This window comes from Manis pentadactyla, chromosome 7 (assembly GCF_030020395.1).
Source record: "Manis pentadactyla isolate mManPen7 chromosome 7, mManPen7.hap1, whole genome shotgun sequence".
NCBI lineage: Eukaryota > Metazoa > Chordata > Mammalia > Pholidota > Manidae > Manis > Manis pentadactyla.
In genome coordinates, this window is record NC_080025.1 from 29,674,464 (window position 1) to 29,736,383 (window position 61,920).

A 61,920-nucleotide genomic window follows, 5' to 3' on the forward strand; every position below is an offset into this window, starting at 1 on the left:
CTATGCCAAATTTCTAACTTTTCAGTTGTTTATTGTAACATAAAACAATTCCATGGAAATGGGCTCATTTCTATCTTCAGGCATGGCTGAACAACAATGACTGTATGCCTCTTTGCACCAGCTCTTATAGGAGGATGTGAGGAGTTCAGAGCAGTGTGAATTGAGCAATATTCTCTCTGTGCCATGTAATATTATATTCAGTGTATTAGAGTGAGAAAACTGGGTTATAAGTTATACATAAGAAACTTCAGTCATTAATTGTGCACAAGTTAATCATAGAAGGAAGGAGATAAAGGTTACCTAATTTTCTGAACCCCAGATATTAAAAATATACATATTTTAAGCTAAATTCTACTCCCTTATAGAAAACGACTGCAAGTGTCCGATTCTACAAGGACATAGACTGGAATGGATTCTTGTTAATTCCATTCACACAGGATCCATGTTGCTACGAACTCATTACATCTAGCTAAAACCTCGGAGTGTGGGAGACTCCCCTCCCCTCCGTGGGCCCTGGAGAGCAGCACCCACTGGAATGAGCAGAGACCACATGGCCTGCAGTGCAGCAGTAGCAGGCCTTCTGTAGAGACATACCCAGTGTTTTGTTGAGCCTCTTCTCGTCCAGAGATAGTTAGTTAGTGCAACATCAAATATCTACTATTTGGACATACAGAAGATAACAGACTGAGGAAAAAGTGTCCACACTCTCTGTGGAGAGCTTGGAGCCCATTTCAGTCAGTCTATTACCTCTATAGCCACAGAGCAGTGTCAGCAGCGATCCTTCTGCCTACGTCTCCTCCCCCAGGTCAGGCGGCTGTGATGTAAAAGAGAAGGTGCTAGCGCAGGGTCTTGCTGAGGGAACCACAGATGCTCTGCATCTCCAGGCGATTCCACACCTAATAGATGCAACTGGCTCTCAGGGAGAAATGCCTGAGATAGCCCTGTGTTGTGTAGTTGTGCAGTCGGACTGACTGGTATGGCCGACAGGGCAGAAAAAAATATTGGCACCAATAAATCTTCAGCAATTTACTCACTTATGTTCTAGTATTACTTTACAGGTTCCTAACACTTCAGCATTAACTTTCATTCAGTCCTCACAGTAACCTTGTGATGAGGCAGGACACATACCATGCCCTTCTTACAGAAATATAAAGTGACTTGTCTAAGGTCACTAAGCTGATAGATGTCCAAAGTGGAATCCACCACTTTGGTCTCCTGACTTAATTTAGTGCTTTCTAAACTGCAGCAAACCCTATGGCATGATGTTCTACCTTCTGGGCCATCCCTCAAGAATTGCACACATGTGCACATACACATATGTGTTTGGGATGTATGTATGCATACTTTTTTCATTATAACTTTATATATCACATTGCAGCAACATTGGAAGGAGAATAAAGAAGAAAATGTGTCCCTAAAAACTCTTACTATTGTCATTTGGTGTATTTTCCGAGGAATCAAGTGAAATTTTGCTCTGAGCAGAGAGATTTCACTTGCTATCATTAGGTGAGGGTGTATTTGAGAAATAAAATGTCCAAACAGTTTTCAGAAGTTTGACTTTATAAGTATGTGACTATATTTCCTTCCTCAGCTATGCTTGTGTGCACTCAAAGCAGCTCCTTATCGCTGGGCTTTTAGTGATTTGAGACTTGCTGATCCTGCACCTGGACAGCCATTCTGCTTTTTGTCTCTTCTCATCTTTAATAGCACATCCAAGTTCTGGCTGAGCATCTAGCATCTCACGAGATGCTGTCAGTCATCTCCTTTTCTCCCCGTCCCCTTTCCAAAGTTCCCTTCCTCTCTAACCCATTCTAAGTCAACTGAAAAAGAGTTGTCAAAACCCATAACGTTCTTCTCCCATTTTTACCTAATCATGTGACCCTAAGTACATTGCTTCCCTCCTCTGAGCCTCAACTTTGTTATCTTTAAAATGACTCTGGCTCACATGATTTCCTCTCCAGACCTAGCTTTTCATACATTCCATCATTAATTACCTTTTGCCAGAATGTGAGTGCCTGATAACCTTGACTTCCCAGGAGAAACTGACCAGAGAAAAGTGACCTCTTCTTGTTAGTCCAGGTTAATTTATTCATAAATTCACTCAATCTTCTATGTATATTCACTCAACAGATATTTGCTAAGTATTTTCTAAAGACTGGAGGTACCTGGGTCTGGTCACCGGTACGGAGTGTCCCTGGCATCATGTATCAAGAGTACAGACAAGTAAACAGGTAATCATAAAAAATGTGATTCTATTACAGGGGAAGTACAGCAATCTATTAGACTCGCTGAAGTGTAGCAGTACAGAGCAGGTCTCATCTGGAGGAACAGTTGATTATAGTTATGAATAAGGCAACTTTTAGAGATTATATTAACTTCTATTGAATTTCATCATTACATTGTAATTAGAGAATATAGATGATAATGTTTTTAATGGAATCACCTCTTGGTGTTCTCATACAGGGCCTGAGCAGGTATCAGAAAAGATATTTTGAACTCTTTTATAATACACTGTTAAGTAGTTGTTGCATTTCATTCATGGAGCTTATATAATGAACAGTGACATTAACATATATAGACATCTTTGTCTGGACAAAATGTACCCTTGTTTGGGTCACACTAATTTTCCTACAATAGGAATCTTTCAGTTGTTTGTTTTATATTCCCTAGGAAAGCCATGACATCAGTGCCTCCAGTTCCCTTATTTTCTATTTCCGATGGCTCTTCAGATGTTTGGTTGTTCTTGGCTGACTTTGCAGGATTCACAATGTACTTCTCTACTATCTTCAAGTGGTACTCTCTCAGGGAGACAATAGCTTTGACACATTTATTGTAAGATGCCTTCAGGTTGGCATCACCTTTCAAAAGAACAACTAACGGACTGAGAGGCCTGACTCCGATGAGACAAGAAATTTCCAGTGAGCTGGTGGCATATATTTTCTCATATCCTGAAGGAATTCAGCATCAGATTCTGAAGGAACAAGAGAAAGATGAGTTAGCAGGGAGGCTGAAGCATTCCCCAGTCCAGGGAGAAGGGCAGAATGAGGTCAGCTGGTGAGAGATCACAGGCCCAAAGCACAGCATGAGGCAATGAGTTCACAGCAGTCCTATTAGAAGACTTTCATCTTGCTACCTGTAAGGTAATCATTGTAAAATATACTTAATTCTGAAAACCATGTGAGCTAAACTCATTCTTTCATGCTAAGACTTTTGCTAGCTCTTCCTTTCTCACTTTCCTTCTGTTTTTTGTTCAGACATATTTGTATGGAAGCACTTAAAATCCATGAACTAAACAAAAGATTAGAAGGAACTATCCAAAATTGCAAAGAAGGGTGGTACTTAAAAAAGCAAAAACAGAAAGAATGGGACTGTCCAGGCAGCAGGATGGCTGAACGAGAGCAGTGCTAAGCCTCTCCTTGATGCCGAGGTCTCCATTTCCCCAAATTCAACTCCCTGTCCTATCTCATTTGCAGGTGACTTTCTCCTTCTAAATCTGCTGTGCATTTTCAGACAAGTGCTCCTGGCTCCACCACAGTCAATCAGAACTTATGTACAAATTCAAGAATCAAGACGGAGAGGGTGATGAACTTGCATTCGAGTTCTGGCTTCCCTGCTTTCTAGCCGGTTAACAGGCAGCCAGTCACCTCTCTCCTTTAAGTTTCTGCTGCTTCATCTATGAAATGGAATGACGGCAATAAAGTCTCTACTTTCCTGATTCTCCTGAAAGCATCAGATGAGCTCAGAGGAGATGCTGATGGAAAGGACTTTTTATATATATAAAATATTATTGCATTAACGTACAAGATGATTATTATTTGTTGTTATACACTCACTTTTACCAGAGTTCTGCTGGATGCCCAGCAGGACGTCGAAGCACTGAAAGATGCTGCTTTGGGCTGCACTGCCCCCTGCAAACATCTGTGGGGTGTTCTCGACGCCTTTGTACAGCAGCCCCTCCGACAGCAGGGGGTTGCCTTTCCAGCTAGGCCAGGAAGGAAAGAAGAATCATTATTTGGATTAACTGCCAAATTTTCAGGTATAAAATCTTGCAGTAGAGGATGAATGGAAGGAGACAAGAGATAGAAGGAGACACAAAATTCTTCCACACTCCCTCTTCCTCTCATCCTTATGCATGAGAATAATAAAGAACATGGTTCTGAGCAAATCTGGCCTAAGGATTCTGTGAATGGAACCTTATCTTTACACTAGTGAAGATCCCCCAGTGCATATGTCTGGCCAAGTAATAACAGACAGAATAGTCTATTCTTTCTCTACAGCGTGGATTTTAGGTTACCAATTGTTTCCTAAACCCAAGTGGAGGACCATCAGTGGGAACTTGGTGTGTGCTCTATGTTAATTGTTTAAGAGAAAACAAATTTCACATGTAAAACCACATACCCAGACAAGTATATGTGAAGAACATTGAAGAACTGGTTTGGGTCCATGAATTCTGTGAAGAGATAGAATGTGTTGAATTAAGCAGCACCAGTGATAACAGAGGAAATCAAGCCCTTGTAAACAACAGATTTGGGATTTCAGCACAGGGTGCAGGGGAGGCATTAGGTCACTGCCGATAAAGTCCTGAGAACAAGCTCTCATTCATCTGTCCTCTCACAGGGGAGCCCGTGTCCACTTCACAGGGTCTTCCACAAGGCTAACCCTCAGCTTGAGTCAAAGCACCTGAGTACTCCCACCACTCACCCTCACGAGGCCAATTCAACCGTCAGTTTTTTTAAGGCCCCTTCATGTGTACTGATATAACAGAGAAACTACATACCTAAGGGAAGAAACAAACCTAAACAAAAACAGAAAGAAAAACTCTAGTTTTCCTATGGACCACAGACCTGGGTCTCTCCCTCCCCAAAGCTTGCCAACATTTTTGACTGGAAGATAAATCTTGCCAAGTACTGAAGAGCAGAAATGCAGAGCCTGGTGACACACAAGGCACACACTTGTTGGAGCTGTCCAGTGGCACACATCTCATTTTACACATTTTTGTTTATTTGCTCTTTTAATTATTGGTGTTTTTTAGCTGCTAATTGTGCAAACTCCTTTGAGCTCAGTGGGTTTTCTATATTGTTTTTTAGTGAACTAGTGGTAAAGCAGAATTTGCAGAGCTCCTATCAAGCTGAGCCAAAATTTGTCACAACTTAAAAATGTACCGCTTAGTGAGCACCTTTGGCAAGTTTCTCCATGGTTTTAAGTGAGAGACAAAGACATTTCTTAGAGATGAAGAGACCTATCTTGGAATTCTGGCTTCTCAAGTTATTACTTATATAATATTAGGTCATCTATCTTGTCACTTCAAACTTAAATTCTCTTATCAATAAAATGGACTGAATAAAACCTACCACAGGAGAGTGTAATCATTTAGTGAGATAAAATAGATCAGGTGAAAACACACCCACCAAATGAGAGTTGGTTTAGCTTCCATTTTCTCAACAACTCTATGTTTCAGATAATCAGAAACCTTTGACTGTCATACGATACTTACCATGCATTTGGTGAAACTCTTTAAGGGCTTTGCGCAGACAAGAAGTTATCTCAAGCAGTGCCTTCTCCAAAATACCATGGTCCTCGTGTTTTATTGTGCTGAATATAGCAGGAATTACCTTTAAAAATAAAAAAGACAAAAGACAAATACTTAAGATTTCCTGCCACTGAACACTGGTGTAGAATAAAATTCTCCTAAATCTTAATCCCTAAATTTGGGATTTCTTTCTTTCTTGGGATGGGTATCTGATAGTTGGATGAATTTCCTTACATTAATGAAGTTTGGGTTGTCTTTATTCATTTACTAGAGATAAGTTTATATAGTGTGATTTATTTCTATTTCTAATCAAAACTATTAGATTTATATCAATATGTGATACAGTTCCATGCCAAATTGCATTGAAAATATTTCTCTCTTACTGGGGTTTCAAGTCTGATTCTAAATTCATGGCTCTTACATTTTGTATTCTAGGTGATCCACAAAAATAAATAAAATATTTCTACCAGATGATCCTTTACCTCCAATTAAATAAGCAAATGCTGTATTTAGTCAGGATAAAGTTATTTCAAGTGTGATACAGCTTAGTTACTCAGTGATTGCTCTGCTTATGTGTATCAAGATGTACATTTTCAGTAGGGATGGACATACTTTGATTGCAGAAGCAGCTGCTATTTCCACCAACAGGGAAACCAGGAAGAATCCCTTACTGCAATCCCCGCCAGGAAGTGAGAACAGAACGTCCATGTTCCTAAAAAATTAGTCAAGGGAGTCAAGAATTTAACAAAAATGTTGGTACACTTTTGAGTACTTTATAGTTTTCAAGCATTTTTATTTATCCTATTTTATTTTCAAACTAATCTTGTGAGATAAGTATGGCAGGTTTTACTACCCCCATTATGTAGCTGGGAATATTAATGTTAGGTCTGTTGTCTAAGATAATATAATTAATAATAAGTTAAACTGGAACTTGAGATTCCATTCTGGAACTTGGAACTAGAAATTCCAAGACTATTTCTGTTTCTGTTACCTCATTAATTTTTCACATACATATATATTACCATATTTATATGCATATATTCAATCTTTATCAAGACATGTGAAAGGTTTCAATTTAAGAGTAGTCTTCTGCTTAAATAAATATATTCATAGCTATAATTTTATCTGTGAACCTGATTCAGTTTCTCAGTGGTTTATCTGCCTTACAACGGAATTGACCAGCAAATTGAAAGAACTGCTTAGCCCCAATTTTTTTTCCTATTCATGTTTTGCATTGATGCAAACATGGTATCTGTATTATCTATGAGTTTCATGGTGGTTAATTCAGGTCTCTGAAGCCAGACCACTTCTGTAGCTTGCTGTGTGACATTGAACAAGAAATTTGAGGTTTCTGCCTCGGTGTACCCATCTGTAAAGTGGGACTGATGATAGTACTCTTGCATTGAAAAACCTTCCATAGCTTCCCATGTATTTCAAGACAAATGTTTAAATCCCTTATCATAGCCCAAGTCCGACATAACCCTTTTTCCATACATTTATTTCTTCATCCCTTTCCTGTACTATTCTTTTGCTAGCTGTTCCTTTCTCACTTTCCTTGTTTTTTGTTCAGACATATTTGTATGGAAGCACTTAAAATCCATGAACTAAACAAAAGATTAGAAGGAACTATCCAAAATTGCAAAGAAGGGTGGTACTTAAAAAAGCAAAAACAGAAAGAACGGGACTGTCCAGGCAGCAGGATGGCTGAATGAGAGCAGTGCTAAGCCTCTCCTTGATGCCGAAGTCTCCATTTCCCCAAATTCAACTCCCTGTCCTATCTCATTTGCAGGTGACTTTCTCCTTCTAAATCTGCTGTGCATTTTCAGACAAGTGCTCCTGGCTCCACCATAGTCGATCAGAACTTATATACATATTTAAGTATCAAGACTGAGTAGGTATCTCAGATACTTTATTTAGGGCTTTATAAGTGAACTAACAAATTAAATACTCAAGGAACACATGTGCATGGTCAAAGTTAGTTGTTACTAATAAGAAACTGTTTTAGATCAAATCCTTTTGTTTTGTGGCATTCCCATGTCTAGAATACTCCTGTACAGACGTTCACCCAGAACCCTGGGAGACCACAACTCTCTTGACCCTTTTCTGTGCAGGGCCTAGATTCTCAGCAGGCTCATGTGAAAGCCCAGAGGTAGCCATCTCTATGGCTGAAGATGCGTTGACACTTAAACTCAACTGGACAGTTAAAAATTAAATATGTAGAATCTCAAAAACATGCTAAGCAGAGGGAAGCGAGACAGAAAAGAGTACATACTCTAGGATTTCAATGAAATCCAATAACAGAAAAAACTAGTTTTTGATATGACAGGTCAGAATATATTAGCCTGGGGATAGGGAAGAGAACTGAATGGAAAGAGCCACGGAGGAATTTTCTTAAGTGATAGAAATATTCTTATCTTGTTTACAGTTACACATGTGTATCTAATAGTCATATTCATCAAAATGAACACTTAAGATTGGTGCATTTCATTGGTGTTACTTATGTATATCTGTCTCATACATGTTCAATGCATTTGTGGTTATAAATACACCAAAGAAACTGTGCCTCAAAAACACAGAGGAAAGCTGTGCTGCCCCAAATTAAACCACTAACTCCCTTCTGATTTAAATAGCATACAGTCCTGTAATTCCCATAATAATTACAGAGTACACACCCACTGGGATCCTTTTTCTTCCAGTTTGCCAAGACACAGTCTGCATAAACCAGAATGGGAGGCAGCCCCAGTTTCATAGAGAGTTCACAGTAAGGAATAGCAATGTTTCTTGGCAGGACCTAATTAAAACACAATACTTAGTGTTAACCTTTGAAGCATGTTACACATTTTCTTCTGCTTCCTGAGTGCCAAAACAATAGCTGTTCTATGTAATGACACTTGAAATTTGTTAAAAAGAAAGCCTCTGGCCAAGAGTGATTCACCTGTGCTGAGCCAGGGTTTAGCCTAATTGCAATATCAACCTCCCTCAGAAACGTAGCCCTAACAGTCAATAAGGAATTTTCTGGTCAGCATCAGGGAGTTAATCCATCACATGAGCCTTCTCCATCCTCCTCCTCAAAAAAGAAGAAGTCATCTACTTAAGACCCCCTACTTCTCCCTATGGGAGGGTAACCTTTCATGAAACACCTTTTCTTTTGCTAATAACTTCTTGCACCCCCTCCCATCCCTGCCCCCATGCCTTTTCTGTAAAAACCTTCCATGTTGTATACAGTTCTTGGGAGCATCTCTCTACTTACTAGATGGCATACTGCCCAATTCATGAGTCATTTAATAAAGACAATTAGATCTTCAAATTTAATTTGTTCAATTTTGTTTCTTAACAGACAAAACAAATGGAAGTTTCTCTTCCTCATTCTGTAACTTAATCCCAGTAATTGTTGAATGTTTATATTTTAGATTTGTGGTGATGTGGACATAAACTGGTCATAGAGAGAAGATGGACCCTGGACTTTCTAAGGTCCTATGAGTTATTTGTACTCTACGTAGTAAAAGGCTCCCAAAACCCCACAGGCAATCCTGATGGGAAAGTGCACTTTGTGTACCCAAGCTGTGTTCTCTAACTGCTCTATTGTCATGAAGCTGGCATTTGGTTCTTTATCTGCCTGACTTCTTCATGTAACTATCATTTTGTTTTTAATCAAATGATCCCATCTAATCATTATTAAGATCGTCCTTGTCATCAGAGCCTGTTATTGGAGTGTATCTGACTGGGCAAAGGACAGGGCTGTGTGGCCCCAATGGGGTAGTGGGTGGTGAGACTTGAGTGGTAGAGATGGTGTGAGTCTGGAGCCCGCTTCACAGTTCTGTGAAAATCGTGGGAGCTACAACCCAAGTCACTTCAGATTAGCTTCATTTACCCCAGATGAGGTTTTAACCAGGAGAACAAAATATAAGAATAAAATAATTGACTATCAAAGTAGCAGCTGAAAGTGGGCTTCCCATGGAAGAGCTTGTGCCTCCAAGAATTAAAGCATTTTGGCTGGCAAATAATTTATGTGTGTTTCACAGGGAAATAAAATTTGGCCCTCTATGATTTAGGGATAGATCAAAGGGAAACAAAAAGGGAGGTAGTTTAATTGAAAAATTAATTGAAATGACTTAAGGGAAATGAAGGAAAGGTTCAAACACATCTTAATATATTATATCTATTCATGCGGCTATTATGAAGCTCAGGCTAAGGGTTTCTTGCCCAGTCTCAAGCAAAACATGCCTTACATTGAGGTATCTTATTTGTTATCCATTTCTTTTCTCTTTCCTACAAATCTGTCACTTAGATATCTTTATTTTTTTATATGTATTTTTGTTGTTGTTGTTATCATTAATCTACAATTACATGAAGAACATTATGTTTACTAGGCTCCCCCCTTCACCAAGTTCCCCCCACAAACCCCATTACAGTCACTATCCATCAGCATAGTAAGATGCTGTAGAATCACTACTTGTCCGTGCCCTCCCCGTGCCCCCCACACACATTACACATGCCAATCGTAATGCCCCCTTTCTTTTTCCCCGCCCTTATCCCTCCCTTCCCACCCATCCTCCCCAGTCCCGTTCCCTTTGGTAACTGTTAGTCCATTCTTGGGTTCTGTGATTCTGCTGCTGTTTTGTTCATTCAGTGTTTCTTTGTTCTTATGCTTCACAGATGAGTGAAATGATTTGGTACTTGTCTCTCTCCCCCTGGCTTATTTCACTGAGCATAATACCCTCTAGCTCCATCCATGTTGTTGCAAATGGTAGGATTTGTTTTCTTCTTATGGCTGAATTTTTATTGCCAGTTTCTAAAATCCTTTTCAAGATGAAGTGGCATACAAAAACTGGATAAATTTAAAAAATACATTTTCATGTTTTATTTTATAATTCTGATCTTAAGTCTGACAAATTATCTTTTGATTATCCCATGTACATCTGGTCTCCACATTTTTGCTAGTCCTCTTTCTCTTTCTTTTCTACTCCTCTCCTCTTTGGATAAGCCCAACCAATCTTCCAAGAAATAATTCCAGTCCCACTTCTTCCTTGAAGCTTTCCATGATCATGTAGCTGTTCTCTCCTGCTGTCATTATTGATGCACAATGCCTGTGCACTTAGCTAGTCTCAGATCCTAGGAAGTCTAGTCAGACTGTGTGCTTAGCTAGAGTCTAAGCTAGGTGTAAAGACCATAACTAATCTTAACTTTTTATGTCATCGCAGAATCTAGACAAAACCCTTTAATGATTACAAGTGTTATGCAGAAAGACAGACTTGAGCAGAATGAAAAGAGGGTGAGGCCCACCAAGAATTCAGGTTGTTAATCAGATAAAGCCAGAGAGCCAAAGATAATTCAGAGGATTAATTAAAGCCACAGGGACCAAGAGTGACTTGAATGCACAGACACTCCCCAGATAAGGAACCTCAGAGTACAGGCACCCCCCCAGATGACAAAAATTCCCCAGATAAAAATGTCAGTGCACAGCCCATGTCTTCAATCCTCCAATCAGATCAAGCCCCCAAGGTCAAAGAATGTCAATCAGGGACTTCTGTGCCTTACCAAAAACCCCATAAAAGAACCCTCACAGTAGCATACCTTTGCCTACCTTGACTCTGGCCTCTTCCTCCCTTGGAATGTATTCAAACAAACTTGCCTTGTCTGCCTTGACCCTGGCCTGCTCCTCCATTGGGTTGTATCCAAATAAAACTTTCATTCTGCTTTACTACTGTTTCTCTGCCTTAAATTTCTTTGTTAGCAAGGAGAATGAACTCAACCCCCAACATAAGGAACTACGTTCAAGGTGTTCCCATGATGGTGCAAAGCAACTTCTCTAAGAGTGAGTCATCACACAGGAAAACTGTATGTGCTGTTCTGTTGTGGGGGGTTGGGTTTGTTCTCCTCCATTCCTGTTCCTGCTGCAACAAAGAATTGAAGGGCAGAGACACAGTGGTGAAGCAGGGTAAAAGTTTTATTTGAATGCACTCCCAGGGAGGAGCAGGCCTGAGTCAAGGCAGATAAAGGCAGGTTTATTTGAATGCACTCCCAGGGAGGAATGGGCCAGGATCAAGATAGACAAGGGCAGGCTACCAAGAAGCATGAACTTGCAAGCCCAATTCAGAGCGCTCAGCAGCCCCTCCCTACTTACCTGAAACAGGACCAAGAGAGTGAAGGTCTAAGTCTGGAGGGTTAGAATGAAATAGCAAAGGAACAAAGACACCGCTGGAAGAGCACAGAGGCAAAATGTTGTAAGTTGAAGGGCAAGAAAGATTTACCTAAAAGTTACACACTTAGAGAGAGAAGAAAAAGGGTGTACATCCTGAGAGAGGAGGTACACTGAAAGGCTGGGGTTTCTGTCTTTTAAGCACTTCTCAGGAATGTGACAAAGGGCTAGCGGGTACAGACTTGTCACATGGTCTCAAAATCTTATCTCTGGTGAGAGACACATCTCCTCTACTCTGTTATCAGTCCTGCAGCTGATTCTGCTAAATAAACTTCACACAAGAAATTTATTGATCCAGCTCCTCTCCAGGATGGTGACTTTTCTCTGCGGATATGTCAGTTACGCCTGTTTGCCTTGCTTTAAGGTGGGTTGAGAGGTACTGTCTGTTTACTAAAGAATACTTTAGGAATCTTACTTCTTAACTCCCTGGTTTTCAGAATGGAATTCCTCCTGTTCTTACTTACTATAACTGTTTATCTCTGGTTTTTTTTTGAAAATTAATCCTGAAGCTTGTCTCCTGTCCTGGTTACAAATTACTTGATGAGGGGGTGGAGGAGGAGGAAAAAACAGCGTACAAGTTAAGTGAAAGAATAAGCTGGGTCTTTCAGCAGGCTGAAGTGAATCTTAGCTCTGACTGACACAATGAAGACTCGGGCTGCTCAGATACTTTCCTTTATCTGGGTAAGATCCTGACATTCCAAGTTGCTCTTGGTCTTTGGAGCTTTAACTGATAAACTCATTAACCCTGTGATCTTTTCTGGCTCTCTAGTTTTATCTGGTTAACTCTTTGAGTCCCTTCTAGTGGGCTTTACTGGCCTTATTCTCCCTCCACTCTGCTCATATCTATTTTTCTGCCTAACAGTTACATCTTTAAACAAGGTCTGAAAAGAAAACCTTTATATGTGTCCAAAAAGAAAAAAAAAAACTTTCACAAATGGCAGAAGGTGCTTACAGAATCTATTTTATCACTTTGTGTTTTAAAGGTTATTATAATTTATATTGGTTTCATGTGATTAGAGTTGCCAGATAAAATACAAGACGGTATTTTAAACCTAAAGTTATCCGCTGTTGCTGAGAGCAGTGTGAAACCACTATATTGTTCTACGTTGATGGGGTGAGATGAGCATTAAGAAGAGCCATAAAATGTTCCTATCTCCCAAAGTCATAAACAGAGAGAAATGTTTCATATTCAAATATATTGACTATAGTGTCATTTACAATGGTAAAATATTAAAAGCAAGCAAAATATTTATCAATAAAGTATTGGATAAATAGAGTTCAGGAACTCAATGAAAAAAATTACAAAGTGATTTCAAATGATGACTGGGATGGTTTTGTTAGAAGCCCCAGGTCCCAGAGAGAGTGCAGGGTCAGGTCACCAAGCTGGAGCTTCGTGCTGAACCTGATTACAGTTTCAGCCCCTCCTAGGAATGGAATTTTAAACTAATCAATCTGGAATCCCCTAATCACCGGTGAGTTAATCTTCATGAAACCCCTGTTCCTTCCCCTAAGGGAAAAGGACCTTGCCTGAAACAATCCCTTCTTTTCTTTTGCTAATAACTTCTTGCCCCCTCTGCACCCACCTCCTCTTTCCCGTAGAAACCCTCCATTTCGAACAACTCCCTGAAGCATTTGTCTACTTGCTACCTGGGGAGCTGCCTGATTCATGAACCAATCCATAAAGCTTATTCGATCTTCAAGCACTCAGCTGAATTTTGCTTTTTTAACACTGTGCAGTAACTAAAAAGTGATTACAACAAAATTTAAGTGAAAGAAGCAGGACATGCATGCATATGCACAGGACACAGCAAGGGTGTTACAGAAATAAAAGATGAAAAATCCAATAGTGAAAGAGTTGACATGTTAAGTCAATGGTTTATTGTTTTCCTTTACCTTCTTCTTGTTACTCAAGCTTCACAAAATGCAGCTATTGTACTTTAAGAATTCTTTTGGGTTAAATGTAAATTGGACGTACATCCAAGTAGTGTAAGAAACACTGGAAAATCTGCAAACCTTCTGAATATCTCCATCTCGATTCCACACATATGCCATGGTGATGTACCCCAGCACCAGATGGGCAAGGTGCTGAGACTTGTACCCTTGGAGGCCATCAATGCTGAGCATAGGTAACTGAGAATAAAAGGACAGGTTGACTTAACATGAGTGACATTAGAGCTTCAAAACCAAATTTAAAATGCTAAGAAGCTATCCTAGAAGAAGACAAATGTAATAGTTTCTTCAAACCTCCTCAACTCTTGCACGTAGTTGGCCAGTCTCAATCACTTCTGTCAGATTTTTGGCAGTGAGAATCCAGGCACCATAAGGCTTAGGTAGCTCCTCCTTGAAAAAAAAAGAAATAATTGAAGAGGAAAAAAGTGTAGTGAGAATGTTCAATATTTTGATCTGAGTCATGGGTATATGAGTGTATACACATGTTAAAATTCATCAAGCTGTACACTAAGAGTTGTGCATTTTATTGTATGTACCTCAATATAAAAATAATTTTTTTAAAGCAATAGGACTTTAATTTACTAGAGGAAGTTTTTGTAAAATAGTTTAGTCCCCCATTGATTGTCCATCTTGCCTCTAAATCAGTTTTGTGCAACACTGTCCTGACATACACACAGCTGTCTAGTAACACCAGCCTGTGCACTGTCCCCCACATATTCAGAGCCAAGGACCATCTCTGTGGTCCTCCCCCTAAGCATTCTCATCTGCTTCTTTTTCAAAGTTCACCTCAAAACTTCCACTAAAATCCGACTGATTACCCCAGTCGACACTCATCCCCAATTACGAGTCCTATTGTTGCCAGACAGCTGCATCTGCAGAGGCCTCTCCCTGCATGACAGGTGAAGCCTCAGCCTGGACAGGGGAGGGTTCTTGACTGTGAAGGAGAAAGAATTCTTGAGTAGGTGAGAAAGGAATTCATTAAAATGAGAGCAGCAGGGAAGGGCAGTGGCCTTGCAGGCACCAGAGAACAGGAAAAGTACAGAGAGAAAGTTCTCAGCCTAGGGCAGGTTCCCTTGCCAACCCTTGAAGCCAGGGTAACCTGGCATCCGGTGTCCACGTGGGTCTGCACAGCATGGGGACTATCCCCTACCACCTTAGGGCTTGGGGGAGCAGTGGAGCACGGGATGGAGTGACACGATGTTCTGAGACCTTCCCAACAAAAGGAGACTTTCAGGCAGGCTACTGGTTCATGGGATTAAAGACGGTGGTGTGAGAAGTGAGACAGAAACCTCCTCCCCAAACCACATACAATACGAAAATATAGCAAATACAACTAATCCTGAAAGGGTGACAGGAAAGACCACTTACTACATCTGGTAGACTGTGTACATGTGGGGAAAAGAGAAGATCTCACGGAAAAGGCTAAAGCAGCAAAGCCACCATCTGGTGAGACCCAAGCCCTTCCCCCACCCCAGCTCACCAGTGGGGAGGGAGAGAAATGGAGTGGGGAAGAGGTGAAGGCCTGAGACTGCTGAACAAACAGCCCTGGAGATGCGCTCTGGGAGCACAAACCCTAGCCGATTGCACAGCTGCAGTTCCGTCTGGTCCCCCAGGGGGTGGGAACTCACAGGCTCACGTTCAGAGTGCTCAGCAGCCCCTCCCCGAGTATCAGGAGTAAAGCAGAGACAGAGTGAAGGCTTGGAAATAAAATGAAATAGTAAAGAGACAAAATGCAATAATTGAGCACTGAGAAAGCTTTATTTAAAAGTAAGCACTTAAAGGGAAGTGCTGGCATCCGCAGTGAGGAGGTGTGATGAAAAGTTGGGGAGTCTGTTGTTTAAGGCTTCCTAGAATGGGGCAAAGGGCAGTGGTGGGGGTGCTGGGTGTAGGCTTGCCTTGTGGTCTCATGATGTCTCTCCAGTGGAGAATACTGCATCCTCATCCACGGTCAGTCCTCTAGGTAATTGTGTAAGAAAAACTTAACACAAGAAGTTTACTGATCTGGTTCTTCTCTAAGATAATGGTTACCCTCAAGCACTGGGAACATACAGATTGAGACTGCTTGCCTTGCCTTAACATAGGGTGGGTTATTGTCTGATTACCAAAACATATGTTAGGAATCTTAGCTCCAGCTCTGGTTTTTAAATGGATTGTTAGCCTTAAGATGGGGTTCCTCCTGTTCTTACTATATTGTTTATATCTCAGCATGTTTCATCATAGGCAGGGAAAGTTAATCATGATGCTTATCCCATGTCCCTGCCCTATCTCACTATGGATTATACCTTTCCACATTAAGTAATTTATTGTGTTGTGCCCAAAGTTGCGAATCCCAGAAGACCACCAAGGAGCCAACACGGATGCAAAAGCAAAGAGCCTTTATTCGAGCTAGCTCGAGTTCAATCTCTTATCTACACCAATGCAGTGGCAAGATGCCAGAGAAAGAGAGCGAGTTTCAATACCACAAAGGTTTTATGGGGTTCTAGGGCAGTTGGTGGGGTGATGGTCGTGGCTCTGGCTGATTGGCTGGATCTAGGGGTAGTTGATGGGGTGATACGTCGTGGCTCTGGTCAATTGGCAGGGTCTAAGGGTGGTGGGTGAGCTCCTTGCTGACTGGAGAGAAGAGAGACCAAGCTCCGATTGGGTGAAATAGGATCCGGGTCCCGATTGGCTGAGGTAGGATCCAGGTCCCAATTGGCTGAAATAGAATCTGGGAGTTTGCCCTTTCAATTGTTATCTGCTTTTTTGTTCCTCCTTGGCTAGATTTTAATTTTTTTGGAATGGAAGAAAAATGACATTGATTAGATGTCAGTAGTAGACTAGACTCTTTCCTCAATAATTTCTCATTTTAACTATTATAAGGACCTAAAAAGCTGATGGTTATCTCCATATCCTAAATAAGAAAAGCAAGGCTCAGTTTACATAACCTGCTTTGTATAGTTTATCATGATTTAATAAAAAATGCTTCCAACTTGCAAAAAATCAATGCCCTTTTTGTATCTCACTACCCAATGGCAAGGATTTTATCATGCTTTAAATTCTCTGTTTCTTACAGGACCTGGTGTAGTACTAGACAGGTAGGAGATGATGTACACGTATACATGGCAATTACCTCCTGGGTTGGTACTATAGGCTTATTTTTGCCTAGTAAGTGCAAATGGAATCCAAATAGAAGTGCCTCCCTGGATCTTAACATATTTATAATCTCACCCCAAAGGAAAACATAAACACGAAAGACCTAGGTAACAACCTGAAATGAAATTCAAATCCCTGAAAAACCCCCATATGCCCTTTCTCCAAGCCTCCTTCATTAAGCTTCATTCCAGACACACCTTGGGTCATTAATATTGAATGATGGGAATGAGGTGCAAATCAAGAGAACTCAAACCAACATGGGTGAAGTTTTAAGCTTCAAAACAAAGTTAATATGAGAGGTAAGTTATAAAACAAGAAGACAAATAAATAAAGCATAAAATTCAAACATGTTGAGGGGATGCAGATAACTGGACAGTCTAAAACTGTTAGGGCAGATTTTTAGCAATGAAACATCCAGGAAGTATATTCACTAGTCAGTCACCTTTCTTGTGTGCTCCGAATTTTTCTTCCTAGCCACTCAAATGCTGTGCGCTGGTGTTTCAAGTTAACCACTATATATTTATTTTGTTATGTGTTTCACTATGTAGCACACCCAAATTTGGGGTTGTTGCTATTTTCCCCAAAATAATGAATACCTTTTTTTGTTGTTACATGTCATGATTAGTATCCTATCTGACAGAACTTTGAACAAATATAAAATTCAATCAATAATATATTTTGGGTTCAGAGGGTGCCTAAATGGTAGGATATGAGTTAGTGAAGAATAACAGAGGGCCAGTCAACTTTCTGCCAGGTTAGAGGAAGCATTTGGGCACCTATATGGGATAAGAAGACACATTACTTTCCTGTGGAATAGAAAGTTGACCAGTTATAAAAGACAGAATGGACACTTTTGAGCTCATAATATCTAGTCAAGATCTTCCATGAAGAAATAAAAGTAGGCCCCCATTTTTTTTCTTGTTTCAGGACACTGAATCTAATTCCCTAAGCATTTCAAGTAGCAGTATTTTTTTTTTTAAGTAGCTCAGGAAAAGTTGTTTTGCTTTTGTTTGGGTGCTTTGCATTAGGCCTTGAAATCTGTTCTAGAAGTCTGCATGATTACAACGACTGTTTCAGTGTCTAAGAGAACTGAACCTGGACAAAGAAAACAAAAGGAATAGACTTGATAGAAGGTTTCTAGTTTCTGGAAAATATTTTTTCTTGAACATCTGATAAGTACATCAAAACCACCCAATTCTGGCAACTCAGTGTGCTTATACAGAGCCTGAGCAAGTCTGAATAATAACTAACTTGCAAATATAAAACAAACCAGGTGCTTTTAGCAATACAATTACAGCATTTAATTCCTTTTCTTAACTTAGTATTAGAAGAGGAAAAGTAGATGGGGAGGAAGAAATTGCTTTAGATTTGCCTGTCTTACACAAGGTATTACACAAGGATGGTATTTCTAAGTACAGTTAGGTTGTAGTTCCTGATTTAAAATAAATTTGCTGAACTTAAAGGTACTCCTCTGGAGTGTGGACTCTAATCCACAAATAATTAGAGAGACACTCTGGTATATAGGATTGTCACAACATGTTAATTTGGCTCCTAGAAACCCCCTCCTGAAATCTCGTGCACTTTATTAAGCCTGAGTGGGGAGTGGGTATGTCTTGTGATCTCTTCTCTTCAGAGAGGCAGCATAGCATACTGGTTTTAAAGATCATGCCCTCTGGAGCCAGACTAGTTAAGCTCATATCCTCTCTGCCATTTTTAGCTGTGTGAGTTCAGAAAATCACTTGAATGCTGCACAGCTTACGTGTCTCATCAGGAAAATGAGGTTAATACCATACATATCTTTTAGGATGGTAGTAAAGATACAATAAGTTAATATTGTAAGTTGCTTGAAAACACCATATGAATGTTTGATAATTAAAATTGAAGGTTAGATGGTTTTCATGGTATTCTTTGGAAGACAATGTAGGGAAATGTAGGATTTAGGGTAAACATTTACTCTACATGTCTCGCACTCTGTAGGAAAAACTTGTAACAAAAGAAAAAAATGGTAGCTGAGAGTCTCACTTGAATCTTATGCTTAATTAACAACAAGCAATATTAATACAACACAAAATTGCCTAATGTGTCATCTCAAACCCTAATTCAAGTAGGAACATATACTTCATACAATTTAAGGTGTATCAGCCAAGAAAGGGGGTTCCTCTAATGCATGGATCATTTCTTACGTTGTTTTTTTTTTCAAAATGCCTTCTGAAAATGAAAATTGTATTAAGCCAGAATACTCCTATAGTTTCCTTTTCTCATTGCTTCCTGTATCTGTGTTAAATAAGTAAGGAGTATGTCAAAGGCTCCCTTTTTAGACAGAAAATTTCAAGAAAATTAAGTGACCTATCAAAGCTCTGCTCCAATTTTGGCTCCACTTTATCCTGCTTCAGTCTTCTTCAAACAGAAATTACTGAACCAAATCTGTTCAACAGAAGTTAATTTGCCCAGGTAAATAATGGTCAAGAAAATGTTTTTGCCCATATTTTGGTTCCCTCTCTTACCAGTGGATTTGGCAGAGCGAATCCCATACCTTCATCGATTTTGTATTCTTTAAAAATCTTCCAAGGATCTTCCATAAGAGATGCCTTATCACATGCCATCTTCCAGTCCTCTCCTGTGGTCCTCTCAGCCTCTGAGCAGTTTCAGAACATCTATTTATTACGGAGGTGGCCATAGCCAATGACCACAAACGAGGCAATGAGAAATGACTTCCACTTTTGGAATAGTTTCATTTTCTTTATTTGGAATTTGCTAAACAATAAAACCACAGGAGCATTACTATCCATCATAAGAAGAAACTGAAAGTTTATATTCCATATCAAATATTTATCACTGAGCGTATCATTTGCTTACTGCCATTAGAGAGGTCAGCAAGGGCCTGCTTGAAATAACAGAGACCAGGAAGATAGGTCACCAGAAAAGAACATTTTTATTGTATGGAAACTTCTAAATCTTCTAATTAAAATAATGAATTTGACCAAAGCTATATTCCTAAGCTATCATGTAGTTTGTTTGTTTTTTTAATAATTATTTTTTATTGAAGGGTAGTTGACGCACAGTATTACATTACATTAGTTTCAAGTGTACAACACAGTGGTAGAACATTTATATACATAATTCTAGGTTCCAGCTATCACCCTACCAAGCTGTTACAATATCTTGACTATATTCCTTATGCTATACATTACATCCTGGTTACTTATTTATTTTACCATTGGAAGTCTGTCCTTTTTTTTTTTTTTTTTTTTTTTTGTGAGGGCATCTCTCATATTTATTGATCATGTGGTTGTCAACGACAACAAAATTCTGTAAAGGGGAGTCAATGCTCAATGCACAATCATTAATCCACCCCAAGCCTAATTTTTGTCAGTCTCCAATCTTCTGAGGCATAACAAACAAGTTCCCACATGGAGAACAAATTCTTACATAATGAATAAGTTACATAGTGAACAGTACAAGGGCAGTCATCACAGAAACCCTTGGCTCTGCTCATGCACTATGAACTCTAAACAGTCAGTTCAAATATGAATACTCATTTGGTTTTTATACTTGATTTATATGTGGAAACCACACCTCTCTCTTTATTATTATTATTTTTAATAAAATGCTGAAGTGGTAGGTAGATACAAGATAAAGGTAGAAAACATAGTTCAGTGTTGCAAGAGAGCAAATGTAGACGATCAGGTGTGTGCCTGTAGACTATGTGTTGATCCAAGCTAGACCAGGGCAATAAAACATCCACGTATGCAGAAGATTTCTCTCAGAACAGGGGGGGTGAGGTTCTAAGCCTCACCTCTGTTGATCCCCAATTTCTCACCTGATGACCCCCCTGCGACAGCGCCCGTCCCAGGTTGTTCCTCCCCCGAGGAATCCCACCCATCTCTGGCCAACCAGTCATCCTCCGGGGCCATACAGGGAAATGTGAAGTTGGTAAGTGAGAGGGAAGCCTTATTGCTCGAAAAGGTTAGCTTTCTACTTCTTTGCATATTTATGCCCTGTGGCCTCCATGCCCAGCATTTGTCCTGAGGCAACTCCACCACTTGGAAGAATTATGACACTCGGTAAATTTGATATGAGGCACGAATTCTATTTAAGGGTTGTAATTAGGAAGGAAGAAGAAAAGCTATAGAAGTAGCAGGCGGAAGAAAACATGGGAAGATTGATTATTTCTTTGACATATCTTCTTGTAGAGTAACTTCAGCATGTATAGGTTTTAAGCTACTACTTAAAATGCGCACACACATTAACATAATAGGAGTATAGTTACATAACCAAAGCATACCTGTAATTACCAGCCATCTTCAGTGAAACCAAGAAAACCAGCTAGACACCCCAGGCATTTGTGAAAACCCATCTATGATATGGTGGATATTGTCCAACTGAACTTGAACAGTCTGAGAGAAATCAGACAAATTAAAACAACCCATTCCTGGGGACTGTTCACATGCCATATGTTCTTTTAACAGTAAATAGTCTGTAGTTGTAAGACTTTGGAGCGCTACAATTTGCACTTCTCCAAATTCTTGGTTGAGTTCCAACAGTATAGATCCAGTCAAATTTGTTGTTTTACTGTATGCACAGGCCAGCTTAGATATCTCCTTCCTCATTCCCATGGCAAGTCCAGGAACTGGTGGGATGAGTGCATCTACAGCTGTAGCAGTGCGTGGATCTTTGTTGGGGTTTTTTGATGATCATCTTCTGGCATGAGTCTTCCAGAGAGTGCTGATGTTGGAAGTTCTCTTTCATATCGTATCTTAGTACATTTTTGGGGTAGCCCAATTAGGCTTTGATCCTCTGTATAAACACAAACAGACCCTTTGCCTACACTTTTATATGCCCTTTATACCATTGTGTAGAACTCATTGGAGGTTACCACACAGGAACTGCCCTTTTTTTTTTTTTTGCTTTGTTTTTGGTATCACTAATCTACACTTACATGACGAATATTATGTTTACTAGGCTCTCCCCTATACCAGGTCTCCCCTATAAACCCCTTTACAGTCACTGTCCATCAGCATAGCAAAATGTTGTAGAATCACTACTTGCCTTCTCTGTGTTGTACAGCCCTCCCTTTTCTCCTACCCCCCCATGAATGTTAATCTTAATACACCCCTACTTCTCCCACCCTGATCCCTCCCTACCAACCCATCCTCCCCAGTCCCTTTCCCTTTGGTACCTGTTAGTCCATTCTTGAGTTCTGTGATTCTGCTGCTGTTTTGTTCCTTCAGTTTTTCCTTTGTTCTTATATTCCACAGGTAAGTGAAATCATTTGGTATTTCTCTTTCTCCGCTTAGCTTGTTTCACTGAGCATAATACCCTCCAGTTCCATCCATGTTGCTGCAAATGATTGGATTTGCCCTTTTCTTATGGCTGAGTAGTATTCCATTGTGTATATGTACCACATCTTCTTTATCCATTCATCTATTGATGGACATTTAGGTTGCTTCCAATTCTTGGCTATTGTAAATAGTGCTGCAATAAACATAGGGGTGCATCTGTCTTTCTCAAACTTGATTGCTGCGTTCTTAGGGTAAATTCCTAGGAGTGGAATTCCTGGGTCAAATGGTAAGTCTGTTTTGAGCATTTTGATGTACCTCCATACTGCTTTCCACAATGGTTGAACTAACTTACATTCCCACCAGCAGTGTAGGAGGGTTCCCCTTTCTCCACAGCCTCGCCAACAATTGTTGTTGTTTGTCTTTTGGATGGCAGCCATCCTTACTGGTGTGAGGTGATACCTCATTGTAGTTTTAATTTGCATTTCTCTGATAATTAGCGATGTGGAGCATCTTTTCATGTGTCTGTTGGCCATCTGTATTTCTTTTTTGGAGAACTGTCTGTTCAGTTCCTCTGCCCATTTTTTAATTGGGTTATTTGTTTTTTGTTTGTTGAGGCGTGAGAGCTCCTTATATATTCTAGATGTCAAGCCTTTATCGGATGTGTCATTCTCAAATATATTCTCCCATACTGTAGGGATCCTTCTTGTTGTATTGATGGTGTCTTTTGCTGTACAGAAGTTTTTCAGCTTAATATAGTCCCACTTATTCATTTTTGCTGTTGTTTTCCTTGCCCGGGGAGGTATGTTCAAGAAGAGGTCACTCATGTTTATGTCTAAGATGTTTTTGCCTATGTTTTCTTCCAAGAGTTTAATGGTTTCATGGCTTACATTCAGGTATTTGATCCATTTTGAGTTTACTTTTGTATATGGGGTTAGACAATGGTCCAGTTTCATTCTTCTACATGTAGCTGTCCAGTTTTGCCAGCACCTCCTGTTGAAGAGACTGTCATTTCCCCATTGTATGTCCATGGCTCCTTTATCAAATATTAATTGACCATATATGTCTGGGTTAATGTCTGGATTCTCTAGTCTGTTCCATTGGTCTGTGGCTCTGCTCTTGTGCCAGTACCAAATTGTCTTGATTACTATGGCTTTATAGTAGAGCTTGAAGTTGGGGAGTGAGATCCCCCCTACTTTACTCTTCTTTCTCAGGATTGCTTTGGCTATTCGGGGTCTTTGGTGCTTCCATATGAATTTTTGAATTATTTGTTCCAGTTCATTGAAGAATGTTGCTGGTAGTTTCATAGGGATTGCATCAAATCTGTATATTGCTTTGGGCAGGATGGCCATTTTGATGATATTAATTCTTCCTAGCCATGAGCATGGGATGCGTTTCCATCTGTTAGTGTCCCCTTTAATTTCTCTTAAGAGTGACTTGTAGTTTTCAGAGTATAAATCTTTCACTTCCTTGGTTAGGTTTATTCCTAGGTATTTTATTTTTTTTGATGCAATTGTGAATGGAGTTGTTTTCCTGATTTCTCTTTCTGTTGGTTCATTGTTAGTGTATAGGAAAGCCACAGATTTCTGTGTGTTGATTTTGTATCCTGCAACTTTGCTGTATTCCGATATCAGTTCTAGTAGTTTTGGGGTGGAGTCTTTAGGGTTTTTTATGTACAGTATCATGTCATCTGCAAATAGTGACAGTTTAACTTCTTGTTTATCAATCTGGATTCCTTGTATTTCTTTGATTTGTCTGATTGCCGTGGCTAGGACCTCCAGTACCATTTTAAATAACAGTGGAGAGAGCGGGCATCCCTGTCAATTTCCCGATCTCAGAGGAAATGCTTTCAGCTTCTCACTGTTCAATATAATGTTGACTGTGGGTTTATCCTAGATGGCCTTTATTATGTTGAGGTACTTGCCCTCTATTCCCATTTTGCTGAGAGTTTTTATCATGAATGGATGTTGATCTTTGTCAAATGCTTTTTCAGCATCTATGGAGATGATCATGTGGTTTTTGTCTTTCCTTTTGTTGATGTGGTGGATGATGTTGATGGACTTTCGAATGTTGTACCATCCTTGCATCCCTGGGATGAATCCCACTTGGTCATGGTGTATGATCCTTTTGATGTATTTTTGAATTCGGTTTGCTAATATTTTGTTGAGTATTTTTGCATCTACGTTCATCAGGGATATTGGTCTGTAGTTTTCTTTTTTGGTGGGGTGTTTGCCTGGTTTTGGTATTAGGGTGATGTTAGCTTCATAGAATGAGTTTGGGAGTATCCCCTCCTCCTCCATTTTTTGGAAAACTCTAAGGAGAATGGGTATTATGTCTTCCCTGTAGGTCTGATAAAATTCCGAGGTAAATCCATCTGGCCCGGGGGTTTTGTTCTTTGGTAGTTTTTTGATTACCGCTTCAATTTCGTTGCTGGTAATTGGTCTGTTTAGATTTTTTGTTTCTTTCTCGGTCAATCGTGGACGGTTGTATTTTTCTAGGAAGTTGTCCATTTCTCCTAGGTTTCCCAGCTTGTAGGCATGTAGGTTTTCATAGTATTCTCTAATAATTCTTTGTATTTCTTTGGGGTCCGTCATGATTTTTCCTTTCTCGTTTTTGTTACTGTTGATTTGTGTTGACTCTCTTTTCCTCTTAATAAGTCTGGCTAGAGGCTTATTTATTTTCTCGAAGAACTAACTCTTGGTTTCATTGATTTTTGCTATTGTTTTATTCTTCTCAATTTTATTTATTTCTTCTCTGATCTCTATTATGTCCCTCCTTCTGCTGACCTTAGGCCTCATTTGTTCTTCTTTTTCCAATTTCAGTAATTGTGACTTTAGATCATTCATTTGGGATTGTTCTTCCTTTTTTAAATATGCTTGGATTGCTATATACTTTCCTCTTAAGACTGCTTTTGCTGTGTCCCACAGAAGTTGGGGCTTAGTGTTGTTGTTGTCATTTGTTTCCATATATTGCTGGATCTCCAGTTTGATTTGGTCATTGATCCATTGATTATTTAGGAGCATGTTGTTAATCCTCCATGAGTTTGTGAGATTCTTTGCTTTCTTTGTACAGTTTATTTCTAGTTTTATGCCTTTGTGGTCTGAAAAGTTGGTTGGTAGGATTTCAATCTTTTGGAATTTTCTGAGGCTCTTTTTGTGGCCTAGTATGTGGTCTATTCTGGAGAATGTTCCATGTGCACTTTAGAAGAATGTATATCCTGTTGCTTTTGGATGTAGAGTTCTATAGATGTCTATTAGGTCCATCTGCTCTACTGTTTTGTTCAGTGCTTCCGTGTCCTTACTTATTTTCTGCCCAGTGGATCTATCCTTTGGGGTGAGTGGTGTGTTGAAGTCTCCTAGAATGAATGCATTGCAGTCTATTTCCCCCTTTAGTTCTGTTAGTATTTGTTTCACATATGCTGGTGCTCCTGTGTTGGGTGCATATATATTTAGAATGGTTTATATCCTCTTGTTGGACTGAACCCTTTATCATTATGTAGTGTCCTTCTTTATCTCTTGTTACTTTCTTTGTTTTGAAGTCTATTTTGTCTGATATTAGTACTGCAAACCCTGCTTTCTTCTCGCTGTTGTTTGCTTGAAATATGTTTTTCAATCCCTTGACTTTTAGTCTGTACATGTCTTTGGGTTTGAGGTGAGTTTCTTGTAAGCAGCATATAGATAGGTCTTGCTTTTTAATCCATTCTATTACTCTATGTCTTTTGATTGCTGCATTCAGCCCATTAACATTCAGGGTGACTATTGAAAGATATGTACTTATTGCCATTGCAGGCTTTAAATTTGTGGTTACCAAAGGTTAAGGTTAGCCTCTTTAGTATCTTACTGCTGAACTTAGCTCGCTTATTGAGCTGTTATATACATTGTCTGGAGATTCTTTTCTTCTCTCCCTTCTTATTCCTCCTCCTCGATTCTTCATATGTTGGGTGTTTTGTGCTGTGCTCTTTCTAGGAGTGCTCCCATCTAGAGTAGTCCCTGTAAGATGTTCTGTAGAGGTGGTTTGTGGAAAGCAAATTCCCTCAGCTTTTGTTTGTCTGGGAATTGTTTAATCCCACCGTCATATATGAATGAAAGTCGTGCTGGATACAGTATCCTTGGTTCATGGCCCTTCTGTTTCATTGTATTAAATATATCATGCCATTCTCTTCAGCCCTGTAGGGTTTCTGTTGAGAAGTCTGATGTTAGCCTGATGGGTTTTCCTTTATAGGTGACCTTTTTCTCTCTAGCTGCCTTTAAAACTCTTTCCTTGTCCTTGATCTTTGCCATTTTAATTATTATGTGTCTTGGTGTTGTCCTCCTTGGATCCTTTCTGTTGGGGGTTCTCTGTATTTCCGTGGTCTGTCTGATTATTTCTTCCCCCAGTTTGGGGAAGTTTTCAGCAATTATTTCTTCTAAGATACTTTCCATCTCTTTTCCTCTCTCTTCTTCTTCTGGAACCCCTATAATACGGATATTGTTCCTTTTGGATTGGTCACACCGTTCTCTTAACATTGTTTCATTCCTGGAGATCCTTTTGTCTCTCTCTATGTGAGCTTCTATGCGTTCCTGTTCTCTGGTTTCAATTCCATCAATGGCCTCTTGCATCCTATCCATTCTGCTTATAAACCCTTCCAGAGTTTGTTTCATTTCTGCGATCTCCTTTCTGGCATCTGTGATCTCCCTCCGGACTTCATCCCATTTCTCTTGCGTATTTCTCTGCATCTCTGTCAGCATGTTTATGATTCTTATTTTGACTTCTTTGTCAGGAAGACTGGTTAGGTCTGTCTCCTTCTCTGGTGTTGTCTCTGTGGTCTTTGTCTGCCTGTAGCTTTGCCTTTTCATGGTGATAGGAATAGTTTGCAGAGCTGGGACGAGTGACGGCTGGAAGAACTTCCTTTCTTGTTGGTTTGTGGCCCTCCTCTCCTGGGAGAACAGCGACCTCTAGTGGCTTGTGCTGGGCAGCTGTGCGCAGACAGGGTTTCTGCTTCCTGCCGGGCTGCTATGGAGTTTATCTCCGCTGTTGCTGTGGGTGTGACCTGGCTCGGGCCTCTGCTCCAAATTGGTGGAGTAGCATTGGAGGGGGAGCGTCCTGGAGTCTATTTATCTCCGTAAGGGGCCTTCCTGCTCCCTGCAGCCCAGGGGTTAGGGTGCCCAGAGATCCCCAGATTCCCTACCTCTGGATTAAGTGTCCCGCCCTTCCCTTTAAGACTTCCAAAAAGCACCCACCAAAACAAAACAATGACCACACAAAAAAAAAATTTAAAATTAAAAAAAAATTGTTTTTTAATTAAGAAAAAAAAGTGGCCGCTCGTTTTTCTTTATTCTCTGGCAGCAGCCTCAGGCATCTGTTCACCGATCTAGCTGTCCTGTTTCCCTAGTATTGGGGGCCCTATCCCTTTAAGACTTCCAAAAAGCGCTCGCCAGAACAAAATAGAAAAGAAAAAAAAAAACGGTTGCGTGTTTTTCTGGTGTCCTCCGGCGCCAGGCCACCGGTGCCCACTCACTGTTCTCGCTGCCCTGTTTCCCTAGTGTTGGGGGCCCTATCCCTTTAAGACTTCCTAAAAGCGCTCGCCAAAACAAAACACCAAAAAATATATATATATATGGTCGCTCGCTTTTCTTATGTCCTCTGGCACCCAGCCTCCGGTGCCCACTCACTGTTCTTGCTGCCCTGTTTCCCTAGCATCCAGGGACCCCTGGGCATGTACTGTGTCTGCACTCTTGCCCGGATGGCTGGGGCTGGGTGTTCGGCAGTCCTGGGCTCCGTCTCCCTCCCGCTCTGCCTATTCTTCTCCCGCCGGGAGTTGGGGGGATGGGCGCTCGGCTCCCGCCGGGCCGGGGCTTGTATCTTACCCCCTTCACAAGGTGCTGGTTTCTCTCAGGTGCGGATGTGGTCTGGATATTGTCCTGTGTCCTCTGGTCTTTATTCTAGGAAGGGTTGTCTTTGTTATATTTTCATAGATATATGTGGTTTTGGGAGGAGATTTCCGCTGCTCTACTCACACCGCCATCTTCCGCCCCTCCTTATATATCTTTCAAATTAATGATTTTGTTTTCTTTGGGTAAATACCCAGAAGTGGAATTGCCAGGTAGTATGGTATTTCTATGTTTAGTTTTTTGAGGTAACTTCATATTGTTTTCCATAGTGGCTGCACCATTTTACATTCCCACCAACTTTTCTCCACATCCTTACCAACATTTGTTATTTCTTGTCTTTGGATGGTGGCCATTCTAACTGGTGTGAGGTGGTATCTCACTGTGGATTTGATGTGCATTTCCCTGAGGATTAGTGATGTTGAGCATCTTTTCATGTGTCTGTTGGCCATCTATATTTCTTCTTTGGGAAAATATCTATTCGTTTCCTCTGCCTTTTTTCAAAATCAGATTTTTTTTTTGGTATTGAGTTTTCTGAGTTCTTTTTATGTTTTGGTTATTAGGCCCTTATCATATGTATCATTTGCAAATGTGTTTTCCCATTCAGAAATGGAGAGCTGAAGCTTTTCAGTTTGATACAGCCTCACCTTGTCCATGTTTGCTTTTGTTTCCTTTGTGTGGGGAGTCAGATCCAGAAAAAAATTATCAATGGTGTTGTTCAAGAATTTACTGCCTATGTTTTCTTTCAGGAGTATGATGATTTCAGGCCTTTAATCCATTTCAAGTTTCCTTCTGGGTGTGGTGTAAGGCAGAGATTCAGTCCCATTCCTTTGCATATAGCTCTCCAGTGTTCCTGACACCGTTCGTTGAAGAAACTGTCTTTCCCCTCTGTCTACTCTTGCCTCCTTTGTCATATATCAAGTGGCCATGCCTTTCTCATTGAGGGATAAACAAATATTTCGAAGTACTTCCTTCATACGTCCTCCTAAGATTACTAAGAATGTGGTACCCACTCAGGTGAAGAACCAGCTCTTTGGCACATAGATGGCTGGATGTCATTTACCTCAAAAAGAGTTGTTCTGGAATTGGTTGCCCAAACCAAATAGACGGCCAAGCCAGCTTAGTTACGAAGGTTGTAATTTCCTCAAGGTCATGGAGAAAGTCAGTAGTAGAGTCGGCTCTAGAATTCTCATCTTCTAAAGACCCAGTGAGGATGCCGGAGTTCTCCCTCTGCTCACTCATTTGCATCCTATGAGTGAGCACCGTGGTGGTTCGTGACTCTCATCCTGGAATTGCTCATTGTTATCCCCCTGGTGTTAGGACTCAGTAATAGACTGAATTCTATATTTGAAATTGTTACCATGTGCTGATGACATCTTAGAAGGCTGACAATTCTGCCTCCTGATATCTCAAACCAAGACACAGAGTGGTAATAGGGAAGACCTTGTGAAAATGCGCTGCACACCTAAGATCCAAGCAGCATTTATTCTTTTCCCTGTGTGAGCTTCTTCAGTGGGCTCCTCATCTTATTCATTTTCAGGATGATCCGGAAGGCCACAAAAAGATGGCACAACATCAATGGAACAGGAACTGTCCCAGTCAGTTCCTCTGTTTGGGATCCTACCGTATGAAGATCAGAGACAGGTTTGGCATGTGTTTGTGTTTAGGAAATGAGTGAGGCTTCACACGGTTTTCACAAGCTAACAGAGATGTGAAAGGGGAAGCTCTCCTTCAGGGGTGGGAAACAAGACCACAGGCCACCGTTCCAAAGGCTGCAGGTACAGAGCCAGACCTCTCTGACCACTTAGAGATGCAGTCTTATAAACGGTTGATGATGAATGTTAACTCTGGAAACAGAGATCACTGTCTGGAGAAACATCCACAAGCATTATGTCTACATCTCTATTTTGAATTTCAAAATGACAATCTGCTAGGAACTATGAGGGATGCAAAAAGGAAAGTCAAGGCTAAGCTCATTTTTATAACTTGTTCATGCATGATGCATATACATTCAGGTGTGCACACTGCTCTCCATATACCACATGAACATGTCACCCTGAGTTCGTACGCACAGAAACCCATGCAGACATGCACAGACCATTCAGCCACAAATGCGGAGACACTATTCATGCCCAAACAAGCTTTGCAAGCATGGCTGCTGTTGAATAACAGCTGGCAAATGATGATGACAAGAATAATGGTATCTTACCCAGATAAGATTTTGCTTAAGAGCTTGAAATTAAACTCTTAAATGCTACCTAATGGCTGTTCTATTACTGGTGGTCAAAGGAAAGGAGCTTTGTTATGCCCAGTGTGCTTTGTTTCCCAATTTTGTTTCTCCAACTTTATTTTTCTGATAGATTATCATAATTACCATAATAGAATATGTTTCACCTGTGCATCATAATTAATACTGGAAAGTTGCTTAAAACATTTAATGCTAAACATTGACACAAAATAACAGAATTTATAATAACTTGGTAACTTTTTAAGGTCATTTTCAATATCATAATATAGAATTCAAGGTTTTTGCATTCAAGAAGTACCCAGTATTGAAGTTCATAGGTTTTGTTGCTAAATGAGTTCATTCTATTATTTCTAGATTAAAGAATTTAAGCAGTGGCATAAAAACTGGGGAAAGAATTTTGAAGTATTGACTTCTTAACAAGACTGAGTACAAAAATGGGTAATGGGTATGGTGCATGTGCCCTCTACTTTTTTTCTTTTTTTCCCAATGCACAGTGAATGGGTAGAATTATTTAATCTTAGACTTCTGCTCCAGGAAATTTATCTTCTTCCCATTATATTTTGTGTGGTTACGAAAATGTGAGAACCCATTTGTCCATAAACAGTCGCTGTATTTTCATGTCTTACCTTGTATGTAACTCATGTCTACTCTTCAGTCCTAGGGTACCTTTCAATTTCAGATAGGGAGTAAATATTACAAATTGTTGAGAAGTGTAGGCCAAGCAACCAAAACACTACACTGTTCTGCTTTTAAAGCTTGAGGAGAGAATTTGATAAAAGTTGAGTGACTTCTCAATAATTTGCTGTATTTACTTTAATTGAAAGTGCTCTAATTTTCTTTAAGCCTTTGGGAAAGTTGGCCTAATGCAAAAATGTCACAGATCTAGGTACTGTGAAAGTTCTTTCAGAAATTATTTGGAGAGTCATAATTTTCTCCTGAAATGTGCATTTTTAGAAAGTTTACTACAGTCCTAAGTATGATTTTACCATATCTAAAGGCTGATTTGTTTTCCCAGAGAAGGCACCTCTAATTTTTTTTTTTTGAGAGGGCATCTCTCATATTTATTGGTCAAATGGTTGTTAACAACAATAAAATTCTGTATAGGGGACTCAATGCACAATCATTAATCAACCCCAAGCCTAATTCTCAACAGTCTCCAATCTTCTGAAGCATAATGAACAAGTTCTTACATGGTGAACAAGTTCTTACATAGTGAATAAGTTCTTACATGGTGAACAGTACAAGGGCAGTCATATCACAGAAACTTTCGGTTTTGATCACGCATCATAAACTATGAACAATCGAGACAGATATGATTATCCATTTGATTTTTATACTTGATTTATATGTGAATCCCACATTTCTCCCGTATTTTTTTTTTTTTTTACTAAAATGCTGAAGTGGTAGGTAGATGCAAGATAAAGGTAGAAAACATAATTTAGTGCTGTAAGAGGGCAAATGTAGATGATCAGGTCTGTGCCTATAGACTAAGTATTAATCCAAGCTAGACAAGGGCAACAAAACATCCACAGATGCAGAAGATTTCTCTTAGAACAGGGGGGATGAGGTTCTAAGCCTCACCTCTGTCGATCCCCAATTTCTCACCTGATGGCCCCCCTGCGACTGTGCCTGTCTTAGGTTGTTCCTCCCTTGAGGAATCTTACCCGTCTCTGGCTAACCAGCCATCTTCTGGGGCCATACCGGGAAATGTAAAGTTGGTAAGTGAGAGAGAACAATATTCTTTGAAAAGGTTAGCTTTTTACTTCTTTGCAGATTTATGCCCTGTGGCTTCTATGCCCAGCATTTGTCTTGAGGTATCTTTACCACTTGGAAGAATTATGATACTCGGTAATTTCCGATATGAGGCGCGAATTCTACTAAAGGGTTGTAATTTGGAAGGAAGAAGAAAAGCTATAGAAGTAGCAGATGGAAGAAAGCATGGGAAGATTGATTATTTCTTTGACATAACTTCTTGTAGAGTAACATAAGCATGTAGAGGTTTTAACAAACTACTAATTAAATTGCATACACACATTAACAGAATAGGAATACAGATACGTAACAAAAGCAGACCTACAATTACCAGCCATATCCAGTGAAACCAAGAAAACCAGTTAGGTACCCTAGGCATTTGTGAAAACTTATCAATAATATGGTGGATATTGTCTAACTGAATTTGAATAGTTTGAGAAAAATCAGACAAATTAAAACAACACATTCCTGGGAAGTGTTCACATCCCATATGTTCTTTTAACAATAGATAGTCTACAGTCACACGATTTTGGAGCACTGCAACTTGCACTTCTCCTAATTCTTGGTTGAGTTCCGACAGTGTAGATCCAGTCAAATTTGTTGTTTTACTGTATGCACAGGCCAGCTTAGATATCTCCTTCTTTATTCCAATGGCAAGTCCAGGAACCAGTGGGATGAATGCAGCTACAACTGCAACAGCGCCAGGATCTTTGTTGAAGTTTTTTGGCACCTCTAATTTTATACTGAAATTTAAATGAGTGTTCCATATTAATGCTATATTGAATATTTTTTAAAAGTCAATTCTCAGATGACATATCAGGAATGCATGTGATGGGTCAGTATTAGAAGGCGAATTGTCAATCAAGATATGAACTCAACATAGTTATTGAATGAGACTTCACTTCCTACCATTCAGAAAATAATAAGTAGAAGAATTAAGTCATTTTAAAACCCTGGCTCCACATAAAATGAGTTTTTCTAAAAGTCAGAGGGTCTTAGCGTGGCACGGTCAATTCCAGTTTACTTGTGTCTTTCTCAGTGGTAGTTCAAGACTATTAACAGACATGGAAGCTAGTTCAGGTGCTGGCCTCTCATTGCCTGCTCGTGGGCGAGTCATTTAGTTTCTCTAAACCTCAGTTTCCTTATCAATATAAAATGGACTTAATCATACTAACTTTGTCCATGTCCCATAGGATTATTGTAAATTTCAAATATAGTAAATAAAGGCATTTTGTAAATATGAGGATGGATTATCATTTCGGCAAGGTACGGAAATAAAAGCAACATAAAATTGCTGAAACTTCTTTCTCAAAAAAGCGGATACCTAAGTAATCAACTAAAAAGCAATTTGTAATCTTTTTCCTTTGTCCATGCATCTTGATAGAAGAGGTAAGACTTATTCCCGGAGCAGAGAGAAGCGCACTGCTCCCAGTCCTGACCACCACGAGGCCAGTTTGGAGGGTCTGGGCCTGGGAGCGTGTAGAAAGGCAGGACGAAGACTGCAGATTTCAAAACTGAAAAGCTGTGCAGAGGATCAGTAAAATGCAAAAACAGTAAAATTCGGTTTATGAAATGCTAAATAACCTAAGAAAAAGAGAGTGGTCTTAAATTTGAAGTGTTTCTTTTTTTCTTTCCCACCTAATCTCCATCTGCTGTAAAGGAAAGAGACACAATGGAGCTATACTCCCTTGGAATATCCTCTTAACTGGATGAAATTAGATAAAACCAAGACTGACCTAGGAGTTTTAAGAGGAAAGTTAAACAACAATAATAACAGTAATAATGATAAAAATGAAAAACAATTATGGAAAACAGTGAAATAAACTAGATAAGCCAAAGTCAGACCCAATTCGTCTCAGGAAGTGAGTAGAGGATACATGCTAGATTAGCCATTAAAGGTCTGGAAAATTCAAGGTTAATTTAGGCTAAAACCATGGTTTCAGTTTCCTTTAATAAAAAGTGGAAAAATAGATTCTTTATATTAAGCCTGAGGGAATTGATGTCTGTTTTTCACCGTGAAAGTTAAAATTTCTGCATAGATTTTTGCTCTAGGTGTTTCTCCACTGGACTCACTCTTTTGTAACTACTAGGTAACTTTAGATGTGAAAGATAAACCGGAATAACCTAGCTTCCAGGGCCACCTGTGTCCTACTATTTTGACTTTAGGAAAATCAGTGAACATTTCGGATCCTTAGTTGTTCCCCGATGAGAAAGGACTAGATCAGCCATGCAGGAATCAAGTGAAATAACACATGTGCAGGTCCAGTCTAAGTTCTTCCTAACCTGAAAAATCCAGCAATTCCAACAGTTATGGATATATTCCTGAAAGTTATGTGTAATTTTCACATTTGGACCCATACTCTGTATGAAATTAGCTGGATGCTACCGAAATCTGATGCTTCCTTTCTGTTGTTCAGATACAGTCCTTAGTGTTTCTATTTTACATATCTGGGTGATGCAAACAGGACCCTATTTAAACCTAAGTTTACGTTTTATTTAAAACTAAGTTCCTGGCAAGTAGTTCCTTGACAGGAAGATACTTCTGTTCCTCGGCTGATCCGTGTCACCTGTACTTACCACCTAGGTTCATCGTGGTGAGTGGAAACATCACTGTGGACAGTGTGACTGCCTTCCTGAGGAATTTTCTCCACCACAAGTCAGGGGAAATCAACACTGAGATCGTTTTCCTGGGAGAGTAAGTGTATCCGTCTGGCTCTTGAGCTCTAAATTAAAACTTGAAATATGTGTGAATTGTTTTTTAATGTGAGGAAGGTACCCTTATAATATTCTTAGAAAATTAGGAAATAATAATAAGCAAAAAGAAAAAGCAATCGCATTACCAGAGTTAACCTCTGAAAATATTTTGAAATCTATCTTACCAGATGTTTTTCTGTGTATATATATATATATATATATATATATTAATATTTTAGTGACCCCCCTGTGGTATAGGTTATTCTACACCCTTTTTTATTGTATCTGATGATAATTTTTTACATAAGTCTGGTGTACTTAATAATTATTATTCTACTGTTAATTCTTAAAATTGGAAATGTGAAGTTCAAATAGATGCAGAAAAGGTCACTTTTGATATTTTTGTTCTATTAAGTTTACCTTTCTACAAGCAGAGCCCAAGTCAAATATTTTGTGAAACACTGGAAAATGGATACTTGATATAAAAAGATGTTTAAGTAGGCTAAGTGGCTGCTTACTGTTTCTACAATTTTGGTTCCTAGCAAGATTGAACAGTTTTTGTGTGCTTGGATGTTTTCCATTCCTTTTTGAAATTTGTCTTCATTTCTTTCATCCTTCTTTCTACGAGGATGGTCATCTGTTGTTTTACCGACTTTTAAGTATCCTTAATATATTTTAATATATTTTTATGTTAGCCTTATTGTGTCTTATGCTGTAAATAATTTTTTCATTCTTTGACTTTTTCTGTGTGTGTGTGTTTTTACTTTAATACAGAAGCATTTGATTTATATGTACTTCAGCCAATTAACTCTCATTTTGGCTTCTTGCTTACCTGACAAATATCCAGAATTAAGCAAATATTTCTTTAGCATTTTTATGTTTTCATATTGAAATGTTTATAGTTAAGCTCTCTGGAATTGATTCTGTGCAATATGTACAGACTTCTTTATTATATTTTTAAAATGTGTTTATATATTTAATGTGTACTAACTTCTTTAATATATATTTATTTACTATTTTTATTGAATGTATATTAAGTAAATGTATATATATAAAATGAATCATTTTACTTAATATATATTAACTAATTTGTTTATTAATGGGAACTAACTTCTTTATTTTGTCCAAATGGTTAAGCAGTTATACAAGCACAACACACTAAATATGTCAGACATATTTGAAATGACATATTGATCTTATACAGGATTGTATATGGGATCACCTCAACCTTCATGCATTTTACAGTTGAACGTTCTGTACTTTTTACTTTATGACATGTCCGATCCACCGTAACAAATATATCAGGTAGCCAATAAGCATTTTGATGTTGATGGGCGGCTAGCAGTTCTGTTTCATCGCTATGCCTGTCTTTTCAATAATTTGTGTATTGAATCCTTACTCTAAAAAACAGTAAGAAAGCCAAAGTGCTAAAACTAGTAATAAGAGGTTAGTAATTACAATCCAATTATGACAAAGAGGAAAACATCAGATGTTACAGAAAGTGACATATTTTATTCATTGCTGTATTTTCAGAGACTAATGTAGGTTATTGCATGTCCTTATCAAGATAATGAATGAAAATTTTTAAATGGTAAATGTTGGCAGCATCCATGTAGAATTTTGCCAATCACATATGTAGTCTTATGACTCTAAGTCTATATGCTTCATCAGACATTCTCTACAACTCCACATTCACACATATAATTGCCTATTGGATTTTGTACCCTAGTGTTTCAAAGGCTCCTCAGACTCAACATTTTCAAAAGTAAATTCATGATCTTATGGTCCCTTTCCATCTCATAAGGCAAATAAAAAAATTAAAGCAAGAAAGAAAACAGCATTTCTAGAATTTTCTGTTTCAGTAAATGGGACCTCATTATCACAGCTTACAGCTAAAAACCAGGCATTGCCTTTGATACCCTCCTTCTCAGACCCTATGAACATTAGCTTCAATGTCATCATTTTTGTCTCCTAAATAAATCCTAATTCTGTTTCTGCCAATTCGTCTCCACTATCACCACCTTATTCAAGTTATTACTCTGTCTCTCCCACATTTCTGTAAAGACCACTTTATTGATTTGTTCTTTTTGCTCAGGAGCCCATCCCCTAACTTTATATGACCAATTTATTCCCCTCCTTCAGCACTTAGAGAGTCCTTGCCTCTCCAAGCTCTCTGAATTAGTGTCTGTCAATCCTTCTCTATCATTACTCCATTGTGTTTCCTTTAAAGCAATTGTCACAATCTGTAATTGTGGTAGATATTCCCGTAATAACAGCTGTTAACATTTCCTTCCCTTACAGTACATTTGCGCTGCTCCTCTCAATAAAAGATGGAATCTCTTTCTCCTTCCTCTGAATATGGGCCAAACTGGCTTGATTTGATAAGTAAAATGTGGCAGAGGTGATGCTTGGCTAGTTGTAGATGACAGGCAGTTTCACTGTCTTGAATCCCTAAGCCATCATAGAAAAAGTGACACTAGCTTGCTGAGGAGAAGGCCCAGCCAGCTCTCAGCTACTCCAGTCGTATAGCTGAGATAACAGTCACAGGTGGAAAGTCATCTTGGATTTTCTAGCCCCCAGTCAAGCTCCCTGATGAATGTACCCATGTGATTGACCACATTTAACAATGTAGAACAACAGAATGAGACCAGCCAGCCTACAAAATCATGTGAAATAATGTATCATTGCTATAAGTCAGCAGTTCCAGAATGGTTTGTTTTGTGGAAAGAGGTAACTGATATAAAGAGTTGTACTTGAGGTGGGGGGCTATCATAGTAAAAGCCAAAAATATGGCCTTTCCTTGGAACTAGTGGTAGGCAAGGACTGGAAACATTACGTGGATTCTCTTAGAGACCATAAAACAATGAGGAAAAATTGCTGTAGGGTACTGGAGGAAGAGCAGGGTTTTGGTAACAATGTCACCAAAAATAACATAGAAGGCAGGAAATGTACATAGGGAAATTATCTAAGAAGATTTCCTGGAAGACTGTTGGGAGTAGTGGGGCCTAAGGATGTCTGCTGCCTCCATTACCTCCCACCCCAGTTTCTTTTCCTCGGGAGCATCAGTTGAGTTTTCCCATTCCTGCCTCATAATGGTTTGTTGAGTGTTGAGGAGGTGGTTCATGGGTCTTCAGATGGGAAAGTGCTGTGCCTGAGAAGCCCCATTCATGTCTACACCTAACGTAGTTGACAAGATCCAGAACTTAAGAGCTGATGCTTTAAAGACATGAGACTTGGGGGAGAAAGTGAGAGTATTTTGTACAGTGAAATATGTGAATTCTTGTGACCAGATGGCACACTGTGGTAGATTGTTTTTAAAAGATGGCTACTAGCCATTCTTCCCAAATGTTTAAACATATTCTCCTCCTAACAAAATTCTAGCCTATTTTCCCTTGTATGGGCTGGACTTTTGACTCTTTTTAATCAATCAAATGTGCAAAAGTGACTGGGCCAGTTGTGGGCCCAGCCCGTAAGAAGCCTAGCCGGTCTCTTGGAGTCCTGAACCACTGTATATGAAGTCCAGCTACTCTGGTGGAGAGGCAGTCCATCCTGCCACCAGCAACTCCAGCTAGCCCAGTTGGACTACTCTTGCATCCTCTCTTGGATTTTCTAGCCCACTAGCTCTTTCAGCTAAATGCAATCATATAAAGCAGACTCACACAGGATAGAAGAATCATCCAGCTGAGCCCAGTCAAACAAAATAATATCAAGAAATAATAATTTGTTATATAAGCCACAAAGATCTTGCAAGATTTTGTGCAAAAATTTGATAGCTGACACAGAAATTGTCACTTTTCTTTCTTTGGTTATTTGTTTATTATTTTTTTAAAAATCCAAAATACTGGTGCTGGCAAAACTGGACAGCTACATGTAGGAGAATGAAACTGGACCATTGTCTAACCTCATTTACAAAAGTAAACTCAAAATGGATCAAAGACCTGAATGTAAGTCATGAAACCATTAAACTCTTGGAAGAAAACATAGGCAAAAACCTCTTAGACATAAACATGAGTGACCTCTTCTTGAACAGATCTCCCCGGGCTAGGAAAACAACAGCAAAAATGAGTAAGTGGGACTATATTAAGCTGAAAAGCTGTACAGCAAAAGACACCATCAATAGAACAAAAAGGATCCCTACAGTATGGGAGAATATATTTGAAAATGACACATCCGATAAAGGCTTGATGTCCAGAATATATAAAGAGCTCACAAGCCTCAACAAACAAAAAACAAATAACCCAATTAAAAAATGGGCAGAGGAACTGAACAGACAGTTGTCCAAAAAAGAAATACAGATGGCCAACAGACACATGAAAAGATGCTCCACATCACTAATTATCAGAGAAATGCAAATTAAAACTACAATGAGGTATCACCTCACACCAGTAAGGATGGCTGCCATCCAAAAGACAGAGAACAACAAATGTTGGCGAGGCTGTGGAGAAAGGGGAACCCTCCTACACTGCTGGTGGGAATGTAAGTTAGTTCAACCATTGTGGAAAGCAGTATGGAGGTTCATCAAAATGCTCCAAACAGACTTAACCATTTGACCCAGGAATTGCACTCCTAGGAATTTACCCTAAGAACGCAGCAATCAAGTTTGAGAAAGACCAATGCACCCCTATGTTTATCGCAGCACTATTTACAATAGCCAAGAATTGGAAACAACCTAAATGTCCATTGATAGATGAATGGATAAAGAAGATGTGGTACATATACACAATGGAATACTACTCAGCCATAAGAAGAGAGCAAATCCTACCATTTGCAGCAACATGGATGGAGCTGGAGGGGATTATGCTCAGTGAAATAAGCCAAGCAGAGAAAAGAGAAATACCAAATGATTTCACTCATCTGTGGAGTATAAGAACAAAGGAAAAACTGAAGGAACAAAACAGCAGCAGAATCACAGAACCCAAGAATGGACTAACAGGTACCAAAGGGAAAGGGACTAGGGAGGATGGGTGGGTAGGGAGGGATAAGGGGGGGGAGGAAGAAGAGGGGTATTAAGATCAGCATGCATGGGGGGGTAGGAGAAAGGGGAGGGCTGTACAACACAGAGAAGACAAGTAATGATTCTACAACATTTAGCTATGCTGATGGACAGTGACTGTAAAGGGGTTTATAGGGGGGACCTGGTATAGGGGAGAGCCTAGTAAACATAATATTATTCATGTCAGTGTAGATTAAAGATACAAAAAAAAAGAAAGAAAAGTGGGATTACTCCATGATAGGATAAAACTAACTATAAATCAACGATTAATGCATGCTTTAAATATCCTTAATTTTGATCACTTAAAGGGGGTCAGATGATCAGCTATGGAGGTACACTTATCTGATAATATTCCTTTCTCTTAAAAAAAAAAAAAAAGCAGTTCCTGTGTGGTGACCTCCAATTAGTTCTACACAATGGTATAAGGGGCATATCAAAGTGTGGGCAAAGGGTCTGTTTGTGTTTATACAGAGGATCAAAGCCTAATTTGGCTACCCAGAAAATGAACTAAGATACGATATGAAGAAGAACTTCCAACATCAGCACTCTCTGGAAGAGTCATACCAGAAGATGGCCATCAAGAAACCTCAACAAAGATCCAGGCAATGCTGCAGTTGTAGCTGCATTCATCCCACCAGTTCCTGGACTTGCCATTGGAATGAAGAAGGAGATATCTAAGCTGGCCTGTGCATGCAGCAAAACATCAAATTTGACTGGATCTACACTGTTGGAGCTCAACCAAGAATTAGGAGAAGTGCAAATTGTAGCGCTCCAAACTCTTACAACTACAGGCTACCTACTGTTAAAAGAACATATGGGATGTGAACAGTTCCCAGGAATGGGCTGTTTTAATTTGTCTGATTTCTCTCAGACTGTTCAGGTACAGTCAGACAATATCCATCATATCATAGACAAATTTTCACAAATGCCTAGGGTGCCTAACTGGTTTTCTTGGCCTCAGTGGAGATGGCTGGTAATTATAGATCTTCTTTGGTTATGTAAATGTATTCCTATTATGTTAATGTGTGTGTGCAATTTAATTAGTAGTTTAAAACCTATACATGCTTAAATTACTCTACAAGAAGATATGTCAAAGAAATAATCAATTTTCCCATGTTTTCTTCCATCTGCTACCTCTATAGCTTTTCTTTTTCCTTCCTAATTACAACCCTTAAATAGAATTTGTGCCTCATATCGAATTTATCAAGTATCATAATTCCTCCAAGTGCTAAAGATACCCCAAGACAAATGCTGGGCATAGAAGCCACAGGGCATAAATCTGCAAAGAAGTAAAAAGCTAACCTTTTCAAACAATATGTCTTCTTTCTCACTTACCAACTTTACATCTCCCTGTATGGCCCCGGAAGATGACTGGTTAGCCAGAGACGGGTAAGATTCCTCAAGGGAGGAACAACCTAAGACAGGCACAGTCGCAGGGGGGCCATCAGGTGAGAAATTGGGGATCAACAGAGGTGAGGCTTAGAACCTCTCCCCCCGTTTTGAGAGAAATCTTCTGCATCCGTGGATGTTTTATTGCCCTTGTATAGCTCTAATTAACACATAGTCTACAGGCACACACCTGATCATCTACATTTGCTCTCTTACAACACTAAACTATGTTTTCTCCGTTTATCTTGCATCTACCTACCACTTCAGCATTTTATTAAAAATCATCATAATAAAGAGAGAAATGTGGTATCCACATATAAATCAAGTATAAAAATCAAATGAATATTCATATTTGAACTGACTGTTTATAGTTCATAATGCATGAACAAAACCGAAAGCTTCTGTGATGACTGCCCTTGTACTGCTCACCATGTAACTTATTCACTATGTAGGAATTTGTTCACCATGTAAGAACTTGTTCGTTATACTTCAGAAGATTGGAAACTGTTGAGAATTAGGCTTGGGGTTGATTAATGATTGTGCATTGAGTCCCCTATACAGAATTTTATTGTTGTTAACAACCATTTGACCAATAAATATAAGATATGCCCTCTCAAAAAAAAATAAATAAGTTCAAAACCTTTGACCTAGGAACTTTTCTTCCACAATCTGTCGTAAATAATAAAAAATCCAAAAAAAAAAAATCCAAGATAACTATGCTATCAAATGTCATAAAAGTAAACTTTTAATTTATACTTTTATAAGTCATATTCTCTAGTGGCATGCAACAAAAACTAACTATGGCTAAATTAAAGCAGAAAGGAATGTATAAATAGTTATTATGTAGCTCTCATAATCTCCAGAAGAGCCATATAACCAGCCTTAGAGAATATAAAACATGGAATACTGATAATATGATGCTTATTTATAAATGTATATTTTTTTATGTTCATTTGTATTTATAGGTATTTTGATATTTTCTGATACTAGAAATACTGTCATTATGTTTTCTAGTATTTTGCTATGGTATGAAAAAACAATTGACATTTGTATATTAATCTTCTATCTAATCATATTACTAAATTCCACTAGTATTTTTAATTATTTTCTGTAGTGCTATTGGGGTTTCTATATAAGTAATAACATTATTTTAAATAAAGACAGTTGTTTCCTGCTTTCCAATCCTTATATGTACAATTTACTCTTTATTTTCTTATTGTACACACAGAGACATCAAATGTGATGTTAAGAAATGTGGTCATTGTATGATCATTTGTCACTTAAAAGAAAATTATTCTATTTTCCCATTAAAGATGTCATTTTTCTTTTAAAGGTACTCTTTATTGAGTAAAGGTAATTCTCTTCTATTTGTAATGTACCATGACTTGTATTTCTTAACTGTGAAAAGACATTTCCATCGACATGCTCTCTGCATCTGAGATGATTATAATTTTTCACTTTTTTTTAATGTGGCAAATTACATTAATAGTTTTGGTACAATTATTAGTTTGGCTTTGTTGTATTAGTTGAGAACTATTTCCTTCTTTTAATGTCTTTGAAAGACTTCATAAAGATGGGATTATTTGTTGCTTGAACATGTGGAAGAAGTTACCTATAGAACCATTTACAACCGATGGTTTAAAAAATTCTGTTTGGTGTGTGGCTTTGTGTATGTGCTTGTTTTTGATTTTAGAGATTTTAAACTACAGCTTCAATTTCTTTAACAGTCATAGGACCATACAGGCTTTTTGTCTCTTATAGAGTGATTTCCGGTAAAATATATTTTTAGTAATTTCTCTGTTCTGTCTACGTCTTAAGAGCTGTTGCATTTAGTTATTTGTTGTATTCTTTTTTTATTCTTATATCTTTTTTTCCCATAGGTATTTTTCTTCTTCATTCAGTACATAAATCATTTTTGTCTTCTTTTTTTATCTATAAATTTTACCACAGCTTTGCCTATTATATTAGTCTCCCCTGCCCCCAGCCACCCACCACACACAAACAGAACCAGCTTTTGCCTTTGTTGATCTTCTCTGTTTCATCTTTTCTATTTCATTCTTTGCACTTTTGTTTTTATTGTCTCTTTCCTTCTTATTTCTTTGGGTTTATTCCAATATTAATGTCCAGTGCTTTTGTTGTATCCATTGGCTTATTTAGTGTTTCCAACATAATTTATTTCTAATATTTTTAAAAGTTCATTATAGTTTCTTCTTTAAACCCAAAAGATTTTTTTAGTAATCTGTTTTCTTAAATTTCCAAATCTGAAGAATATATTTTTTTGTTATTAACTTCTAACTTAATTGTATTGTCATCAGAGATCATAATTTGTACAACTGTTTTTTTGTGGGATTTTTTTTGGCAGTGTGTCAAGGCTTTCTTTATTAGTCAAGTAATTTATGATTTTGATAAATATTTGTGTGCCCTTGAAAAGTATCAGTTATTCACAATAGCCCTGTTATGTAAACAACCTAAGTGTCCCTTGATGGATAAATGGATAAAGAAAATGTAGTGTATATGACTTCCCTATACAATGGAATATTATTAAGTCTTTAAAAAAGAAGGAAATCCTGTCATTTATGACTACATGGATCAACCTGTAGAACATTTTGCTGAGTGAAATAAGCCAAAGATAAATATTGCATGGTATCACTTACAACTGGAATCTTTAAAAAAAAAACAGTCAAACTCAAAGAAACAAAGTAGTAAGGTGGTTGCCAGGGCCAGAGATTGAGGTGAAGCACATAGGGAGAGATTGGTAAAAGGGTACAGGCTTTCATTTTCAAGTTGGATAATTTCTGAGGATCTAATGTATAACATAGTAATTGATAACACTGTATTACAGAAATTGGCTAAGAGAGTAGCTCTTAAATGTTCTCAGCCCAATAAAAGAGGTACGTATGTGAAGTGATAGATGGGTTAATTAACTCAATAGGAGGAATCCGTTTACATTGTATATGCATATCAAACCATCACATTGGAAATTTTAAATATCTCACCATTATATTTGTCAGTTATTCCTTAATGCAGTTCTAAAAATATTAGACACCCTAAATGTCTGTAGAGTTTATAAATATAATGCTTGATGACTTTTTTCTGCTTGATCTATCAATAATTGAGAGAGATGTATTGAAATCTCTCATTACAGTGGCCATCATTTTATCTCTTTAGTTTTGTCAATTTTTTCTTCATGTATGTAGAAGCTATTTTATATAAGTCATAATTATTAAATGCTATATATCTTTTTAAATAATAGAATGTTTTTATTTTATGCTGAACTTCATCTTTAGTATTTTAAAAATTATTTTTAGCATTAACATTTGTATTTCTTCATATCACTATGATTGATTAGATCTGAGCTCCAGGCCCATCCCTCAGATTAGGCTAGTTGTCTCAACATCACCTAACCATATGGCTTAATAGTGGGGGAAGGATGTTTTTCAAGAGGACATTAGGGGTTCTATTAAGTGCACTAAATAAGTATGACGATCTCTAAATCAATCATCCGTTCCCATCTTTGGTACTCCATTCTTTGCCCAGGGTTCCTCTTTCTGTGGAAGTGAAAAGCGTATTTCAATGCTACATGGCCTATACAACTTTTATTTCTGGATCTGCCCCGAAATGGGAGGATCTGAGGCGAGTTGCGGTAAGAGCTAGTTATTTTCCTCCTTGTAGTTTCCCTAAGCTGCAGCCATCAAGTTGATAAGATGTATTTTTCTTCCAAAAGTATTACCCAGACACTAAAAATTGGGGAAAATATGACTTCCTCAACTTTAAAAAGTAATCCCAAAGGAAATGTAGTAATTAACCTACAAACTCTCCTTGACAAATATCAAGCAGACCTCACTGTTTACCTACACTTACATTTAGATTATTTTCTTTACTAAGTCCTCTACTTAGAGCAGTTTTATTTTATCAGTCTAAGAGATCTCAAAAGGTTATGGTTAGCTAAAGTGGGTTTTAACTTAACCATCCAAATAGGGTTCTTACCAGACAGAATTACAGACTGATACGCCTTCTGATAGGAAGAACATGAAGGAAAACAACAGAAATCCCATTAAGGTTGAGACTAAAACTAATGCGCAAAGGCCAGCCCTCTAGAGAGCTTTCACGTAAGACCGAAGCCAGCTTCCTCTCATGTAGGTTTCAAAGAATCATATTTTCCAGAAAAACATGCTTTCACAAAAGCTTTAATTTTTTAAAGCAGAGATCTATAAAGTTAACAAAGAATTAAAGCAGAAAATGACAGATCCAGAACAATCTTTATCTTTCCTGCAACTTGTTAAAAGAGCCACTTCAGTAATTTTCTAGAACCTTAAGATTCAGAACCACAGATATTCAATGCTTGCTTACTTGGGCCAAGCAGACTTCCAAGTTCCTCCATTTTTTGCTGTCCTGAAAGGCAAATAAATATATAGGCAGTTGCCTAAAAAGACCTGATTATACATCACTAGGCATAAATTGATGTCTATGGATGATAGGAAAAATACAACTATGCACTGGACCTATTTTAGAGCAATCTTGCATCTATGTTGGAGACTCTGTGCCGTGGTCCCTCCACTGCAGCCATCACAGCTCTTGTAGCATTTGCAGGACTGTGATTCTGATGTAAAGACATTTTCCTCACAACTCCTTCCCAAGTATGTTCTCTTTCTTATTGGAAATGTTATGACAGAACCATAAGAAAACCCAAAAGGGGAACACTAGGACATTTCCCATGTAATGAATCAGAGGGCTGCTCTTTAATTTTGAAAAAGAGGTGGACTCTGCAGAAGCATGCCTGATCATAGCCACCCTTTGTGTAGTGATCCACATGCTGAAGATACTGCAAACATTAGGAGGTAAGAATCTGGCACTGTATTATATATGCTCCAACGCTAATTTTATTTCTCTTTTAAAATAAAGCCCAATCATGGAACTAAATAAGAGAAGATGTCATCTGTTACTGCACTAAGTTCAATGTATTTCAGGTTTCTGCAGATTCTTGAGACTGCAGGTACTTGAAAAAAGAACTGAAAATAGAGGCCTCTGATTGTCGATGTGCTTTTCCACATACTTTTCTGAAGTTTATATGGATAATAGCTACCTAAATTTTAAAAGCAAGCATGCAAAACCTGATAACTGTTCAGATAGCACCATTGTAAGTAATGCCTCTGTACCTCAAAAATAAAGATGCCATTTGTAACTTGTGAATCCTGTTTGTAGCATTTATTGGGGTTTTTCTCCAGCTCTTCCAGTAAGATTGTGTATGGTTCTGTATGATGTGATTATTGGCAAGTATTTTCAAGATGGCTAAAGTTGGTGTTACCATCTTTAACTGTGAACTTTGAGCAATGGCATTGTGCCTAACCCAGGTGGCCTTCAGAGAAAAATAAATATATGCCACTGAAGGTGACACTACAGATAGCAAGAGAAAGCTGAGAATTTCAGCTCTGCATAATAGAGTAAATATGATATAGACTTTAAATATGAGGTAGGTTCTTAATTTGTAAAATGAGAATGTTGGATAAGACAGTCTATGAACTACTTTAAGCTATAGACAACAATACAATCTCCATTTTTTCCTATAATTAATGTGTTTGAGATTAAAAGCTAAAATACATGAAATTCTTATTTCCTCCTCAAGAATTGGTCCCCGAATAACAGTCTCCTAATACCAAAAGATGACTAAATATATTTAGTTTTCTAAGTCACTAAAACAATAGTACCGTTTTATGTGTATGTTATAAATGGAACATTTTTAGAGCACAGTAAAACAGTGAACTTTAAAACATGTTGTTTTATTATGCTTATCAACAGTGCAATTTAACTCTGATTTGAATTATATTACAAAGCCATTGGATATGTCACTTCACTGATGAACATATTTGTTGTTTATGTAGCGTGCTCTCTATCAAGAACTATCACTCTAAGACCAGAGTCATCATACAGATACTTCAGTCCCATAACAAGGTATAACATTCTATCCTACCCAGTCTCCTCTTCCTTTAGTTTATGCAGCTAGGTGAACTTAGTTCATTAAAGCCATAGATGGAACTTACTACTTTATGGGTTCACACTTGAAAAGTTTCTGCCAATTGTAGATGAAATTTGGAGTCACATTAAGAGATTGTTAATCAATTAAGAATGTAAATTCAGAAAGTTATATTCAAATACTTTAAAAGTCACTAACTTGAGGGTCTAACTTCTAGTTAGCCTGAATCTAATTGTGTTGACTGAGATCCTCCCCTTTTGGATGCTGACAGGCTTTGGCACATCCTTGACTACTGAGAGCCACTAAAAATAAAGTAGGCTGATTAGACAATCACAAAGGTTGAGCTAGGGCAGAGTTTAATGATAAGGTTCATCTCCTCCATGCAGCCACTACTTCAAGAGTGGGAGAGGTGGCTCTTTTATCTAATGCATAGAAACCAACATAGAGTATCAAGGAAAATGAAGAAACAGGAATATGTTTTAAATGAAAGAACAAGATAAAACCTTAGAAAAAAGGTGTTAATGCAACAGAGATAAGTGATTTACCTGACACTTCAAAACTGCAGTTGAAGATGCTCCCTGAGCTTGGGATACTAAGTGAGTAAAGTTGAATTTCAACAAAGAGAGAATGTTAGTACCAAATAGAAATCATGAAGCAGAAGAAAGGATCAGTGAACTTGAAGACTGAATAGTGGAACTCACCTAATCAGACAGTAAAAAGAAAAAAAATGATGAAAAAGAGTGAAGATAGCTTACAGGACTTATAGGACATCATCAAGGGAACCAATGTACACATTAACGGAGTCCCAGGAGGAAAAGAAGGGAGAGATAAGTGGAAAGAAAACTTATTTGAATAAATGATGGCTAGAAATTTCCCTAACCTGAGGAAAAAATAGATATTCAGATACATGACGCCAAGAAAGTTCCAAATAAGATGAGCCCAAAGAGACCCACACCAGGACACGTTATAATTAATGTGTCAAAAGTTAAAGGAGAAACTCTTAAAAGCAGAAACAAACAAAAACCCAACTCGCACAGAACCACAGTAAGACTTTCAGCAGTTTTTTTCTGCAGAAATTTCACAGACCAGAAGGGAGTGGGTGAATATATTCAAAGTATTAAAAGAAAAAACTGCCAACCAAGAATATTCTAACCGGCAAAGGCATCATTCGGAATTGAAGGGAAAATAGTTTCCCATACAGGTAAAAGCTAAAGGAGTTTATCGCCATTAGAGCTGCCTTTCTAGAAATGCTAAAGGGACTCCTTTAAGCTGAAATGAAAGAGCATGAATTCCTAATAGGAAAACATGAAAGTATAAATCTCACTGGTAAAGGTAAATGTATAGTAAAATTCATAAGTCTACTGTTGTAAAGGTTGTAGGTTATCACTCATAAAGCTAGTATGAAGGTTAAAAGGCAAAAGTAGTAAAACTATAACTACAATAATTAAGGCATACACAGGTAAGTTAAATTGTGATGTGAGAAATAAGGTGTGACTGTAAAAATGTAGAGCTGTAGAATGTAATCAAACTTGTTATAGCTTAAACTATTATAAATGGTATTTTATATAAGCCTCATAGTAATGACAAATCAAAAACACAGAAACACAAAGTATAAAGAGAAAGAAATCTGAAATCTACAGAAAATTGTCAAATCAGAACAGAAATAAGTGAAATAAAGACTAAATAGTCTTGTGAAACTAAGAGCTGGTTCTTTGAAAAGATAAAATTGATAAACCTTTAGCCAGACTCACCAAGAAAAAAAAAGCAGAGGGCCCAATAAATATAATCAGAAACAGAAGTTACAGCCAGTACCTCATAAATACAAAGAATCATAAAAGACTACTGTGAAAAGTTACAGGCTTAAAAATGGAACAACCTAGAAGAAATGAATAAATTCCTAGAAACATACAATCTTGTGAGACTGAATCTGGAAGAAATAGAAAATATGAACAGATTGATTACTATTAATAATGTTGAACTGATATCAAAACACTCCCAACAAACAAAAATCTAGGGCCAGACAGCTTCAGTGGTAAATTCTACCAAACATTCAAATTAATACCAATCCTTCTCAAATGCTTCCAAAAATAGAAGAGGAGGGAGTACTTTCAGACTCATTTTATAAGGCCAGTCTTACCCTGCTACCAAAACCAGAGAAGGATGCCACAAGAAACAAAAATTACAGACCAGTATTCCTGATGAATATACACACAGAATTGTCAACAAAATATCGGCAAACTGAATTCAATGTTACACTGAAAGGATTATATGCAACAATCAAGGAGGATTTATTCAAGGATACCAGGATGGTTCGACATCTGCAAATCAGTTGATATACTACATTAAATGAAGGTTAAAGATTTTATGATCATTTCAATAGATGTCAAAAGAGCATTTGGCAGAATTCAATATCTACTTATGATAAAAACTCTTAAAACATGTGTATAGAGGGAATGCACCTCACAATATTAAAGGCACATACGACAGGCCTGCAGCTAACATCACACTCAATTGTGAAAAGCTGAAAGGTTTTCGTCTAAGTTCAGGAGCAAGACGAGAATGCCCATTTTCACCACTGTCATTCAACATAGTATTGAAAATCTTAGCCAGAGCAATGGGGCAATAAAGAAAAAAAAGCAAATAGGAAAGGAGGAAGTAGAACCGTCACTATTTGCAGATGACATGATACCATGTAGAAATAACCTTAAAGACTCTATTAAAAACTGTTAGAGCTAATAAATGAATTCAGTAAAGTTGCAGGGTACAGAGTCAATATACAAAAATTTTTTGCATTTCTATACCCTAATAAACTGTCAGAAAGTAAGAAAATGCAATTGCATTTACAGTTGCATCAAAAAGAGTGATGAAAGACCAAGACGGTGAAAGACCTGTGCAATGAAAACTATAAGACACTGGTGGAGTTCACCCATTGTGGAAAGCAACATGGAGGTACCTCAAAAAACGAAAAATAGGAGTACCATTTGACCCAGGAATTCCACTTCTAGGAATTTACCCTAAGAATGCAGCAGCCCAATTTGAAAAAGACACATGCACCCCTATGTTTATCGCAGCACTATTTACAATAGCCAAGAAATGGAAGCAACCTAAGTGTCCATCAGTAGATGAATGGATAAAGAAGAGGTGGTACATATACACAATGGTATATTATTCAGCCATAAGAAGAAAACAAAACCTACAACATGGGTAGAGCTAGAGGGTATTATGCTCTATGAAATAAGCCAGGCGGAGAAAGACCAGTATCAAATGATTTCACTCATCTGTGGAGTATAAGAACAAAGCAAAACTGAAGGAACGGAACAAAACAGCAGCAGACTCACAGAACCCAAGAATGGACTAACAATTACCAAGGGAAAGGGACTGGGGAGGGTTGGGGAAGGGAAGAGTAAGGGGGAATAAGGGGCAATATGATTAGCACACATAATGTGGTGGGGGGCATGGGGAAGGCAGTATAGCACAGAGAAGACAAGCAGTGACTTTATAGCATCTTACTATGCTGATAGACAGTAACTGTAATGGGGTATGTGGTAAGGACTTGATCATGGGGGTAATCTAGTAACCACAATATTGCTTATGTGACTGTAAATTATACCAAAATTAAAAATATGCATATCTCTAAAACCGAAAAAGAAAAAAGGACACTGGTGCATGAGATGGAAGAAAGACATTAATAAATGGAAACTTATTCCATACTCTTGGATTGGAAGAATTAATATTGTTAAAATATCCATACTACCCAAAACTATCCATAGATTTCAGTGCAATCTCTATCAAAATTCCAGTGGTATTTTTCACATAGAACAAACCTAAAATTTGTGTCGAAGCACAGAAGACACTGGAGAGACAAAGCAATCTTGAAAAAAAAGAACAAAGCTGGAGACGTCACAATTCCTGACTTCAAGCTATACTACAAAGCTGTAGTAATCAAAACAGTATGGTATTGGTATAAAAACAAACACATAGGTCAACAGAACAGAATAGAGCACCCAGAAATAAACCTGCACATATATGGTGAATTAATTTATAACAAATATAGAATGGATATTAATAAAAAGATGAGATATAACAAGTGTTGACAAGGATGTGGAGAAAAGGGAATCCTTTGGGCACTGTTGATGGGAATGTAAATTTGTGGAGGCTCCTCAAAAAATTAAAAATGGACTACTTACCATATGATTCAGCAATTCCACTCATGGATGTTTACCCAAAGAAAATCAAAGCACTGATGCAAAAAGATACATGCACTCTCATGTTCACTGCAGCATTATTTACAATAGCCAAAACATGGAAGCAACCTAAGTGTCCATCAATGGGTGAATGGATAAAAATAGTGTGTGTGTATGTATATTACATATATATAATGGAATATTATTCAGTCATACAAAAGAAGGAAATCTTGCCATATGGATGAACCTTAAGGGCAATATGCTAAGTAAACCAAATCAGACAAAAAAGTCAAATACCTTATGATCTCATATGTGTAACCTACTGAAAAAGGAACTTGTACTTAGATACAGAGAACAGATTGGTGGTTGCTAGAGGTGGGGATGGGGAGGTGGGCAAAATAGGTGAAGGGGTCAAAATGTACAAACTTACAGAATACGTAAGTCATGGCAAGGTGTAATATACAATATGGTGACTATAGTTAATAATACTTTATTGTATATATGAAAGTTGCTAAGAGAGTAGATCTTTAAGGTTCTCATCACAAGAAAAATGTATGTTAACTACTGTGGGGATGGTTGTTGTTAACTAGACTTACTGTGGTGATCATTTCACAATATATACAAATATCAAATCAGTATCTTGTATACATGAAACTGATATAACGTGTGTCAATTTGTACCTCAATAAAAACAAACAAGTAAAAGATTGTAAATTTGGGCATAAATTAGATTCAGAGATCTAAGCCATTTGACCTGATTTTGCAAGACTATGTTTTTTTTTTTAAGTGGAGCGGTTGATCACTAACCACTTTTAAATACTGAATTAATTTGTTCTGAACATTTCTTCTGACCTGAGCACCATAAATGCTTTCAAGTAAGATAAATTTTAAAAGGCATCCCTCCAGAAAGAACTTTCTCGAATTATATTTATTTCTAACGTTTGACCTACTTTCTACCATGAAACAGGTTTTCCTGCCAAAGATTCCCAGCTGGAAATAGAATGCTGGAGACAACATTATCTGCTGTGCTGAATTAAAGCTTGGATTTATCACCCAAGGCTGTTTGGTGCCAGGCTTGTGCACCTTTCTGACGTCTCTATTTGTTGAACAAAACCAAAAGGTAACCTTATAAATTGGTGTTGAATCTTGGCTCTTTCCCCCTGGCCTCACATATATTAGGATCAGAAATAGAAAAAAAAATTGAGGAAAGCTAGAATGCCCCAAGAAATAAGATTCGACTTCTACTTGAACTGCAAAAGGACTGAGAGATCTAGATTGACATTCCAGGCACTGCACTGACTTTGAGAGAAGTTATTTATCTTATTCTTGCCCAAGAATATTTATCTGCAAATTAGAAATCATAACTTTGCTTGCTACCTACAGTCCACGATGTTATGAATGTAAATGTGTTTGTAAAAGTAGAAGCACTTTGAGTTACTGAAAGTAGAACTACAAATAAAGATTATATTATTAATAGAGGAGTTATATATTTAAATATAAGTTAAATACTAAATATTTGGTATAATAATGCCTAATTATATTTATCAGAGAGATATAATTTCCAGGTTATTTGGGGGACATCCCATGCAGTAATAATAATAATAACCATATATTGAGTGCCTTCTACGTGTTAGGCAATTTAAATGGTTTCTTCTCAATAATTCAAGGTAGTATCCTTGAATCCAGTAATGGATGTCCAGCAGTTTGGCCAGTGAAGCCAGCTAACGTGATTGTGTAGTAAGTTAGTGAGTAGCAGAGGTAGAATTCTGTGACCTGTGGTCTTAGCCCTGTGCCCTGTATCTCGTTTTGGGTATCTGTGCAAACTCCCACATCAGGTCCTTTGATACCTTTGTTTGAGATAAAATAAGCATCTAGAAGGGACTACTGGGAGGAACTTTTCCAGGAAAGAGTACGGCCTTCCAAAATGCCATTCCAATGAAATGTTCCAGGAAAGGTGTTCTAATGCTCAGCAGGGCCCAGTATCCAATTGTGCAAAGCCTCTCCAGAGAGCGACCTTTCTCTCCATTTAATTATGAGCCCGCATATGCCTTTTCGCATACTCAAATTCCCTCTTGGCCTCTCTTTGCACTTCATTTCCTTTGTTCCATCAATTTAAAAATTTTACAATTTTCTGATCTTGTCCCTTGTGCTAAGGAAAGTGAAAGAGGTGAAAGATGCTGTGGTTGGCAAAACACCAACTAGAAAATGGAATTCTCCTGTAATTCCTTCTGTGACTGTAAGGAGGTCCTTTACAGGCACACGGAAGTAATCACTGGGCCAGAGAGAATGAGCTTTATGCTGCCCACTGACCTGCTTTCTCCCTCACTTAGTGGCCACTGTGTCTGACTGTGAAGTGGTGTGTAAGGACACTGGCTTTGCCTCTGTTGTGTCCTTAGAAAGTGGAGGATAACTGCAGTATCTGTTCAGGTGGATGTGATTTTAGTCTCCATGGCTGGAGAGAGTGAAAGGATTAGGAGCTCTGTATGAAGACTTCGTCTCTTCCACGGAGGTGTACACGGGTGGAGGTACACAACCAGCCCTGCCATGGTTTTCTTTTTGTTATCTCTGAAGCTATAACCACCTCACTGAGGATGGTTACCTGTCAATATTCACCATAAAATGGCTTTTGGAATACAGAAATTGAGAGAGATTTGTGGTCACCATTTTTTTTTGGAAATGAAGTCTGAAACCTACTTCCAGAAATCCTAAACTGGGCAGAGTCAGGGCAAGATTTCTTAATGCTGTTCTCTGCTCTGGTACTTGAAAGTCTGTGGTAAACTACTAATTTAGGTTTAATGGCCTGGACTCCAGTGTCCTATGTCCCATTTTTCTTGGATTAGGCAGTTATTTTCTCTGACTGTTAGTTTCTGCATCAATAAAGTGAGAATAATCACATAACCTGATTTTTCCAAGTATTAAATTAAAATTTATGAATACCCAGATTAAAAGGGCTTAGGTCAATGCCATGAGTTCCAATGATTACATGGTGAGAAATTGTAGTCTGAAGAGCATTTCCAGTTGGTTCTGGGCACAGAACATTGCCTTAAGCTTAAATTTAGATTAGATCTAATCTAACTAATTTACTTGAGCTCCCTGATTCTACTATCCAAGTCCAAAATCCATCCTGTCTTCCTGTTTCTCTTTCTGATCTCTTAAAAACTAGCTCAGGAAGTCTTCTCTATCCTAGTGGCTATCATTTTTTACCCTCCTTCAAAAACAGAAACATTTAGATTAGCAGCATTAAGCCAGTTTCTCTAGTAATGGGGATTTACGTGGTGGTGTGAACTGCCAAGCGAGGTGAGTCCAGTCAGGGGAGGAGTTTGAAGGGGAAAGGACAAGAGAGGTACCTGAATCTCTGGGAAGGGGCGGTGGGGGGGTGCCTGGATTGGATGATAAGCCCGGTCCTTTTTAGCAGGGCGGACTTGTTTGTGTATTCATTTTGTTTTTGCTGGATGGCCCTCTGAGGAGTGCTTCTGAACTGGCTCTGACTCCCCACAGCCACAGGGTTTCAGAGTCTATAGAATAATCCCAGACTTTGATCTGAGATTCTGGGCTTTCAAGATTCTGTCCTGCCGTGTCAGAACAGGGTGATGGTGATTCTCAGGGCAGCGGGGGCAGGATACGAGCAGAGCATAAGAAATTCCGGAGGCTCTTACATGAATGTCAGAGATTTTTTACCCAACTGCCCCCATCCCCGTCAAGCCACATACCTTTTTGAGAGAAATCCCTCTCCACTGACATCTCCTATTTCTCTAGAAACCTACTGCTGTCTAGAACATTCTCATTCCCATTGATCAGGATGGCTCTTGAGTTCATTTGAATTTATGAATGCTTCTGATACTGGACAGAAGCCATGAATATTTTTTTTCTTTGTAGCATACAGTTAGAATGAAAACTAGTATGTTTAAAAAGAACAGTCTTGAACAGCCATGTCTAGAAAAACCCAACTTGGGTATCATATTATCCTTCCCATCTTATAGCTGCTGACTCAAACACCAGACTACCTTGCTGAAATTAGCAAAATGAGAATTCCAATGCCATATTAGGCAAGATCTACTGTTGATAGGGTAGATAAAGGAAAGGGGTAACATTACCAGACCATTTGCTTTTCTTGAGAATCCATATTGGATAATATGACAAGAGAAGTTGCCATGTAATAAAAATGAAAAATCTAGGACAGAGAATCAGTGGCAAAGATACGGAGATAAAAGATTCTGAAAAATAAGAAAAAGTTGAGCGTAAATGGGATGGAGAACAGGAGAGACTATTTTATGTTGGCATATGTGTATTTTTTAGCAAACTTGAATTGGAGGCAGAAAATTAGTATTAGGATTTTGCTAGCCTGTGGCCTTAGAGAAATGTTCATCATCTGGAAAAATGAGGAAGTCATATTAATTAATACCTAAGACTCCTTCCAGTTCTAAAACTGACTTTTATCAGGGACCCTAGAATTATAGGGAAACAGTCAAAATTCAATAATTTTGAATGATACCAGGCTACAAAGGAATGATTTTATATGAAAAGTTGGAAAGAAGAAAAGATCTGTCTTAAGTAGAGAGGATGCAGAAGGTATCTGGGCAAAAGAAATCAAGGGGTACTGTATGAAGGAAGCCATTATGGAGAAAATAACAAATAGTATTGTCTGGTCTGGCTGGATAAATTTTATTTAACAACCCTGCTATGCTCAAGAAAAGCTCAAAATCTAAACCTACACACAACTGCTAGAAATAGGTCATGGTACAAAAAAAATGGAGTCTTAAGAGTTATAAGGGAGTTTGGGTCTCAGACTGGCCCAAAACTTGGTCAGGTGTCAATACCTTGGACCTTCAACAACCTGGGCTTTGCATCAGAGGTATTTCTGAAGCTTTAAAGACAGGTAGACTGTAAAAGCCCACTTCAGGACTTGCAAAATCAAAACCTCCGAGGGTAGGGCCTGAGAATTTTTTAAGTCTTTATGGCATAGTCAATTTATTCACTGGTGTATGGTAACTACTGGACCAAATTCTTTTAAGATCCTTTCCAACTGATTTCTGTAAACTTTATTAGGATGGCTATTAGGACCTCATACACCAGAAACATGAATATTTATTAAGAACTAACTTCCACATGTATTCAAGAGGTTCTGGTGCTATTTACTGCTTAGCACACATCTACCACCAGTGAAAGAGGAACCTACTCCAACATAGGTTCACCTTTGGTTTCTCACCAGAATATCATGTGATTCAAAGGGATTAATCCTGATTTGGCAATGTTTTTGATAATAGAAATCTCATATATGAGATTGCTAGTTCATGAACAACAGTGCTAAAGGCACTTTACTTACATTGACTCTGGAATCCTCACAACACTGGGTACAGTTATTAGTCCCATTTTACAGAGGAGGAAGCGGAGGCCCATGAATGTGAAGTAATTTTTCCAAACTCACACCACCCACCAAGTGGTAGAGCCAGAATCTGAGCTCAGTTCTGATCAACAAGCTGTACTAAACCCACTGTAGCCACACTAAATGAAAGGAAAGTAGGGTAGAGTGTCTCCACAGCTGGATTTTAGGCAAGTATTTTGAGATACTGGGGGAAAGCTTATCTTTCTGCCACCCCTTATTTCCTGTTCTTATTGATACTCTTGAATAGACTCTACTAAGACTTACAATAGACCTGCATCATCATGAGGGTTTGGCACAGGGAATAACATGTCACCTGCTAAGAGGTAAAGCCGGGTCTGACCCCAGTCAGATCGTGACCTGAGTTTGTTCTAATGGTGAACATTTCCCTAAGGGAGCAAGTGGCCAGCTTTCATGAAGGGGGTGTCAGGCAATAATGTCAGCTTGGGCCTATCTTCCAAAGAAGTTCATCTCTTCTTTCAAATACAACCATGACAGTATCTTCATAACTAAATGTTTAGCAAGAGTTAAAGGACTCTAAAAAAAAAAGTGAAGATACAACTAAGTATGTTTATTTATTAGAGAATATCAACCATTGATATTTAGGGTGGGCACAAATCCATGTTCTTTTCCTTTCAAAATTAAAAGCAATCATCCCACTCATTAATAACAGTCAGTAAATGCTCAGAAAATGCATCCAGTGCCTCAGGTAATGAACTACCTGAACACGGCCATTCAGAATCTTCCTACTCTTGGCATAGGGCATTTGGTACAATTCCTCTGGTGTTTATAAGGCTCTAACTTGCACATTACCTCAGAGGACCAGAACAATAGGGTAAGTTTTGCCAAAATTAAGACTTGACCTCTTTCCAGTGTGATAGAAAAGGAGTGTGTTTTAAAGGAGGAAGGGAGTACTTGAATCATGCACACCAAAGCGAGGGGAGTTACAAGGTTATGATGCTTCACCGTGCTGGAGGTCAGAATTAAAGGAAATAAAACTGGGAGATGCTGACACACATAGGGAAAAATGTGAGGAACTCAAATAGTCAAATTGGAGAACTGCACCAGGGAGTATCATGGGTGCAGTTTGTAAGACAGCATTTTCAAGCACACAAGCCAGAAGAAATGGAAAATCAAAATGTTTGAGTAATATAGAAATAGAAGCAACTCATGTGGTTCCTGCTCCCTGAAATCTTGTAATCAAGACAAAGAAGTCAGACATACAAGTTTAATCACTTTTGAATCCAGCGGATTAATTCGATGTCATTTAATCTGAGAGGGTAACTAGTGTGAGGATGAACACCAGCAGGATGACAGGAAGACTAGCAACTGTGTGACCTTGGCCTGTTTGGCATTGGATAGCCCGAGTTCGCGAGGCTTCCTGCTTCTGAGGTGGTTTGACTTGTGCAGCTTAGCAATTAGGTTGTGACCTTGGCCCACTGCCCACATATTCAGCATCAAAGAATCAACTGCCATCAAATTTATATTTTCTACTATATTGGGCAGTAATAGGGAATTGAGTCTTATTAACGCTGAAGCTTAGAGAATCCATTTGTAATGACAGAATGAAACACCAAATATTGCCAGAGAAACTTGAAAAATTACTGTATATTTGTTTTCTGTTTCCATGAAAAATTATGGTATTATTAGTTTCTGTTTCCAGTGGTCTGATATTAAATCCACCTGCAGAAGTTAGACTGCATAAGAATACATTAGGGTTCTTTATCACCGAATCTACAAAGGATGTCAAAAGGTAATTTTTTTTTATTACTTTGTGGAGAGAAAGTCCTAAACGGATGCAGCTTAATGGCAGGCAGACTGTCAGCGCCTTGCTTAGTGTTGAGCCTCGCATAAATCATACTTGATCTGCTTCCTTTGTCCAGAGCCGCCTTTTACTGTGCCGCCTGTCACAGTGATGTGTACACTTGTGAGCTCATTGGAAAATGTAGCTGCAAAAGCAAGAATCATCAACATATCACAGGTAACTGTGCTTCCTATCTAGGTGTCCTCAGCCCAGATCCTGGGGGTGTGACCAGGGGGAGAGGAAAGGTTCCAGCTCTTGAAAGACAATGCCTGTTTGAACTTGGCCAGCAAGTGGCAGACACTTCCCCCACTGGGCATACAACACCTGAGAATCAGGCTTTCAGATCTCAGAGAAACCTTAACTAGTTATCTAGCTCAGCTCCTTCACAGGCCAGGTAGATGAGTTCAGTAATGTCCAAAGTCACTTGCCAGTTGGAGGCATCTCCCAACTCGAGCCAAGAATGCTGACTTTCAGCCTGTTGCTTTTTCACTGCATCACACTGATCTTCCCAGCTTCAATCACCAAGTTCAGCCTGTATCTGACTGCTTGGTTGGTCCTCATGTGAAAGAAATTATTGAGATGTATTTGGCATGCAACATTGTGTGGGTTTAAGGTGTATAATGAGTGGATTCGATACATTTACATTGCAGTATTGTTGCCATTGTAACATCAGCTAACACCTTAATTTCCATAGTATACAAAAACTTCATCCTCACATAGTTCCATTTCCTCCTTTTGTGTTGTTATCATCAGAAATTATATCTTTACAGGTACCCATCTACATAGATATATAACTATTGCTTTATACAATCATCATTTAAGTCAAAGAGAAAAAAATCCTAGATTCTCTTTTATATTTACTTATGTACATACACCCTTACCAATGTTCTTTATTGCTTACTGTGGATTTGAGTTACTGCCTAGTATCTTGTCATTTCAAACTCAAGGACCCTTATTAGGGTACTTCTTGTAGGGTTTGTCTGCTAGCAATGAACTCTCCATGTTTTTACTGATATTAAAATGTCTACTTTACCCTTCATTTTGGAAGGATAGTTTTGCCAGGTATAGAACTTTTGTTACAGTATTGTTTTCATACAGGACTTGCAATATGTCTTCCTACTGCCTTCAGGCCTCCATTCTTTCTGATGAGAAGTCATCTGTTAATCTTTCTTTTCTTTTTTTTTTTTTTTAGTCCCAGGATTGTTTTATTTTTATTTTTATTTTTTTTTAAGATAATTATTTTTTATTGAAGGGTAGTTGACGCACAGTATTACATTACATTAGTTTCAAGTGTACAACACAGTGATAAAACATTTATATACATAATTCTAGGTTCCAGCTATCACCCTACCAAGCTGTTACAATATCTTGACTATATTCCTTATGCTATACGTTACATCCCAGTTACTTATTTATTTTACCATTGGAAGTCTGTCCTTTTTTTTGTGTGTGTGTGCGTGTGAGGGCATCTCTCATATTTATTGATCAAATGGTTGTTAACGACAATAAAATTCTGTATAGGGGAGTCAATGCTCAATGCACAATCATTAATCCACCCCAAGCCTAATTTTTGTCAGTCTCCAATCTTCTGAGGCATAACAAACAAGTTTTTACATGTAGAACAAATTCTTACATAATGAATAAGTTACATAGTGAACAGTACAAGGGCAGTCATCACAGAAACTTTCGGTTTTGCTCATGCATTATGAACTCTAAACAGTCAGTTCAAATATGAATACTCATTTGGTTTTTATACTTGATTTATATGTGGATACCACATTTCTCTCTTTATTATTATTATTTTTAATAAAGTGCTGAAGTGGTAGGTAGATACAAGATAAAGGTAGAAAACATAGTTTATTGTTGTAAGAGAGCAAATGTAGATGTTCAGATGTGTGCCTGTAGACTATGTGTTAATCCAAGCTAGACAAGGGCAATAAAACATCCACGTATGCAGAAGATTTCTCTCAGAACGGGGGGTGAGGTTCTAAGCCTCACCTCTGTTGATCCCCAATTTCTCACCTGATGAGCCCCCTGCGACTGTGCCTGTCTTAGGTTGTTCCTCCCTTGAGGAATCTTACCCGTCTCTGGCTAACCAGTCATCTTCTGGGGCCATACAGGGAAACGTAAAGTTGGTAAGTGAGAGAGAAGCCTTATTGTTTGAAATGGTTAGCTTTTTATTTCTTTGCATATTTATGCCCTATAGCTTCTATGCCCAGCATTTGTCTTGAGGTATCTTTACCACTTGAAAGAACTATGATACTCGGTAAATTTGATATGAGGCACGAATTATATTTAAGGGTTGTAATTAGGAAGGAAGAAGAAAAACTATAGAAGTAGCAGGCGGAAGAAAACATGGGAAGATTGATTATTTCTTTGACATATCTTCTTGTAGAGTAACTTCAGCATGTATAGGTTTTAAGCTACTACTTAAATTGCACACACACATTAACATCATAGAAGTATAGTTACATAACCAAGCATACCTGTAATTACCAGCCATCTCCAGTGAAACCAAGAACACCAGTTAGGCACCTTAGGCATTTGTGAAAACTTATCTATGATATGGTGGATATTGTCCAACTGAACTTGAACAGTCTGAGAGAAATCAGACAAATTAAAACAACCCATTCCTGGGGAATGTTCACATCCTTTATGTTCTTTTAACAGTAAATAGTCTGTAGTTGTAAGATTTTGGAGCGCTACAATTTGCACTTCTCCTAGTTCTTGGTTGAGTTCCAACAGTATAGATCCAGTCAAATTTGTTGTTTTACTGTATGCACAGGCCAGCTTAGATATCTCCTTCCTCATTCCCATGGCAAGTCCAGGAACTGGTGGGATGAGTGCATCTACAGCTGTAGCAGTGCGTGGATATTTGTTGGGGTTTTTTGATGATCATCTTCTGGCATGAGTCTTCCAGAGAGTGCTGATGTTGGAAGTTCTCTTTCATATCGTATCTTAGTTCATTTTTGGGGTAGCCCAATTAGGCTTTGATCTTCTGTATAAACGCAAACAGACCCTTTGCCTACACTTTTATATGCCCTTTATACCCTTGTGTAGAACTCATTGGAGGTTACCACACAGGAACTGCCCTTTTTGTTTTGTTTTGTTTTGTTTTTGGTATCACTAATCTACACTTACATGACGAATATTATGTTTACTAGGCTCTCCCCTATACCAGGTCTCCCCTATAAACCCCTTTACAGTCACTGTCCATCAGCATAGCAAAATGTTGTAGAATCACTACTTGCCTTCTCTGTGTTGTACAGCCCTCCCTTTTCTCCTACCCCCCCATGCATGTTAATCTTAATACCCCCGTACTTATCCCCCCCCTTATCCCTCCCTACCCACCCATCCTCCCCAGTCCCTTTCCCTTTGGTACCTGTTAGTCCATTCTTGAGTTCTGTGATTCTGCTGCTGTTTTGTTCCTTCAGTTTTTCCTTTGTTCTTATATTCCACAGATAAGTGAAATCATTTGGTATTTCTCTTTCTCCGCTTGGCTTGTTTCACTGAGCATCATACCCTCTAGCTCCATCCATGTTGCTGCAA

At 38.4% G+C, this 61,920-nt stretch overlaps 2 long non-coding RNA genes and 1 pseudogene across 2 annotated transcripts; 1 reads left to right on the forward strand and 2 right to left on the reverse strand.

Moving 5' to 3' along the window:
• Nucleotides 1–2,150: 2,150 nt before the first annotated feature.
• On the reverse strand, nucleotides 2,151–11,600 carry LOC118919755 (indoleamine 2,3-dioxygenase 1-like; annotated as a pseudogene).
• A 2,159-nt stretch (nucleotides 11,601–13,759) lies between these two features.
• LOC130684438 (uncharacterized) lies at nucleotides 13,760–14,492 on the reverse strand. Its single transcript, XR_008998718.1, has 3 exons — nucleotides 14,466–14,492; nucleotides 13,974–14,069; nucleotides 13,760–13,859 (listed from the first exon to the last, which is right to left on the reverse strand). It is a non-coding gene; the product is annotated as an uncharacterized LOC130684438 (long non-coding RNA).
• A 19,795-nt stretch (nucleotides 14,493–34,287) lies between these two features.
• Nucleotides 34,288–53,221, forward strand: LOC130684437 (uncharacterized). The gene is made up of 3 exons (XR_008998717.1): nucleotides 34,288–34,652; nucleotides 45,790–45,871; nucleotides 52,155–53,221. It is a non-coding gene; the product is annotated as an uncharacterized LOC130684437 (long non-coding RNA).
• Nucleotides 53,222–61,920: the final 8,699 nt, after the last annotated feature.